Raw genomic sequence first — 72,089 nt, 5'->3', positions numbered from 1 at the left:
ATCTCGAAGGTCTATCTCGACGGCGCCCTTTGCACAGTCGTCTAGCGCCTCTGAAAAGGCGATGTACACGACCCAGCGGTGTACACGATGTACACGACACGACACGATGTGCATCCCCGTGGCGTCCAAGACTCGAAGCTGTAGCAGCCACTGCTTGCACACAAAACCATTACAGTGTGCTCTGTATATATTGAGCCACAACTGAAGTTAACACTCCACGAATTAGAGGGCATTTACAGCAATTACCACAGAGCCTTACCCGGTAGTCCGAGATTTTAGTCCACACTCTTTCTGTGTGCATACCGCTCCCCAACCTCGTGGAAAATGAGCGTTTTAAATTTGTGTTTTAGTTCACCGTCTGTTTTTAGCGATTTTAACTGGAGTGTTTTAGGATATTCATATGGAAGCAATAATCTCCCTTTCATGATACGTCTTTTGTCGTCGCCAACAGTCATACCGACCAAACTGCGGCATTGAAAGCTAATTTTAGAAAAATGGCCAATGTTTACAAATAAAGCCGCTTTACTTTAGAGGATATAATTTCTGAAAATCGAAGCATAGGTGAGATAAATGAAATGTTTAGAACAGGCATTCTTTCTGCCGCATATGTATTAATCCTAAAATCCACAGGAGTGGTGCGCCAGAACCACAAAGTGTGGTACGCATGACAATGTAATGATGCAAAAAAAAACAATAGAGTAAAGCCTGGGCAGTATTTCGCAGATAACCAACAAACAAGAACCTTACTTTGCTCAAAAAGGCGAGAGCACAAGAGCTGTGTATTCGGTGCGAGGCCGAGAAAACTTCATGGCAAGCTTATGTCTCTTCTAACAACAGCTCAACCACATTGAAAAAAATTGGCACTGGCTTAGCTCGGTTATGCCAGGATATACGTAGCGAAAGGTATGTTTTCCTGGCTGAACTCGTTGTGGTCAGTGTATGCTTAGCAATGAGAGACTTTGGGTATGCACGTCTTTTATTCATTTTGCTTGACAGAGACGAAGACTGCTCGATGATCTGTGAAGTAGCATGCAGCGGCCTCAATTTTGTCGATACACTATTTCGATTTGGTAGAGCCTCTTTAGTACGGAAGCTCTGTAGTAGTTCCTTGTTGTGTAGTCTGGACGTGAGGGTCCGAAGCTAAATTAAGGTCAAACTTTTCTTTCATACGCTGAATAAGATAGTCCTGTTTTCTGTTTAAATCACTCAAAGTCACACGCAACTGTGAAAGCGTGCCGTAGACTGATATACACATGGCAACCACATCAATCGTCTGCTTGACAGATGTTCCCAGTGCCACGTAGACTCGTTGGATTATAATGCCGCTTTCCAGAAGTCGAACACAGCAGGCTTCCTCATTATTCCCCACGATCGAAGGGAGATATCTGACAGCGGTGATACCTTGTTTCACGTACACATAGACTCCAGCGTTCTTATTTTGTTCAAGCCAACTGCCAGGCGACAACCTCATAATCCGAAGAGTTAATCTTCTCTTGTCTATACCGCCGTTTATCAGCGGCTGGACTCTCCTCTATATTTATGTCAAACGTTGTGATACAGACGCCTACTACATCTCCGCCTTTTATACGCTATCCTGCGCATGCGACGCGGGGTTCGGGGTATAGAGCGGCATGCAGCGAGGCGGCGACGAAGAACGCGGCGCAGCTGCGGGGTCTCCCTGGTGACCATGGTATCGGCGCATGCGCACAATTGCTCATTCGCGTGACGTCACGCTCGGCTTTGACGGTGGAGCGGACGCGCGGCGACGGCGAAGCGCACGCCGCACTTTGCATGGTAACGGCGCATGCGCGCAACTTTCCTCTCTCATGTACCGGGAAATGCTCGATTGGTAGCCCAGTGTAGCTCTTGCTACAAAAAAACGTGGGAGCAAGTTCAAAAACTAAACCCTTCACGGTTCCGTTTTTCACACCTGGTACACAAACAAATATACGGCAACAGGCACACATACTTGGGGAGCACTTTGCTGCGGTTTGAAGTTCTTCACACTATAGCATCATCATCATCATCAGCCTTACTACACCCACTGCAGGGCAAAGGCCTCTCCCATGTCTCTCCAATTAACCCTGTCCTTTGCCAGCTGCATCCACCCTTTGCCTGCAAACTTCTTAATCTCATCCGCCCACCTAACCTTCTGCCGCCCCCTGCTACGCTTACTTTCTCTTGAAATCCACTCCGTTCCCCTTAAGGACCAGCGGTTATCTTGCCTTCGCATTACATGCCCTGTCCAAGCCCATTTCTTTCTCTTGATTTCGACTAGGATGTCATTAACCCGTGTTTGTTCCCTCACCCACTCTGCCCGCTTCCGGTCTCTTAACGTTACACCTATCATTTTTCTTTCCATGGCTCGCTGCGTGGTCCTTAACTTAAGCTGAACTCTTTTCTTTAGCCTCCACGTTTCTGCCCAATAGGTGAGTACCGGTAAGATTAAGCTGTTGTACACTTTCCTCTTGAGGGAAATTGGTAAACTGCCACTCATTATCTGCGAGAATTTGCCATATGCGCTCCACCCCATTCTTATCCTTCTAGTTATCTCCCTCTCATGATCCGGATCAGCTGTCACTACCTGCCCTAAGTGGACGTATTCCGTCACAACTTCTAGGCTCTTGCTGCCAATTGTGAACTGTTGTTCCCTTGCTAAGCTGTTGAGCATTACCTTGGTTTTCTGCATGTTAATTTGTATACCCATCGATCTGCTCTGCCCGTCTAACTCATTGATCATGATTTGCAGTTCACCTCCTGAATGACTCAGCGAGGCAATGTCATCAGCGAATCGCAGATTATTTAGGTTTTCTCCATTTATTCTTATTCACAACTGTTCCCAATTCAGGCCTCGAAATACCTCCAGTAAACATGAGGTGAACAGCAATGGCGAGATCGTGTCTCCTTGCCTGACGCCCTTCCTTATTGGAATTCTATTGCTGACTTTATGGAGGACTATATTAGCTGTGCAGTTGCTATATATATCTTCCAGTATTTTGACATAAGACTCTTCTACTCCCTGATTACGCAATGCCTGTATGACTGCTGAGGTTTCCACTGAGTCGAATGCTTTCTCGTAATCAATGAAAGCTATATATAGAGGTTGGTTATATTCTGCGCATTTCTCTATCACCTGATTGATAGTGTGAATATGATCTATTGTGGAATATCCTTTACGAAAGCCTGCCTGATCATTTGCTTGAATAAAGTCTAACGTTTCCCTGACTCTATAAGCGATTACCTTAGTAAATACTTTGCAGGCAACGGATAGTAAGCTGATCGGCCTGTAATTTTTCAAGTCCTTGGCGTCTCCCTTCTTATGAATTAAGACAATGTTTGCATTCTTCCAAGCTTCTAGTACAGTCGAGGTCTTAAGGCATTGCGTATACAGGGTGGCTAGTTTTTCTAGGACGATGCCCCCTCCATCCTTCAACAGATCTGCTGTTACCTGATCCTCCCCAGCTGCTTTTTCCCTTTTCATTGCTTCTAAGGCTTTCTTTACTTCATCTTTCGTTACTGGCGGCTTTACGCATTGCTGTGCACTGCTCTCTTTCTCATCAACGCTCTGATTACATTGACTACTGTACAGGTCTGTGTAGAACTCTTCGGCTACGTTAACTATCTTATCCATATTGCTAATGGCATTGCCCTGCTTGTCTCTTAATGCATACATCTGGTTTTTACCTATGCCTAGTTTCCTCTTCACTGCTTTTAGGCTACCTCCGTTCTTTAGAGCATGCTCGATTTTCTCCATATTAAACTTCCTTATGTCGGCTACCTTGCGCTTATTTATTAACTTTGATAGCTCGTTGAGTTCTATTCTGTCGGTAGGGTTAGACGCCTTCATGCTTTGGCGCTTCTTAATCAGATCTTTCATCACCTGAGATAGCTTCCCGGTATCCTGTCGCACTGTCCTACCGCCTACTTCTACTGCGCACTCCGTAATTATTGATGTCAGATTATCGGGCATTGTATGAACATCAAGATCGTCTTCCTCATTTAAAGCCGAATATCTGTTTTGCAGCGCTATCCTAAACTCCTGTGCTTTCCCTCTAACGGCTAACTCGTTAATGGTCTTCTTCTCACTAGCTTCTTCCGCTCCCTCTTCAAGTCTAAGCTAATTCTAGACCTTACCATTCTGTGGTCGCTACAGCGCACCTTTCCGAGGACGGCCACATCCTGAATGATGCCAGGTTTAGCGCATAGTATGAAGTCGATTTTTTTTTAGTTTTCCCATTGGGGCTCTTCCAGGTCCACTTCCTGTTTTCTCGTTTGCGGAAGAAGGTATTCATGATCCGTAAATTATTTCTATCCGCGAGTTCGACTAATAACTCTCCCCTGCTATTTCTAGAGCTTATCCCATAGTCACCTACAGCGTGGTCGTCAGCCTGCTTCTTGCCCACCTTCGCATTGAAGTCGCCCATCAGTACAGTGTACTGCGATTTTACTTTATTCATTGCCGATTCTACGTCCTCATAGAAACTTTCAACGGTCTGGTCATCATGGCTGGATGCGGGTGCGTAGGCCTGCACCACTTTCAGCTTGTACCTACTATTCAGCCTAATTACGATAGCTGCTACCTTCTCGTTATCACTATAGAGCTCCTCTATGTTGCCAGCTATATCCTTACTTATGAGGAATCCCACACCTAGCTATCGTCTATCCTCTAATCCGCGATAGCACAGTATGTGCCCGTCCTTTAGTACTGTATACGCCTCACCTGTCCTCCTAACTTCGCTAAGCCCTATCACATCCCATTTAATTCCCTCTAGTTCCTCGAACAGCACTGCTAGGCTAGCCTCACTAGATAAAGTTCTAGCGTTAAACGTTGCCAGGTTCAGATTCCAATGGCGGCCTGTCCGGAGCCAGAGATTCTTAGCACCCTCCGCTGCGTCACAGGTCTGACCGCCGCCGTGGTCAGTTGCTCCGCAGCTGCTGGGGACTGAGGGCAGAGAGTTAATTGGTTTGATCATATAAGGTTGTGGCCAAGTACTACACCAGGGTGGCCAAATCCTGCTCTGGTGAGAGAGTGCGTTGTCGGTTGGTGTCACCGAGATCAGGCCGCACTCTAGGCCTTGTTATGCAATTCCATCGACACGCGGATTTGTTTTTTGAAGACCGGTGGAGAATTGCGCGGCACCAGGATTCAAACCTCGGTCCTCTTGCACACGAGGCGGATGCTCTACCTCTACGCCATCGCTGCATCTTCACACTATAGCAAGTCATTTTCAAAATACAAATACACTGCTGAAAAACAAACGCACCCAACCAATGGAGCTTGAAATGAAGAAGGCAATAGTCTACTTACCCTCCGATAAATTAAAAAAATTCGTTGGAGGCACTTAGATATCTTTCAACTGCGGGAAGGCAAATCCGCTTGCGACACATTGCACTTATTTGAATTTGAGCGGTGACGACACGCTGCGCTTGCGCAGCTGTTGCTTAACGGCGGATCACACCACCCGCCCCAGTGGGCTGTTTGCTCACAGTCCAGTTGGCAGGTTGTGATCACGTGACCTAGGATGTAACGGACGGACAACGTCACGTTACTTAGGATATAATGGACGGACATGGTCACGTGATGTAGGATGTAACGGACAGACACCGCGAGGTCACGTGACCGGACGGACGGTCACCGCGTGTATGAGCCATTGAAGGCTTTCGCCTTAAAATATTGCCACCGAAAAACGTAGCAGGAAGCACAGCCGTTTACTGGAGCGAGGCTTGCCGAACCGCCGCGCTCATTCGAGACAACGAAGACGCTCGGCCACGCGCTGGGAGGTAAAGTTCGGCCACCAGGTGGTGCCGGCAGAATGTCAGGTACCACGAGATAGACAGGTTGTGCGTTGCGTGCGGAGAGGAGGAGGAAACGGCTGAACACTTGATACTTTTCTGTAAAGGGTTTCACAGTACAGTGGAATGCGGCGGGACTGATTTATCCAAAGCATTAGGGTTTAAGGGCAGTGAAGTGAAAGTAGATTTTAAGCGGGTAGAAGTAACCAAGCGAAGGTTATCTATTTGGTGGCTAAAATCAAGAGAAGAGTAAAATTTCACAAGCCAAGGCAACGTGGCTTGAACCACAGCCCGATTTAAAGGGTTCAGTCTTACCTATCCATCCCTCCATCCATCCATCCATCCATCCATCCATCCATCCATCCATCCATCCATCCATCCATCCATCCCTCCGTCCGTCCGTCCGTCCGTCCGTCCGTCCGTCCATCCATCCATCCATCCATCCATCCATCCATCCATCCATCCATCCATCCATCCATCCATCCATCCAGTGTGGCATTGCCCCCCTCCCTTTCAAGAGGCATCGGCTCGATGCCGCACGCAAGGGGAAAAACATACGTAAGGCGGAAAGTTAACGGAGCGAGTGTCTTCGTGGAAAGGGGCTCACGGGAGTAATATGGCTTCATTCGCGCCACGTGGACGACTTCGAACGTTGGTTGTCGAGAGGACCGGACAGTTCCTTGAGGGAGCACCTCGTAGGTCACCGGGCTGAGGCGGCGTAACACCTGTTATGGACCAAATTAACGGCCAAAAAGCATCTAAGAGCGCCCTCGCAAGCGGATCGGGCTCCACACCCAGGCTTGGTCACCGGGTGTGTAAATAACCTCCCTGTGGCAGAGGTTGTAACGCCAGGCGTCGCGTTGTTGTTGGCACCGAATTCGCTGTCGAGCTACTTGGCGAGCGCCTTCGGCGTCACGAACAGTTTGGTTTGCGCCCACGACAGAAGAGGGAGTAGGATCCGGAAGAAGCATGGCGTCCACCATGGTCAAGGCTTTGCGACCGCGCACCAAATGGAACGGAGTGAAGCGCGTCGTTTCGTGGATCGCAGTGTTGTACGGTTCCAGTACGCGTGGTCATCGTCGACGTACTTAGAAATCGTATCGGCAATTGTCTTGTTAAGCCGTTCAGTCAGTCAGTTAGTTTGTGGATGGTATGCTGTTGTCTTTCGATGGCCGGTGCCACTGAGTCTAAGTACCTTGCTCGTAAGTGCTGACGTAAGCGCGTTTCCCCTGTCAGTTAATACGACCGTTGGGGATCCATCACCAAGCACAATGTTGAGAATGACAAAGAGTGCAACTTCGGCGGCGGTACCACGGGGAAGAGCCTTGGTCTCAAAGTAACGGCTACACGGTCAAAACTGGCTAACCAATCTTCTACATCCTCGAACCGGTTTTCGTGGAAGGATGGTGGCGACCGAGGTGCGAGAAGGACGAACGGCGGGGCACTGCCGGAGTACTGACCTGTCTGGCTGCCAGTGGTGGAAGTCATAGCTCGCACAGGCCTTGTCAGTGGCTCAAACTCGGGTTGCAGGCCTTGCAGGCGACGGCTGGCTTTGTGGATAGGTGTGGCGTCCGGCATCGGGAAGATGCGTCAAGGATATCGCCGGGGTCAGCGCGCATGGGATGAAACCCAGCACCTCCAACAAATGTCACCGACAAACGTAGCGGGAAGCACAGCCGTTTACTGGGGCGAGGTTTACCGACCTGGTGCGCTCATTCGAGACAAAGAAGGCGTTCGGCCACGCGCTCGGAGACAAGGTTCGGCCACCAAGTGGCGCAGGCAGAATGTCAGCAGTGTGGCAATATTCATAGAAACAAACATACCAACGAATGGAAAAGAGCCGTTATAGCACGATTTCTGAAACCTTGAAAGCAGCCAATCTCCTCTAGACGTTTAAGGCAATGGGTCTTACAAGCTGCCGAACCAAATTTTTTGAAAATGTCTGAAATATAAGATTAACTTTTGTCCTTGAAGCTCGGGAACTTCTTGACATCCATCAGTGTGGTTTCAAAAAGATATCCTCAACGAATGGCCATCTAGTTCGCCTTGAAAGTATAGTCAGAGAAGCTTTTATACATAAACAACACTGCCTTGCTATGTTTTTTTGATCTGGAGAAAACATACGACACAACATGGAGATTTTGGATTCTTTGCGACCTTGCAGAACATGGCGTCCACGGCAGATTGTTAAACTGCCTAAATGATTTCCTGTTGAACCGCTCATTTCAAGTGCGTCTGGCATCAACCTTTTCCAGGAACTTCGTTCAAGAGAACGGGGTTGCTCAGGCGGTGTATTTTAAGCAGAACACTCTTTCTTGTAAAATGAGCTCTATTAACAAAATAACCCCGAAATCGATTATGTATTCGTCCTGAGTCAACGGTGTTCAAATAGCTTGCCCATCCTTCAATGTAGCAACATGCGAGAGACAAATACGGCCGACAATATAAAAACTAGACACATATGCAGAAAAAAAGTGGATTCCATTTTTCCACACAGAAAACAGTGTACGTTCTGTTCTCACTAAAACAAAGTCTACAATCCGACCCCAGCTTCCATGTAAACAAAATCGAACTACCTGTACAAAATGAAGTAAAATATCTAGGCATTTCTTCTGACAAAAACTAACATTCCTATCTCACATTAATGCTCTTAAAAACGGCCGCGGTGGCGCAGCGGTTATGACGCTCAGCTGCTCACCCCCAAGACGCGGGTTGGATCATGGCCGCGGCATTCGAATTTCGATGGAGGCGAAATGATAGAGGCCCGTGTACTGTGCGATGTCAGTGCACGTTAAAGAACCCCAGGCGGTCGAAATTTCTGGAGCCCTTCACTACGGCGTCCCCATAATCTATTACTGCTCTCAAAAATAGTCTCCCGATCCTTCAACAAACTTAAATACTTTCCCGAAAACGCTGGGGTTAGGAGAGAGCACGTGTTTTAGAAATTTATCGCTCTATTGTACGCTCTACCCTGGATCCTGAATGTATAGTGTATTGGTCAGCGAGACCATCATACTGTAATCGACTGGGTCCAGTACGTAATTTAGGTTTCCGTATTTCGACTGTTGCGTACAGAACGTCAACGGACAACAGTATTTATGTAGAAACCAACGAGCCACCACTTGCAGAGAGAAGAGCCATACTCACAAGCTCGTACATCCTAAAAATTCATTTACTGCAGTAACATCTATGCTACCCGATAGCTACAAAGTGGCCATCTAGAACACTGTTTAACAGCAAACTGCAAGCTACCAGATCACTTCTCTTGCCATTTGAAGAGATGTGCGAGGATATTGGCATACTAAACACGTTACCTGGCACTGTGCAAAGACGAAAACTACTACCTCCATGGTACTATTCTCCTCCAATCTGCGATTTCACTTTCGCAGTTTTGGAAGAAACTATTCCACAACAACATATCATACAGGAATTCCTTACACTCGAAGAAAAATACAGTACTTTCACACCTTTTTATAAAGATGGCTCAAATACGGATGCTTACTTTGGAGGCGCAGTGGTACAAGGGAATTTGAATGAAAGAGTAAGGCTTCCACAGTGTGCATCCATCTTCACTGCCGAATGTTATGCATTGGCCGTAGAAAAAATATTAAGCGCGAACCTCAAAAACGGTATTATTTACACAGATTCCTTTAAGGGGCCCCGAAACACATTTTCATTGCTTTGTTTTGCCTGTTGGTGGCATAGAATGACTTATAGTGATAATATTAGCATCGGTCGTACCGCGTATTCTGCGGTTTTTAATATTTTAATTAGCTCGTGAAAAACAATTCGTGGTGCTGACGGTGTCACCATACAGTGGCGGTTTTTAGCAGCAGATATGACATCACATAGTGGGAGCTTCATGATTGGACAAAGAGCAAATATTCTGCAAATTGACGAAGAAGAAGGAGCGCCGACCAAAGAAAACAAAAAAACTTAAACAGACGTTTCGGCTCCCGTACGGGAGCCTTGTTCACATTGAAATGAAGTAAGCAGCTCAGTGGCATTACATATGCTTGAAAAGAGGGCGCAGGGAGCGTGCGTAGATTGAGTTAAGATTTCCATCGTTGCGGTTGAGGGTGTGACTAGTAGTTTGGATGATTATTGATTCTAAGTGCAGGCGAGGGTATAGCTTCTTTTCGGTTGAAAGCACGTGTGCCCGACCCCAGTCGATGTCATGGCCTGTAGATACTGCGTGCTCGGCGATAGCATTTGAATCCACTTTTTTCCTATCGCCGAGCACGCAGTATCTACAGGCCATGACATCGACTGGGGTCGGGCACACGTGCTTTCAACCGAAAAGAAGCTATACCCTCGCCTGCACTTGGAATCATTAATCATCCAAACTACTAGTCACACCCTCAACCGCAACGATGGAAATCTTAACCCAATCTACGCACGCTCCCTGCGCCCTCTTTTCAAGCATATGTAATGCCACTGAGCTGCTTGCTTCATTTCAATGTGAACAAGGCTCCCGTACGGGAGCCGAAACGTCTGTTTATGTTTTTTTTTGTTTTCTTTGGTCGGCGCTCCCCCTCCATCTTCGTCAACAAGTTTTTCCCCGACCAGACGAGTTTTCGTCGAACTCTCGACTTCATCAATCTTCGCCGGGCATACGGCCAACCCATCGTCACAAGCATCCGCCAGTACGTGTCCCTGATCACCCGCATCACTTTGTTCAAAGGCCACATTCAGTTCAACCTGACATGCAAGCCCTTTTCTGTTATTCCACGGTCCCTCCGTTTGATCCGTCCAGTCTGCACACGCTTTGGTCTGAGCGTTGTCGCCAAAGCCGAACGATCACTCCTTCAGGCCAGGATACTGGAATGCAAAGATAAGCTAAGAGTTCTAGAAAACGAGGCATTCTTCACTCGACGTCGCTTGGAATCACTCTACCCTGAAAAATTTGCCAGCATTCAACTGCACGCCAACCACAAGGCAGCTGTACAGTCCCGGTGTGCTGAACTTGCACCCAAAAAAAAAACAAATTGCATCGCCTTCTTCCGCAACGCCCAAAAACTGAAAAAGATACGCCCACAGCCGTCGTCAAAAACTTCTCCTCGTACAAACCTAGCAGCGCTGAAATTTCTGTTTTAAACCTTGGCCTCAATTTCAACACTGGACCTACTCTTGACCCCAAAAAACTTGTGTGTGCTGTGGAAAACGCGGTGAACCAGGTGGAAGTGTCGCGCCGCGATGAAGCAAGGACTCGCGCAGTCAGCGTCCTCTCCAAGTATCGCCCAGGACAACACCTGTCCCCGCTTACCACAGAACAGCAAAAAGCCGTGAAGAGCCTGCGAGACAACAAAGATCTCGTTATACTCCCCGCTGATAAAGGAAACAGCACAGTTCTCTTGAACCGAACTGACTACATAAGCAGAATGGAAAGCCTCCTGGAAGATGAAAGCACCTACTCCCGTCTTAACAAGGACCCAACCTCGAAGGTTCAGCGCGACTTGCAGAAACTTCTTTCAGACGTCTTTCGTTTCGTTCCCCCGACCTACAAGCCACTCTACTTCACTCTGCTGTGCACCAACGGCTCAGCCCCTGCTCTCTACGGTCTACCGAAGGTGCACAAACCTAGTATGCCCATGCGCCCCATCGTAGACTACAGTCGGTCCCCTCTTCACAGTCTATCCAGCTACCTCCATCGTATCCTCTCCCCTCTTGTCGGCCTTGGCTCAACGCACGTTCGCAACTCGACTGATTTCATCAAGAAGGTAAGCGACATAGCACCGGACGATGACGAGCTCATGGTCTCGTTTGACGTCAAGTCGCTTTTCACATGCGTTCCTGTCGACCTGGCCGTACAAGACTGCTCTGCTGCTCTCGAAGCTGACAAGTCTCTACCTAAACGAACCGCCATTGAAGTTTTGGATCTCCGTAGACTCCTGCAGTTCTGCCTGGATAATACTTATTTCGTCTTTCAAGGACGCTTTTACCGTCAACTTCAGGACACACCAATGGGTGCCTCTATATCAGTGACCGTCGCTAACCTCTGTATGGAATTCGTCGAGCGCCGTGCCCTTGAAACGTTTGCATCACCTCCTAGAATTTTCCTGAGATATGTTGACGACTGCTTTTGCCTGATTCGTAATTCTGACTTAGCCGCCTTCTCGCACCATTTGAATTCTATAGAACGAGCAATAGACTTCACTACCGAAGAAGAAGCGAATGGTGCGTTGCCCTTTCTGGATGTATTGATAAGGCGGGACAGCAATAAGCTCAGTTTCAGCGTTTATAGAAAACCGACCCACACCGGAAGGTACCTTAACTTTAATTCTGTTCCCCCTGCTACACAGAAGAAATCACTTGCTATGTCCTTTTTCAAACGATCGCAACGCATCTGCAGCTCCCTTGAAGACCAGACCATTGATTTTCAAACTATACGACAAGAACTTTCAAGCAACAACTACCCGACCTCATTTTTGCATTCCGTGGAAAAACAGTTATGTCGCCCAGCAAGCGATACTCCTCTGTCACCCTTGAAACGTGCTGCCGTGCCCTATGCTCCCGGACTAAGCGAGGCTTTAGCACGCATCATGCGCACCTTTGGTGTTCATATCGCCCACGTTCCGACAAGAAAACTGCGCCATGCGTTGGTAAATGTCAAAGACCCCCTTCCCAAAGAAAAATATCCAGGCGTAGTGTACAAGGTTCCTTGTTCCGACTGTGACTACGCATACATTGGCGAAACCAGAAATTTCGAGAGGCGGCTAAAAGAACATAGTAACGATGTACGCAACAAAAAAGTGGATTCAAATGCTATCGCCGAGCACGCAGTATCTACAGGCCATGACATCGACTGGGGTCGGGCACACGTGCTTTCAACCGAAAAGAAGCTATACCCTCGCCTGCACTTGGAATCATTAATCATCCAAACTACTAGTCACAGCCTCAACCGCAACGATGGAAATCTTAACCCAATCTACGCACGCTCCCTGCGCCCTCTTTTCAAGCATATGTAATGCCACTGAGCTGCTTGCTTCATTTCAATGTGAACAAGGCTCCCGTACGGGAGCCGAAACGTCTGTTTATGTTTTTTTGTTTTCTTTGGTCGGCGCTCCTTCTTCTTCGTCAACATGTTTGTTCCCGACCAGACGAGTTTTCGTCGAACTCTCGACTTCATTCTGCAAATTGCTTTAATAACTAGAGATAAGTTTTGTAAAGTTTTTGTTTTGTATTACATTAACAAAACCGGCTTACTTGCCCTAGATAAAAGCACTGAAAAGCAAGGAAAAAAATACACCACCAGGCTCTGGCCACATTTTACGTCGGACTTTGCGCCTCTCTGTAAACATCGTACTACCCAGCACTCAACACTTTTGGTTACTCTCTATGTATCTGAGAGCGGCTTTGCGGAATCGATCCGATCGAGCCATTGCACTCTATAAGTGTTTGTTTCGGTCCCAAAGAAGGATGCGTTCATTTCACATTTAGCAGGCAGCGCGCATCGTCAGCTTGTGGAGGATCACCGGGTGGAGGCGAAGATGGCGCCACGTTCCCGTCAACAGCGCGCGTTCCTTGCTCGTCGTGACCAACCAGCGCTCTAGGAGCGATAGGCGATGGTTGGAGGTAAGCAGTAGCTGTAAGCGATGTGCTAAATGTGTCTGATATCTTGTGCAGGCTGTCACACCGTCGCAATATCTTGCGCTCGAGTTCGGATTCATAAGTAAGGGGACGTCACAGATCAGTGTTCCCTTCTGCGCCGTCGACGTGATGATGAAGCATCGCTGGGTCAGCTGGGCGTTCACATGGTTGTTGTAACCATGCAAACGGCGCTGCAGCCTTGGCATGAACGAGTTACAGAGAGCAGGCAACCATGGAGTGCAAACTTCCGCCACGTGCTCAGATAGGCTGTTTTGATTCGTTGCACTAAGTGTCGTCATTGGGAGAGTGAAATGAGAACGGGAAGCTCCGCGAAAATCGAGTTGAGGGCAGCATTTTGTTTTGCTTGTATTTTGAAATGTCTTCGTTGAATAACGCGTTCCTATGCACCGATTCTCGCAATTATTTTTGAGTCAGCATCTGTGTGACATAAAGAATCAATCTCGGGTGTAACCGGCATCCGTTCAAGCGGTGTTTCGCAGCCTTTCTAAATGTACTTACAGCTCTCCACTCTAGAAATGCAATCACCTCTCTACTTGGTGACAATGTAGTAACTGCCACAGCTCAAGGACAAATCATAAAACTGTGCTGGGGCCAGAGTCATGTCGGAATAAAAGGCAACGAGAGAGCAGATTTGTGCGCTGCTCAAGCTCGTGGCAAGGAAATAGAAGAAGTAAATATACTTTTTGAGGGCTGCATGAGCTTGGTACAACGAAAATTAAGGACAAAATTAGCAGTCAGCTTGGAACAATGAAGCAAACAACAAACTGCAGTTATTAAAGCCAGTTCTATTGCAATGGAAGTCATGCTTGCACCAGGAGCGATTCATTGAAGTTATTTTGTCATCTTCGTATAGGCCACACACATCACACACAACTTTCTATTGACAAAACAAGGCACACCTATTTGTGAAAATGTACAGATGAGCTTACAGGTACCCTAGCTATGATGTTGAATATACAACGAATTGGTTTTTCTTGCACAAACGATTTCGCTGCATCATAACGAATTGTCGCGTGGCATGGAGCAAGTTTCATTATGACAGGTCATTTTCACGACCCTGAAGTGATAGGTATTAAATGGAACGGTGTTTGCAGAACAATAGCTGCCGTTAGGACCATACGAAGGCGATTTGCCACAATGCGAGCAGCATGACAGTGCCGGTGCGTAACGGCTATCAGCTTCGCGCACTCTGACGAAGCGCTGGGTGGTATAATTACCCGGCCGACGTGTATTTGACACTGCAGCTCTCATTCGTATGTAGCCCAGAGGATGTCATAAATTCTGGCAAACTCATTATGTAGAAGTCATATCGACATATGTCTTGTTATTATCTGTTTTTCATTTCACTTTCAGAATAGGGTGGCTCTATCGGTTAAGGTTTAGGGTGATAGCAGGGAGCCAGTGCGCAGGCGCAGGACAATTACCGGCGGGGCGTTATTGTCCTGCGCCTGCGCACTGGCTCGCCGCTATTCCCAGTGCTACTACAATTATCGCCATGCAAACGATTGAAGCACCCTTCAAGAATTTCGCGCTCTTTTCTGACTCTAACCGGTAGCGTCACCCTATTCTGAATACGCGTAGTCTCGAATTCCTATTTTTCTGCAAAGCCCATTCTGTACATCGGATCAGGTATTTCTTTCCGAGAATTCCCAGCAATCTTTAAGCATGGTTAATCTTACCCTGCTTTCAGGAAGAAAGAAACAATATCATATCGAATGTTTTTTAGCTGAAGTCAGGCTGCCGCTTCGTGCGCTTATGTTTTAAGAAACATGGCTGCACAGCGGGTGGACGAGGCGTTTTACATATACTAGCTTTAAAGAGCTATTGCTTGAATCGCCAGGTTAAACGAGGTTGTGGCGCATCGATGTTGGTCAAAAATGATTTACAATGTGAACTTCTTGATAAATTTTGTGTTGTAACGCCCATTATGAGACACGCTCAAATTCCGCTCATATGTATTTATGCGTGCAATCGCGCCCTCCCTCTGGCAATATTAATGTTTTCTTTCCTTTTCTGGAGTCTCTTCTTGAATTTGTGAATCATTAAAAATTCAATATTGCTCTTGGCGGTGACCTAATATTAAGCTCTTGTCAAACAGCTTGCATTGCGACGCGGAAATTTGACACCCTGTTCAATGTTCACTGCTCTAAGAATGCTGAAAATGCCCCAACGAGAGTAATAAAAGGAACAGAAACACTGCTAAATCGTTTCATTGCAAATTATAACAAAGATCACTTAAAGATGGAATAAAAAGAAATCTGAACTCGTCTTTTTACTACGGGAACTCGACCTACACGTACCAAGCATTCTTAGAAACTTTCAATTATTGTCCTGTGTGGCCGATTTCCCTCATTTAACTCGGATTAAAATTCCCGGCTCCCGCTTTTTTTTTTAGCTCAACGATGAAGCTAGGAGGAGTCCACCAACGCGTGGAGTGCCTTTCAGCCAGCCTCGCGGCGGCTTCGCTTCCGCTTTTGTTGTGTTTTTTAGGTTTCTCTGAATAAATAGTTTCAGTCGTAGGCAATATAGCCGCAAATTAGGCCCGCGGAGATTAATATACGCGCGGACACTTTGATTTACGTATCACTCCCCTGATGGCAGTGTATCGCAGAGTATCTCGTTCCCCCTTGCCGTGCACCTCTTACAAGAAACTTTTATGCCGTCTTTTGTTTCTTTTTCATATTTTATTATGCGCCATAGAATATTATGCGCCAGTGGCGTTCGTCCTGTTCATCGCTGCCCCGACGGCTCTGCTCTGCTGGGAACGATCGGCTCAGTTTCGGGTGGCTGATTGTGGCATTTTCTCTCTGCGTCTTTGCGCGGTAAGGCAGTAAGCCCGGGCTATGTACACCCAGTCTCCCGGCCAGGGGAGTTCCCTCTGGTCGGCTTCTCTGTCCACTGATCTCCTACCGTTGGAAGCTTTTTTGCGCAGCGGTGTCGGCAGTATCCCTGTCGCGCTGGTGCCTAAGGATGGTGGTGCTATCAGGATGAACAACCCTGGTGCTGTTCGCGCTGCTTTCCAGTCGGAGACTTCTCATTATGAGTCAATCTCAGAGGTTCGCCAGTTTGGACGCGGCGGGATTCTGTGCAGATCGCCAGACCTCGCCTGTGTAAGAGATTTACTAAACTCCTCATCCTTTGCCTCCCTTCGGGTAAGTTCCTTTATCCCTTCCCATCTGGCGTGCACGAAAGGTATTGTACGAGGCGTAGACTCTTCCCTGTCTCCGGCAGAGACTCTTGAGCTTCTGTCGGCTGCAGGTGTTGTTGCTGTGCAGCGCTGTAGTGGGATGTAAACAACTTGCGGATGCCCACTGAATCAGTGATTGCTACCTTTGCCGGCACTTCCTGCCCCTCTGAAATCAAGGCATGGCCTCTAATTTTTCCGGTAGACCCATTATCATCTCGGCCTCTGCAGTGTAACAACTGCTGGCGCTATGGACATAGCGCCGGCGGTTGCAAATCCAACTTGAGGTGTTGCAACTGTGGGGATGGTCATTCAACGAACAACTGCACTGAGAAGAATGAGAAGTGTTGCCTTTGCGGTGGTGCTCACTCTGCAAACTACTCAAATTATCCGTCTCGAGCTCAGGAAATTCAAATTCTGGAAATAATTGACAGGAAATGCTGTTCGCGTCATGACGCTATTTCAGAGGTCAAAGAACGTGCCCACGGTTATGCCGGTGTGACCGCTCGGCAAGGTGTCATGTTAGACTCAACGCTGTCCCAGGCAATTGCGGCTGCTGTGGAGGCTTCGATGTCTAAAATGGTAGAAAAGATTGTCGCAAGTGTGTCCGAGTGCCTTACAAATGTTCTAGCGACTCAGATTACACATGCCTTGCAGGCTAGTTTGGCACCTCTTTCGAAAGCAATTCCCTCTCCTCTTATCCGGTCTCCAATTCCAGTAGCATCACAACCCCAGGAACAAACTTCTGTCCCTTCCGCTGTACCTACCTCGGGTACTTCGAGGGATGTTGATATAATGTATGATTCCGAGATGGTGGAGCCTGATGCGCGGCTTCTTAAGCGCAGTGGGTCCCCCATGTTTCATTCGTTGTCTTCTCTGGGCACCCAGCCCAAATCAAAGAAGAAGCAGCTTGGCACTAAACAAAGGATACCATTTTGGAGCAGGCAGTTGCTGCTGCTAGACTTTCGGAACCATAGCGTCGTTGCGAGTTCTGCAGTGGAACTGTCGCTCTATTTTTTCCGCTTCCACAGATTTACACTGCCTTTGTACTCAGCTTAATCCGGATGTCATAATTCTGCACGAAACGTGGCTTTCAACCGACAAACATTTTCATGTCAAAAATTACCGTTCATTTCGCCTAGACCACCAGTCAAGAGGCGGGGGTTTACTAACTTTAGTCTCTTAAAAATTTTGCCACAGGGCTGTGGTTTCTTTTCAACAAATGTCTCCTGACTGTGAGATTTTGGCAATAGACTTTATACTTCCTGGGTGCTCTCCATTTTCAATAGCAAATTGTTATTTCCCCAATGGAGTCCAGGATGTTAGACCTCTGGACTTTTTACTCGTAAACTGTAAAAATCCAGTTCTCGTGGCTGGGGACTTCAATTCTCACCATGTGTCTTGGGGTTTTAGGACTAATACATGCGGCAAGCGCCTTTGGGACTGGGTTTCTGATCACAACCTGATGTGCTTAAATTCAGGATCGGCCACTTATCTTCGCTCACACACTCAATCTGTTTTAGATCTCACGTTCATTAGTCCTGGAATTGGCGTAACGAATTGGTCGAAAGTTGATAGCGGCACCTCAAGTGATCATATACCTATTCATTTTGATATCATATGTCGTGTTACTCCGGCGTCTTCTCAGTTGCGGTCACATGTAAATTATGACAGATTTCAGACGGCGTTGCGCTCTGCCCTTGCTCCAGTGTCTAACATCGCCGAGGTCCACCAGTCAGCAAGCATATGTCTGGCTATTGAGGAAAGCCGTAAAAAGTCGGAGTTCCTGGTGAGGCCAACAAAAGGGAATTCTTCTAACTGGTGGAATACGGACTGTACAAGAGATTACAGGCGGAGGAAGGCAGCATGAAAAAAGCTTCTTCATAACCAATGTCCGAATAACTGGAGTGATTATAAATTTATTGCAGCCACCTTTACATGCAGTTTCTCGCGCAAAGGAAATAATGACTCAGAACAGTTCGATTATCTTTCAAAGGCGGGCAAACGACGTGCACTATTCGGTTTTCTACGGTCTAGGAAACAGCTCATGTCCTCTCATAATTTTCAGTCATTAGTTATGTCACCTTTAGAAGCTATCCAGGCGGTTGAATTAATAGCCACAGGCCTGCAAAAGCGGTTCTCGTCTTTACTACCTTTGCGACCATTGTTGTTTGCACCAGTCGTGCCAAATGATAATGCCTCACAAGTAAATCTATCAGAGCTTTCACAAGTTGTCCAGAGATTGCCAGCTGCTGCTCCTGGTCCTGATGGTGTTACCACAAAGATGCTCAAGATTCGATTTGAAGAGTCTCCCAACTCCTTATTGCACCTTATAAACTACTCTCTCAAACACGCTTGGATACCTTCCGAGTGGAAGCTGTCCAAGGTGATCCCTTTACTTAAAAATCAGGGTGGAGGCTATGAATTGGATAATATTATGCCAATTTCTTTAACATCAAACGTGGTAAAGTTGATAGAAAGGTTGTTACTAATTCGGGTGTCAGCCATTGTGGACCGCAAAAGTATACTCAGCCCGTGCCAACTCGGTTTCCGGCCACGGTGTTCGATATGGAATGTACATGCTGATCTTGAGAGCAGAATTCTCCTTGCTCGTCGTCAACGCCTGTTCGCGGCTTTGGTTATGTTAGACGTCACCAAAGCTTACGACAGTGTAGAACACTCCATCCTGATACATAGGCTACAGTCTCTTCAATTTCCAGATTATATAGTTGCATGGATATCTGCATTTCTTCATAACAGGGAATTCTTTTGCGTCCATAATGGTGTTCATTCAGAGAGGTATAGACAAACGCAAGGTGTATCACAAGGAGCTGTTCTTTCTCCTGTGCTCTTTAATATTCTTTTGAGCTCAATTCCTCTCCACCGCCATGTACGCACTTACATCTATGCGGACGACATTGCATTTTTTGCTGCTGCGCCGGATATACATTCTCTGTATGGTCTGTTGCAGTCATATTTGAATACACTTGAGCAGTGGTTGAGCGCATTACACCTGAAGTTAAATGTTGGCAAGTGCGCCACTCTTGTTTTCCCTCTATTCACTCCTGTAGTGGTCTCTCTCATTTGCCAGCTAAAAATAATACCGCAGGTTCAATCCCTAAAAAACCTAGGGGTCATTTATGACAACAAACTCACCTGGCGACCTCACATTAACCATGTCGCGGCGAAAGGGGCTCGTGCCGTGGGCATGTTACGGAGATTATGTCATCACCGGTACGGCATGCGCAGAGATGCGCTAGTAATGATCTACATAATGTATGTCAGGCCAATTATAGAATTTGGATCAGTGTTGTTTTCAGGCTCGGCTACATATAAACTTCGCCCTCTCGTCCTTTTAGAGAGGGAAGCACTTCGCATGTGCCTCGGCCTTCCAAAATTTTTGGCTATCAATGTGTGGTACCTTGAAGCCCGCATTCCGTCTCTCTTATCAAGACTTCAATTTTTAACTGTGCAAACTTACCTCAGGATCTATGAATCCCATTTCCACCGTTCCCAAAGCATTTTCTGTTCTCAGCCGACCTCCTTTTTTGGTGTCCCCTTGTCTCGTTTCAATTCCCCTCAGGTAGTGTTTGTGCAAAGATTTCTTCAGCCTTTAGATGTAAACATTTATGATATCCTTCCTGCGCTTCGCAATGGGCCCGCTATCCACATTGTTTTCGAAGACATATTCCCAAAAAATGCAAAACTTTTGCCACCGAGTATTCTAAATGGTTTTCTAGAAGATCATCTGAGGACCCTACCTACAGATATAGCAATAGCCACTGATGCATCGCAATGCAATGAAAAAGCAGGTGTGGGAATATTTTACTCGCATTTAGACTGGTCCTTTTCTCTGCGCCTTCCAGATTTCACCCCTATTTTTCAAGCAGAGTTTCTAGCAGTTGTACTTGATCTACGCAAGCTAGACCCCTCTATTACAGCAGTTGCAGTAATTACTGATTCTTTATCTTTGTGCTCGTCCCTCGCTGCACATGTTGACGGTCCCATTTTATCAACTTTCTTATCCCTACTCCCTCCGCATTTGAGCCTTGTTCATTTAGTATGAGTTCCCGGTCACAGCAGTGTGACAGTAAATGAGATTGCTGATAATCTCGCAAAGGCTTCCCTCAGTGGCCCCGTGTTGCCAATCATCCCGGATACAGCCTATATTACAGCATGTAGATTTCGGCGACGTGCGTTTTTAAGCACGCAAGACACATCACTTTTAACATCGGCGGATCATGAGCACCTTAAATATTTTTGGAACAGGAAAATTTGTTGCTCTCGGCAGCTTGAAGTATCACTGACGTGGCTGCGCTGCCGCATCCCCCCTCTAAATTTCTATTTACACAAGTCGGGTTTGGCGCTCTCTCCCCTTTGTGCATTTGCCGTGAGCCTGAATCTATTGAACGTTTTTGGCTGTATTGTCGCCGATTCACCTCTCTGAGAAAAAGGTTGCTGGAGGAGCCCTTGCAGCATCTTGGCCTTAGTTTGAGCAGCCCGTTCTTGCTATCATTTGGCGCCACCACATTTGGGTTCAGCCACAGATCTGTTTGTACCGCTGTTCTAAATTTCCTGATAGAATCTCACCGACTGCCTTGCTAAGTGTTCCAACCTTTTCTTTTCTATCAATTATTACATTTTGACTAAATCGTTAATATTTAATCCCTCTCTTTATTATTATTCTTAAAATTTTAAAATCAAAACACTCATCCTTTTTCTGTTCATGACAAAAAATTCACCGGTGTTGCGCTCCCACGTGCTTTTCTTTTTTGTTAACTGCGTTCAGGTGAATAGCCACCCGATTCTTGGCCGATCCCCCAGTGTGGGTATGTGCCATCTTTTGATAAGCTAACAACAACAACAACATCTTCCTTCCTTTTCCCTTATCTCTATTTTTTCCCGATACTTTCGTTTCATCACTGCCAGACCGACCCCGTCTTCTCTTTCTGCGTGGTTACAGCAACCCTTCTACCCCAACCTTAGAGCCGCCGCGGTGGCTGAGTGATTATGGCACTCAGCTGCTGGCCCGAAAGACGCGGATTCGATCCCGGCCGCGGCGGTCGAATTTCGATTGAGGCGAAATTCTAGAGGCCCGTGTGCTGTGCGATGTCAGTGCACGTTAAAGAACCCCACGTGGCCAAAATTTCCGGAGCCCTTCACTACGGCGTCTCTCATATCCTCAGTCGCTTTGGGACGTTAAACCCCCATAAACTATTAACCAACCTTCTACCCCTTCCCTCCTTTTCCTTCCCCTTTGAAGTATATCCTTCTGCGCTTCTTCAGCTCTGTTGCTTTTCTTGTTATCGCTGCCAGCTTTCGACCACGTCATTATTAGCCCGTGCTTTCGACCTACAGGCTATCGGCATACACACAGGCGGTGCGCGTCTTAGGTTGTACTGGACTGCCCACTGAAGAACAGGGCGCGTCCCATCGACGCCGCTGAAACGCATGCGAGAGGCTTTTGTTCGGTGACGGTGCGTTTTTCAAGCTTGCCGAAGAGACTGGAGAACGTCAAGTCAACTTTATTCCAGACATGTAAAGAAAATCACAAGGCTGAGGAGTAGGGGAAAAAAAGCCGCAATATTGCGGCTTGCGAATCTAAAGCTAGAGCCGGAATAGATAGCATGGAAGTGTACACGACTCCAATCTCGCTTCTCCCTCAATAGTGACCCCGCAGAAGAACTTTGTTAGTGGTGGAGAGAAGCTCGGATCCTTAATTGCGAACAGGTTGCAAAGCCCGAACCCCCCCCCCCCCCCCCCCTGGCGCAAATATCTCTTCCAAGGAACAGGAAAAACTACTCTTCCTTGGCAGCAAGGGACAGATGCTCCCACTGCTATTGCAGTGGACAACTTCAAATCAAGATTTGGACGAAAGCTCGTCTGGTCGGGGTAAATCACAAAACGTGACATTGAAGACGCCGACCACAACAGAGAAAAGAACACACAAAAGACGTTTCGGCTTCCCTACCGGAGCCTTGTTTACAGTAAAAACGAGAAACGGGTGCGCGAGCTTATGTATGCTTGAAATGGGGGCGCAGGGACAACTTGAGAGTGGACAACTTGAGAGAAGAAAGCTCACTCGCCTTTCCGCCAAACCTTTTTCAATGAAAAAAAGGCGCTCTGAGCTCCCAGAACCGGTAAAGCAGTTCCAACTCCACAGTTCTTGTCATGTGACTGCGCCTCAACCCCCCCCCCCCCCCCTCTCCCCTAGCGCACACAGACACGCTAGGTCACCGTCGACACGTGATTGTGGCTAACTTTCTAAAACTCCGCCGTGTTTTTTCGAGCCATTTTTCGGAAGGTAGAGTTAGAACGGTTTCGTTGTAGTCCAGCCACCCTCCTTGTCGTTCCAAAATGCCACATGTACTTGTGAAATGGCACGAAGAGCAAAATTGGGATGTCTATGCGGTACGTGCCGTAGACGCCGATGTTGGGATCAAGCTTTTAACAAAGGAATGCGCAAAGGAAAGGAAATGAGGAACTGCGCGGCACAATTATCATGATGGAATGGAAACCTGGCTAGCAACCAGCACCGGCAACCCCTCTGGATTTCGGTAAGTGTCATAATTTATTTTTGGGCAACATTTATGAACGCCAGGACTGTCATAATTAGGTGCGTCGCATGAAATGCAGGCACGGTGCGCGTGATGGAGCGCCAAAGGACGAGGCTCGTCCAAGAATCGGTTGTAGGCGCAGTCCCGGACAGCACTCCCGAGCTCGAGAGTGGAATAAAGCCGCCACCGAAGAGGCAAAAGTATGTGTGGTTTTCGCTATCCCCAACAATCTCTCCACCTATTTTTCTTCAGTAATCTGTAAAGCTATAATATATCGAGATAAATTAAACTATTGGCATCTCTTTCGTGCAATAATCATTACGTGCAGTGCAATTAATTCTAACCAAATAAAAAAACAAAAATTCCGACAGATTTGCCTGTCTGGTTGGATTTGAAGACTTATAATAAACTGAACATCTCCAACCAAAAAACTAATTTCAGACCCAACGTTTCGAAGCCGGCTTGGCTCCTTCATCAGGGGTGACTAAGGGCAGTTGCTAGCTTTTTTAAGTATGGAGGGGAGGAGGGAATCAAAGGAACCAAAGCTGTGATGCGGAAGGCTTGGGGCAGAGGGAGGATGCATGGGGGTCAAGGCTGTGAGTCACGTCGCAGTCGCACTGTGGGCATGTGGTCAATGGCGACTTTTTTTCGTTGAGTTCCAGAGCGAAGTCCCTAGGCATACACTGGAGGAAGGTTTCCTTTTGTGCGGTTGACGTTGTTCGGGGTGGTTTGGGTGTGCCAGGATTCGAGAAGGAGCCTTTTGTGGTAGTTTGTTTCGGCTCCGAGGATGCTGATTTCTTCGAAGTTGATTCTGTGATCTGACTCCTCGGAATGTTCTGCTACAGGATTGCGCTCTCTTGCGTAGTCGTTTCTATGTTGCCGAATTCTCTCTTTGAGATTTTTGGTATCGGCGATGTAGCTTGCGTCGCAGCCGGCGCAAGAAATTTTGTAGACAATACCTTGGGCCACGGTGTTAGAAGTACTTTTTCAGAAGCACGCTGATGACAAAGAAGTGTATGACATCACCATTGACTACGCACTAGAAAACTTCAATTTCTCTTTTCCGTGTCCAGAACATAAAAGAGATATAATGGCGCAAGTGTTGCACTGCTACGTCGGATTGCGAATGCGCCAGTACTGCAAACAGCTCAAGAAAAATGAGCCCAACAAAAGCCAAAACCTTCGCAAACTCTCAAAGCTGGCATAAGTGGCATGCTGCCTTTTTATGGAACAACGTAACGGGTTGTCATGAGATGATACTGTGTATAGGACTATGGCTAAAGATGTACAGAACTACGTTTAGAGTTCAGAGTTTCATGTGTGTTGTCTTTTTCTGTCGTTACTGTCGATATTTCGTTTAAATTTATGTCACTGCCATCTTTGTTACTTGTCAAGAACTGCTAGCATCGCTGATGATTACTTTGCTGTTCACTTGGCATTCGTCAAAATAAATCATGTGTATCGCGAACTCTGCCACTTGCCTCATTTCTTCTGTGTTGCGGAATCGCATCTGCAGCTTGTTTGCAGTTTACACAAGTACCAGCTTGAAGCATTAAAAATATAGATATGTGTTATCCCCTCTCATGAAACTGAGTTGGAGGCATTGGGCAACTGAAAAATAAAAATTAAAATGGTAAAAACTGAACATATCAAATCACAATGCGCCGCCCCAACAGCACCACACTCCGCAGTTCGGCACATCGCGATCAACGCCAATTTCGCGTTTAAAACCGCCTATATTCGCTTGCAATGCAAACAAAAGCGTTCAGCGACGATAACAGTGCCGTGCAACGTTAATACTGTCCGCTTAAGGAGCGTAAATCAACGCCGCAGCGCCAGAGTTCACTGGATCGCCCGTAAGACGGAACGTGAAACAGGCTCGGCAACGGGCACGGGCGGATGGATGGATGGATGGATGGATGGATGGATACGGCTGAACCCTTTACATCGGGCGGTGGCTCAAGCCACCTAGCCATGTCTTGTGAAATTTTACTCCTGTCTTGCTTTTAGCCACCAATCAGATAACCTTCGCTTGGTTACTTCTAACCTCTTAAAATCCACTTTCCCTTCACTATCCCTAAACCCCAATGCCTTGGGTAAGTCAGCCCCGCTGCCTTCCACTGTAGGGTGAAGCCCTTTACAGAAAAGTATCAAGTGTTCAGCCGTTTCCTCCTCCTCTCCGCACGCAATGCACAAAGTGTCTATCTCCTGGTACCTGACTCTATACGTCTTAGTCCGCAAAACTCCAGTCCTGGCCTCAAACAACAAAGAACTTCCCCTACAATTATCATAGATATTTTCTTTGACAATTTCCTGTTTAAAGGTCCGGTATGTTTCTAGTGCCGATTTCGTCAGCATCCCTGTTTTCCACAAAGCTCTCTCTGTTCCTTTAACCTTTTTCTTAACCGATAATTGCTGATTTGCCCCCTTACTGCTGTCCAGATATTTGCTTGTCAATTTTCTAGTTCGCTTTCTCCATTTCGTGTCAACATTCTTTATATACAGGTATCTGAAAACTTTCCTAGCCCACCGCTTTTCCTCCATCCTTCTCAATCGTTCCTCAAATGCTATCTTACTGCTAGCCTCTCTGCTCTCGAAAGACGCCCATCCCATATCACCCTGTACCCCCTGATTTGGTGTATTGCCATGTGCTCCCAAAGCTAACCTCCCTACTCCCCGTTGCCTAATTTCCAGCCTTGCTTGAACATCTGGCCTCATACACAGGACCGCATTCCCGAAGGTCAGGCTAGGGACCATCACCCCTTTCCAGATCCCTCTTACCACCTCATACCTATTGTATTTCCACAGTGCCCTATTTTTCATGACAGCTGCATTCCTACTAGCTTTATTCATTACATATTTTTCATGCTCTGTCAGATACTCAACACTGTTATTTATCCACACCCCAAGATACTTGTACTCATTCACAACCTTTAGCACGAACTCCTGTATTCTATGCTCGCCGCCCTCTTCATTAAATGTCATGACTGCAGATTTTTCCTTACTATACTTGAAGCCTAATCTATCTCCCTCTGTACTGCATATGTCTAACAACTTCTGCAGGTCTTCCTTGTTGTCAGCCATTATCACTATATCGTCCACATATATTAGTCCCGGTAATGTCTGTTTAATCAATTCCCCTTGCTTGAAAAAAGATAGGTTGAAACCTAGTCCGCTCCCCTCTAGCTTGGCCTCCAAACCTTGCAGGTACAACATGAACAACAAAGGGGACAGAGGACATCCTTGTCTAAGCCCCCGCTGTATCTCTACAGGCCCTGATACATTTTTTCCCATTTTATGAGCACTCTGTTACCTCTATATATATCTTTTAAAAGATTATTTACTCCATTTTCCACATCCAATGTGCCCAATATGTCCCACAAATGCTCCTGAGTAACGTTGTCATAGGCTCCCCTAATATCCAGAAATGCTAGCAATAAGGGCCTATGTTCCTTTTCCGCAATTTCTATACACTGTGTCAATGAAAATAGATTGTCCTCCAACCTCCTTTGTTTCCGGAACCCATTCTGTAGTTCCCCTAGCACCCCCTCGTTCTCCACCCAAGCCTGCAGTCTATCCTTTATAATTTGCATCACCACCCTGTAAATTACAGACGTCACTGTTATGGGGCGATAGTTACTTACGTCTGCTTTGTCCCCCTTTCCCTTATATATCATGTTCATTCTACTTAATCGCCATTCATCGGGGACTTTCTCATCCACTATCGTTTTGTTCACTACCTGTATTAATGTTTGCTTGGATTTTGATCCTAACTTCTTTATCAACATAATCGGGATACCATCTGGTCCTGTTGATGTGCCACTAGGAACCTTCTTCTCTGCCCTTTCCCACTCTCCTTGCTCAAGTGAAGCTATTGCTGTAACCGGTCTATCCTCCTTCGATAAATTATGTACCACGTGCTTTGCTGAAAATTTTTCCGTCATCCTTGTTCCTATGTGTTTTATTGCTTCATCCCCTTCTAGTCGAATACCCTCATCTGTAACAATAAACCTTTGTTCTAGCCTAGTTTTATTACTCATTGCATTTAGATGTTTCCAGAATTTTTGGGCTGCTTTTCTATCCTTTTTATTTACTTTTGACATCTATTGGGCACCCTTTCTTCTAATTTTCTCATTAATCAAATAGGATGCGTCCCTTCTACACTTTATGAAGGTATCCCATTTTCTGTCTACTTCGGGTTTTGGTTCCCCCCTCTTCTTGGAATATCTGTGTTCCCTGGATGCTTCCTTGCGCTTTTCTATTGCCCTCTTGACCTCCTCATCCCACCAACTCTTGGGTTTGCATCTTTTCCCTTTTAGCTTTACTCCCACCTTAGCTAGCTCTAGCTCCAGTAATCGAGTTAATTTGGTATAAGTCCATTCTGTTTCGCTATCCTCGAAAATTACTTTTTCGATTTGTTTGGCTGCTACTTCCAATTGCTTTTCTGAGTAAAAATTTCCCCCTGATTGTTTATCTTGATTCAGTCCTACATTGCTTTTTCTTCTGAAGCTCAACTTGATACGCTTGTGGTCACTACCTAGACTTCTGGAACCATCTTCATCTATGCTCATTACCCCTAATCTGTTATACATCCTCTGTGACATTAGTGCATAATCTATCGTCGAGTGCAGACTCCCCGCCTCCCATGTTATGAGCCCTTCACACTTCTCGGTGCTGTTGCATACAACTAAATTATGCCTGTCACACATGTCCTGCAGCATGCTTCCTGTCGAATCCGTGTACCCATCCAGGTCTTCTATGTGTGCATTCATGTCGCCTAATATAATTATCTCGCCCTGTCCTCCTAGCTCATCAATGTCGCTTGCAATACATTCTAACATTTTCCTGTTTTCCTCTTTGGCATTAACCCCTGTCCACAGGTATACAAAGCCAAGGAGTGTTTGCTTGCCTGCCACTGTTCCTTTTAGCCATAAATGTTCCCTGCATCCCAGTCTAACCCTTTGAAAATTCATACTTTTATGAATGAATGCGCCAATTCCACCTCCCTTTCTGCTGCCCTCTGTTCTATTGCAATATTCCCATGCGTAGTCTGGGTTACAGGGTGGTTGCTCCATGTCTCTAAGATGTGTTTCCGCTAAACCATATACCATTAATTCCTCCTGTCTTAACTGTTCTTCTATTTCCTCCCATTTCAGTCTATTCCTGCCACCTTGCATGTTAATGAAACCTATATCTGAATTAACTTGGCCCTGGCGCTTGCGTCTCTTTCTTCCCCTATGGTTCCATTGTCCGTTTGATCTTAATTCTTCCTTCTCTACACAGGTTCCTTCAGAGCTCTGGGTCCCCCCAAAAAAGCTGTTGCCTGGCGACCTATCCTACTACCCACCCGACTCACGTTAACGCCATCTAGAGGCGGACGAGGGAAGTAGGGACAAATGTGTCTCGCCTCCGGGGGCGTCGTCGTATCACCTAAATTACTTCTAACACCGTGCCTTGGGCTCTTTCTCTCCGCGGCCAGTCGTTGGGAACAGGTCTTTGGGAACCTGTACATGCTACAACTGCTCTACACTTGGCTTTGCTTTTATTTTTTAGGTTACACATGCTCGACGTTTCCAGGAGTGGCGGTGCAACAAATCAGATCGAGTCTTTCGACGATGGTGTCACAATAAATAAAGTGACAATGACGCTAGCTACTGCCCTCAGTCACCCCTGATGAAGGAGCCGAGCCGGCTTCGAAACGTTGGGCTTAAAAATTAAAGTTTTTTGGTTGGAGATGTGCAGTTTATTATAACCAAAATCAGAAAACAATTTATCTTGTTGAACACAGGGCTATGTTTCGAGCAGTGCATGGTCTCTTCCACTGGCCGAAGGAAGAGTGTGGATACACAGGTGCCAGAGATATTCATTCCGCTATAGCAGGGGTGATCATCTTTGCTATCCCAACAGATCGATGTGCTACACTAATGCACTTATGAATCTGGGTCGATGCAGGTACTCAATATCCTATGCTGTCCTGCACTCACCCTCCTCCCAGCGCTTCATTATCCAGTTAGGTTTGTATGTTTCCCTTGTGTTCCTCTTAAATGGATGAAATGGTAATGGCGTGCTTTTAAATTGCCCATTTTCCTTTTCCGTTCTTCCACCTTTTGCTTCTTCCACCTGATCCTTTGAAATTGAATTCAGAGCATGTGGATGCTACAACTGCTCTAGACTAGGTTTTGCTTTATTTTTCAGGTTACACATGCTCGAAGTTTCTAGGAGTGGTGGCCCAGCAAATCAGATCGAGCCTTTCGACGAAGTTGTCACGATAAATAAAATAACAAGGCCATGGACAGTTGTTTTTAACGATAGATGTTACCGTTTTAAAATAAATAAATATTCCAAATCTGTACTCGATCAATGTATTTATTGCCTACAACATTAATCTATATTTTGATATTTATATGGATGCATTCATGGAGTACTTTACTGTTGAATAAAGATACATATCCGCACAAGTACCACCGTTATGTGCTATTTGCACGATAAAATCAGGTGGCGACAATGTTTTTAAAATTATTTCTCTCATCGTTAACCTCATCAAAAAATCAGGTACCACATCCACATCACAAAATCAGGCACTACATTCACATCAAGAAATCAGACACCGCATTCACATCAGGAAATAAGACATCAAATGCACATCATGAAATCAGACATCATATTGGTATCAGGAAATCAGACATCACATCCACATCATGCAATCAACCATCACATCCACATCACAACATCAGAAATCACATCCACAACACAATATCAGACATCACATTCACACCACAAATTCGGACATCACATCCAAACCACAAAATCAGATATCACATCCACATCACGAAATCGGACATCACATCTACTTCACAAAATCTAACATCATACCCACTTCACAGAATCGGACATCACATACACATCACAAAATCGGCTTCAAATTACCTGGAGACTTTCAACAAAACATCACTACCAGAAATCCCTCAAAGGGATTCATCATATCATCATCAGATATTTAGTCAGCACGTGCACATCAGAAAATCGCTGGCAAATTTTCTGGAAACATTCCACAAAACACCATCACAAGTCTTCACCAGAAACTCCTCACAGGATGCATCATATCCTCATCAGACAATTAGTCAGCACGTGGACATCAGACAATAGGCGGCAAATTTTTTCGAGGGTCTCCACAAGGCCTCCACACAAACATCAACATGAACACCACAGAAAGTATGCTTTGTGGGATGCGTTTAAGCAATAAAAATTCTGCAGACACACCATAATTTTTTCTAAGGGAGAGACCGGAAGTGGGCAGAGTTGGTGAGGGAACAAACGTGGGTTCTTAAAGTCCTGGTCGAAATCAAGAGGAAGAGATGGTCTTAGGCAGATCATGTAATGCGAAGGCAAGATTACAGCTGGTCAAGGCGAGCGTAGCTGGGGGGCGCCAGAAAGTTAGGTGGGAGGTTGAGATAAAGAAGTTTGCGGGCATACAGCGGGCGCAGCTGGCAAAGGACAGCGTAGATTGGAGATACATGGAAGAGTCCTGTGATCTGCAGTGGCCTTAGTCGGGCTGATGATGATGATAATGGTGAAATCTCAGAACACGGGTGGTCGGGCCCCTAGTCCAGCGCTCCGCTGGCGGCAGCTGATTTGCGCACTAGCTGGGAGATCCAGGCTTGCTGGTCCAGGTGCCGTATTCCGAGTTTGTGTCATAATAAACAACGTCATAATCTGACGCAGTGGCCACACCTTATTGGTCAAAAAACCGGAAACGTATGTCGGTTTTGGTTACTACTGTGAGAGGCAGCAGGATGTCAGTGCGCTACGGTTGCCGCAGCGAAACGTCCAGCGGTGCTTTTGTTCTCTGCCGAGAAAAAGAACGCGACCAATGCGACAGAAGCAACATTCAGCCACAAGTTTGGTTCCGCATCGGAGTCCACTGTAAACGAGTAATAAAAAGCTGCTTTATTTATCCAATTGACTTCGGCAAATACAAACAATATAGTTCAGGTACTATTTCTGCACCGTAAAGGACGGAGGTGTATTAAAGAAGAAAATATTGTACGGAACCACGCATGGCTTTTCAGTGACAGAAGGCAGCCTCTACAGCCATCTATCGCCGATGGTAAATAAAAGGCAACTAGTTTGTTCGCAAAACACGGCGTTTTACATTTTATCTGAGGAAAAGGGAACGGAGCGGAAATTTGTAGCATGCACTCACTCGCTTCACAATGTGCGCTTCGCGCCGGGCTGAACCAAGACGTCGAGACGACTTGCCGTCTGCAACATCGCTAAACGTAAATTGGTGCTGTGATCAGTCGGTTTTGCAGACGGTAATTTACGTTTTTTCATTCATTTTATGCAGGCACTGCAAGTAAATAAAAGAGATGAGCTAAGAAAATCTTCTTGCTGTGTTTCTCTCGGTATATGCGTTGGCAGACTTCGTAGACGAAGTTTACATAGGTTCTCCATGGTACGAAGCTCACGCATGCCCATTGGCGCCCTAAAAATAACTTGCAAGCCAACTCGCGAGCTCAGTGATGCAGAGCCACACCACCGCGGCTATCGAGAACCGTAAGGGGAACCAAAAACCATGTCTGGCATGTCAACCGCTTAGGTGTAGCAGCGCGTCGCTGGCGACTGACCATCCGTGCACGTGACTGGTTTTACGCTGGCAGACATTACACTCGATCATGATGCAGGACGCTTCAAAAGCTAATTGAGAGCTCTAGGATAGAAAATGCACGTTTGCGCACAGTAAATGCAAGTATTTTGCGGGTCATTCTACTTTCTATCACATCAATTAACATACGCAGACGAGATAACTCGCTGATAGTGGCGCCATCCAGTTTGAAAGAAGAGAACGATTTCTGCAACAAACCGGTGCTCTTTAGGCCTAGGATCTACTGAATCGTCCCACGAAATAAAAAACAGGCCGAATTTATCGTCTATCCAATTTGTTATATACAAGACAAGACGAATCGAAAGTCTCGTACCCAGTTTATAGCCAGTTCACGGGCCGAAAAACGCATTAACATCGACGAATTCAGTTCGAAGCAAGAGGCACCACTTCAGCCCCGCCGCGGTGGCTCAGTGGTTAGGGCGCTCGACTACTGATCCGGAGTTCCCGAGTTCGACCCCGACCGCGGCGGCTGCGTTTTTATGGAGGAAAAACGCTAAGGCGCCCGTGTGCTGTGCGATGTCAGTGCACGTTAAAGATCCCCAGGTGGTCGAAATTATTCCGGAGCCCTCCACTACGGACCTATTTGTTCCTCTCTTCTTTCACTCCCTCCTTTATCCCTTCCCTTACGGCGCGGTTCAGGTGTCCAACGATATATGAGACAGATACTGCGCCATTTCCTTTCCACCAAAAACCAATTATTATTATTATTATTAGAGGGCGGCGCCATGTTGGCTGTCCAGCATCTACTGCGTACGCTATGTGTTTGACGTCACCCTCCGGTTTTCCTACTCTTTTCGCTGCATCTGGACCACTGCACCGGTTCCGGAGCTTTGACCAACCAGGTATGCCCGCTGCGGCAGATTATGACGCTTTTTATTGTGACCCAAAATCGGAATACGGACCCAGATTTTTCCTCGTCTGGGCCTCCTCCCACTGCTCGTGTGTCTGGTATGGCACATTTTGTCCGGTTTGTCCTGGCATTCCCAAGATTTATAGTAGAGAGTTGGGCTAGCTCCCAACTAAGGACAGTAACTTGGCTACTGTGTGTTTGTGATATGTGCAAGGTTTGAAGACTTGGATATGTGTTCCTTTCTATCCTCCTGGAGTCAGTGGCATCTGATGAGCACAGTTGCTTGTGTGGCGATGTGAAATGTCTTCTTTCTAGCCTAAGGTGTTCTAGCCCGTCACCATACGGTCATAGGAGGGGGTGGGGTATGGATGGGGATCAGCTTGGTTTGTGAGAGCTCGGGCTCGAACATTCGCTACCTCGTTTCCGGCTAGGCCTCTGTGGCAAGGTGTTCATGTCATTCTGTGTGTGCGTGCGTGTGCGTGTGTGTGTGGGGGGGGGCACTTAATAGTGTGCTTGCCGTGCGATGACTTCCCCTGTTGGTTTTGAGTGTTGATGGTGATGGCTAAGGCTAAGGCCAGTGATTCCGCTTCCGCACGACCCTTGGCATTGAATGAAGCCCTGATAACAGGCCTCTTCTGGTTGTCAACCGCAGGAATTGCGAACCTGTCTGGCTCGGCATATTCCCGATGTCCACGAATGCCGCTTCAGGTTCTTCTGATAACTTTGTTTGCCAGTGCTTTGACTCTGACTCTCCTCCTACTCTTCTGCCGTTCGTGGTGCATGTGTCTGGGTATCTGGCTTATGTAGATCTTCTCTCTTGCAGGTGTCAAAATTTGGGCCTTGCTCTCACTAGTTCGTAGTGCCTGCCATAGGCCCAGTCTTCTCAGTGTATCCCTGCCCATTGGTGTTGTGATTGGCGTTTTTTTTGGACCCTCTAGAACTGCCTCCCTGAGCTCCACGAAGCTGTTGTGTACTCCGAATGCCCAAAGACGTACCGTTGATGTCTTCGGTGAGGTATTTAGGGCAGTTTTATAGGCTTCTGTTATGGTGGTGTTAATGGCCCTTGTATTAGCGATTCTGATCTCTTGCTTGGGGACCCTGTAGGTCATTCTACTTACGACTAGTGCTTGGACCAGGCAGACGGTGGCTTTTCTCCTTATTCCTTTCCAATGCCAGGGTACCCTTCTAATCATTCTTGATATTTGCTTAACCGTGGCCTTGAGAGTTTTGATTTTTGTAATCCGCTCTCAGATTGCTTTGTAACCGCATCGCCAGAACTGATTTTTTCTTCTTCCTGAATTTTTTCGTTTCCTAGGTGGATTTCAATTTCTTCCAAGGCCTTTTAATCATAGCCTAATAAGTTCGAATTTCTCCAGGAAGCATTGAATACCGCTCTCTTCAGCATATTATTCGACCATACCTGCGACAAGGATCCCTATGTAGCCATTATGATGATGCCTTCGGCGTAGAAGGTGAAGCCGACATATTCGCGAGTTGAGCTTTTTAGCAAAGTTGAGCACTCCTATGTCGAACCGCACTGGAGATACTACAGCCCTGCGGCGTGCCTTTGTTGGGCATGGGCGCCTTGGGTGACCGGATCTTTTGTATTCCTTTGGTGGCTCTGCGATCCGAGACGAAGGCCTTCAGTAGTTGGTATTCTTTAACTCTTGTAATATGGTGCGGTGGTCGATTTTGTCGAGTGCTCCTTTCAAGTCTAGTGCGGAGAGGAGGTTTTCGCCGTATTTAAGGATGGCATTTATGACTTCCTTAATACGGAGGATGGCATCTTGCGAGCAGAGTCTTGCAGAAGCCCAGAACGCCGGAAGGAAATTGATTGCTTTTGCCTATGTAATTTTGAAGCCTCAGGTGGATTACTCGTTCATAGAGCTTTCCCATTCAATAAGTGCTGGAGATTGGACAAAGACTCTCAATAGCTTGAGGCTTTCCTGCCTTAGGTATAGTGATGATGTTCGCTTGATTCAAGGCCGACAGGAGCTGGTCCTTCTCCCACAGTTCTTCGTTGATCTACTTGGTTAGGTCCGTCATGTGGTCGGTGCTGAGATTCCTAATTATGCCGTTTGTGACCCTGTCACCTCCCGGGGCAGTGTTCCTTGTCGACATACGGGCTGCTGTGTAGACCGCTGCCGGTGTTATGGGGGAGTCAAGTGAGGGGTTTGGCTGGCCCTCGTATCTGGTTTGCAAGCAGTAGAGCTCTGCTATGTATTTTTTGCTGATGGATGTTATTAAACCTGCGTCCACGAGCTGGAATTTGTGGGCTACTGAATGGAGTGTCCTGCATGAGTCCGATCTAACTGGATGGGTCTATTAGATATCGTAACATAGACCATATTTTGCCGTACTTAGGGTACCTTTCAGCGAGTAACAAAACTGTGCCCAATTTTACCTGCTGAGCTTTATAGCATACTCCTGGGCTTCTGTCGTCCCCTTTGCTATTTTTAATTCTTGTTTCCTATTTAATCCTAGCCTTTTCCATCAGTTTACTAGACCTTTCGGGCTTTCCATAAATGGAGATGTGTGTCTTCCTCGGGTGTTTCTGTTGTCGTTTGGTTGAGTTGGGTAGTTTTTATTTGAGCATCTTTTATGTTTCTAACCCAATCTTCAATTGTTTTGATGCCGCATTCTGGCGGTTTAATATTCCCGAATTTATCCCCATTCATTATTATTGTAGAGCCAATAGTCTGCCTCATGTGGGCTATCGCTAAGGAGGAGCTAAGGATTTTGTGATCGCTGGCCATAGTTTCTTTGAAATTGGACCATGTGCAGTGTCTTATGTTTTTCGTGAAAGCTCGGTCTGAGAGGCGTCTGCTAACACTGTTTCTTGTTCTAATGGGAGACATGAACTCCGTCATTAGACAGTCGTCCAGGTGCTCAGCTGCTTCCAACAGGTTGGTTCCTTTCGGGGTGTCCTTGAGGTAGCCCCATGCTGTGTGTACAGCCTTTTATTCTCCCCCCCCCCCCCTAATAATTAGGGTGTTCTTTTCTACTATGCGTGTGCATTATGCTGAAATTTCCTCGCAACCTTATTGCGTGTTTCTTGGGGGACTCTAAAGGTTTAGGATGAACGCGCTCTACTTCGTTCTTTTTTGTGAGATTATTTCGGTGACGACTAGATAGATCTTCACAGAAGTGGAGGTCGTCCGATATGGCTGTTAGTGCGTGTACCACTAGCGTAGCTACTCTAGGTGCCGTATCGTGGGTGTATGTGAGGGGTCCCTTGGCGTACGGGGCTTTTCCAGTTTCCTGGGGGGCAAATTAAGTCGGGAGGTGTCGGTTGATTTTGAATAAACACCGGCAGGAAGCTGCTTTTCTTCTTTAGGGGGCGACAGTTCCACTGCCCTGCTTCTTGGTGGTCTGGATGTCATTTAGGGTAAATGGTCATTAGCGTTACTTGTCAATAATTCGCAGTCGCTCAGATCTGTCCCGCCAGCAGACCCTGGTTACGCTCTTTTGTAGAAGTCGGTTTAGGTAAGTCTGCCACAGCACGGAATTTCAATTCAATTCAATTCAATTTATTCAGCATCTTGAGGATGTTGGGTGCGTCGACAAAAAGCCGGAGAGAAGGCTTGACAGGGGTCGACGCACCCTACAATGACTTGACAGCAGCATCAGGATGGTATACAGGGTGTCATATATGTTAATAACAGGATCATTACATGAATATGAAAATAAAATAAAACGGCAAGTAAGCATACAGGAAAGAAAATACAAATAATAAGTACAACTCTCAGTTGGTAATAAGTATAACTCTCACGGTACCTAAGTGCACACAAATTTAGATGCCTTATTTAATGAGGACGGAAGAGTGTGTGGAAGCATTTGGCGACCATAATTCGTACGCGTTTTTGGCACGAATCATGTGAAACCAGTACGGGTGGCATACATCAGTTCTTTACATTTTAAATTCGACAGGTGCACCATAAATAGATTATTTTTTATAATACTTGTTGTATACCGCCTCAGTAGTATAGATTCAAAGACTTGGGGAAGGGGGGTGATGCGAAGCGATGCAAAGATTGGTTCCGTATGTTCAAAACGTGAAGCCTTAACAATATTTCGAACAATTTTCTTTTGAAGTAAATGCAACCGTTTGATATTCGTAAATGATGTTGTTCACCAGACCAAAATACAATAGTTAGCAACAGAGGAAAACAGTGCGTTGTACAGCATCAGCTTAATATGCTTTGGAAAGAGGTATCGCAGGCGGGACACCATACCAGCAGCCGTGGACAACTTGTCCCTGACTTTTTCAACGTTTTCAACCCATGATAAACTTTCATTAAAAAGCACTCCTAGGCTTTTGACCGTAGGAACTATTTGAATGACTGAGGAACCCATTTTTAAATGAACTTGTGAGACAGCAGGATCCTTATTACGAGGTCTAAAAAGTACAGCTTTGCTTTTTCCAGTGCTTATGATCAGTGAATTGGACTCAGACCATTCGTGAAGTTTCTGCAAACAATCTGTAGCTTGCTGTTCAAGATCTCGCACATGTGCTGATCGGAAAAATAGAGTGGTGTCATCTGCGTATATGACAAAAGTTGGAAGTTTACTTATACAGACTATGTCGTTTACATAAAGAAGCAAAAGCAGCGGTCCCAATATACTGCCTTGCGGCACACCAGAAGACAGATGTATAAAATTTGATGACTCGTTGTCTACTGTTACTTGTTGGACACGGCAACTAAGGTATGAGGTAATTATTTGATGAAATTTTCCGCGAAAACCATAGTGTTCGAGTTTCGCCAACATTATGCTGTGATTGATGCAATCGAACGCTTTCGAAAAATCAATAAAGATGCCGAGAGTGAAAAGTTTTTGTTCAAAGGACTCTAGAATTAGTTAGAATTAGCAGGATCTAGCAGGATGCCGTCTTTGTAGACGAGGTGGCCGAATATCGTCAGCCTCCTAGACGCAAGGTGATGTTTTTTGAGATTAAGTTGAAGGTCAGCACTTGTGAGGCATCTGAATATCTGGTGCAAGCAATTGAGGTGCATCGCAAAATCGGGCGAGAGCGCGACATCATCAAAAATGCATATTCCACTTGAGACTGTGCAAGGTGATGTCCATCATTCGCTCAAACGCAGCGGGAGCATTGAAGAAGGCGAATCGCATCACGGTGAATTCATACAGGTCGTCAAGGATGACGAAAGCATTTTTGCGACGATCGGACTCAGCCAGCGGGACTTGCCAATATCCAGAACGCAGATCCAAGGGATAGAACTCGGCGCCTTGCAAGCACTCAAGGGCATCATTAATACAGGGCAGCGGGCAGACGTCCTTGCCCATAATTTTGTTCAATCAGCGATAGTCCACGCCAAATTGAATCCATACTCCGCTTTTTTAACGAGCAGAAAGAGGAGGATTAACGACAAGAATATGGTTGAATAATGCCACGTTGCAGCGTGTCATCAACGTGCTCAGTGATGCGACACACGGTAGGTGCACTGGCGGAGAGGTAACCAGTGATGTGATACAGGACAGTGGTCGCACAGCCCAAAAGAAGTTGACTGGTGATCAAATGATGAGCGAAACTGCTTGAGCAGTACAAGGGCCTGTGTGCGGTGAACCATGTCGAGATCACCGTCAACGAGCGGTGAAAATCGGGTGGTCCAGATTAGCTCTTCGCGGTGTGAGGGCAGCGACGCAGGCACCATGTGAAGTCACATCATTGTCCAAGACGTTTCAAAATGGCCACGAACCAAGGCGAACGCAGGCGATGAAGTGTTCATGACGAGGATTTCGGTAGCACCGAAGTTACTGATAGCGGTCTGCGCCGGTTGGCCTCAAAGATTCCTCGAAACACTTTTTTCATTCCTTTATCTCTGTCTGTAAGCGGAGCGTCCTGGTTAATTACGCATGCCGAAGTTTGCCGCCACAGTAAAAATATCGACCGTGATACAGGCCATACAGCAGGGGCCCGGAATTATCGACCAAGTTCCACTGCGTCAACAATTACAGGCATTTGTCGAGTTCTGCAGGATCGCGTGGTGCCCTGGCGTAAAAGAACGTAGCGCGAGATCAAAGGAAAGGGCGGAGAGCATCATAGCTGCTCCCAGACAACTTCTTCACACAAGGCCTGAGAGTTTACTCTTGTCACTGGACTCACGTCGCAGAGAGTGGTCGGCGTCCGCGGCAATACGGCGGTAAACCAATGCCGTATGCCGTTCACAGGCGCTTTAAATCTGAGCTCGATCTAATATGGCCCCAGCTAAGATTCGATGGCTTGAGTGGGTGGTTGTTGCATTTTGAATCAAATATGGACCTGAACTGCGCGTTTTACGCAGTTATAAATGTAACGCAAGGCTTTGTCCATGCAGATAATTTCCTTGTGCCAGCATCAAAGAGAACATTTCTACAGAAGCTTTATCATCTCATGCGAAACCAGAATTGGGGCCTAATTTTTTGTGTATCCGCCTCGCATGCGGGTGCTGACGGGTTCCATCTCAAGTGCCGCCTGGCGCCCGCCAGTGATACAATACATAGATATTTATTTCAAACATATCGTGGGGGGGGGGGGGGTTTAGAGGAGAAAGAGCTGTTCATAAGGTGCTTGACAGTACCTGGGGATCGTACAAGGCAGCAGCGCACGCAGTATCACAGTGAATTAGCACTACTCACATAAAAAAGTCAATTTTTAACGCGGTACTGTTAAATGCCTCGTTACCCAGAAAATCCTTCGTCGGCGTTGTGAGCGATAAATAGAGAAGCGTAATGTGGCCCAGGCAGCCACCCCTGCAGAATCAACCTAGGTAGACTACCTAGGTCACGTGACCTTGTGGCGGCATCACAACCTACCCACCGGATTGTTTGAGAACTGACCACTTTGGCAGGTGGTAGTTAAATTAATTATTGACCGCGAGAGCCTGCTGGGCAAGAGCACCTTGGGTGGCACAAGACCCACCGGTGGCAGCACCTGGCATCCCAAGGCAGTGGCGCACCCCTTAACCGCGGCACCATTGCACAGAAGTGGTGTGAGGACTCCCAGGGACATATGAATAATTAACTGCTTAACCCTATCGCTCCGAATCCTGGAGGCGGAGTTTGAGTGTCCCTTCAATTTTTTTAGCAAAGATGTCAGGACTGGCATCAAAACAAACAAAAATCATTACTTTGCGTCATTTTTACTTGAATCAATTGAAACTGAAAATATTGCCGCTAATCTTTGGACAGGTTCTTTGTTAATTCTTCAAAGCCGCCGGAACACGTCTTTATCAGTTTGTGATGAAAGACGCAGCCAGATTTATCTCGATTGATCGCATTCAGGCGGAGCTGATTCTACGTTGTTCCCGACTGTTGTAGTAACTTTGCACGCCCTATCTCGAAAGTTCACTATCAGCTTTAAATTGAGCACGACCGAGAGCGGCGGGCATTTTGTTCGACGATTGCCGAGCACGCTTGTTCCTTTCGCCGCCGCCGAGTCATTCAGTTCATTGAGGGCGCAGGTCAGCCCAATAAACAGTTTCTTTTGAAAGCCGTCTTTCGCTATCTTCATCACTGCCGGAACTGCCATAACTACTACACGACAGTATAACGGCTGTCTTTAGTTAGGCACAAATATATCGCACATTTGTTTTCGGGTTGCGGTTGCCAACTAATTTTGTAAGAAACACACTCTGTATTTTATTGACTGCAACATGTAGACAGTGAGAATGAAAGGTGTTCATCATTTATTAGCGCAGTGGGCACTGTAGGCTCCCTTGTGCGCTGTTAATTGCGATATGGTTTAAAGCAAATAATAAACATATTATTGCACCACAGAAATGAATGAATAAGACAGAATTCATAAACACTTTTTCGGCGTATTATCCGGTAGCGAGAAGAGAGTTATTTTGAAGGATAGAAGTAAGGTACATACGCAATGAAAATCAAGAATTTTTTTTTTTTGCACAAGCAAAATGCTCTGAATGTTTCGTATCCTGGCGGTGCCCCACCCCCAGCAACAATAGCTAACATGTGACATTAGGAAAGCTCGGTAGAACCTAACATATCGCTTTTTCAGGAAGAGAATGACCTCATCGCGACAGCGGTGTAGTGGGTGACGAAATGATTTTGAAATGGTTTCAGTGTGGTCAGTCCGCGTCATATCAGTATGAACTGTTACACCAAAAATTTTGTGTTTGCAAACTATTTAGAGGGATGTGTCCCCTAGTGATATGTTTTGTGGTACACGTGCTTATTTTTTTCTGGCCATAACCAATATTGCTTTCCATTTATGCGTATCTATATTTAAGTCATTGCGTAGAGGTCAATCCAAAAGTTCAGAAAATGCCCTCCCTCCTTTCGCAACCGCTTCGTCGTTTCATGGCCAGAGACAAACAGGCTTGTGTTATCTGCGTAAAGAATGAATGAAACATCGATGTTTTGGTGGACAATGTCATTAATGCTTATGTTCAATAGAAAGGGCCTCAATACTCTACCTTGTGGTACACCGGAAGCAAATATTCTGGAAGAGGGAGAATCATTCTATATTGAAACTTTTGTGTGCGATCACGTAGGTATGACTCAAAGAAAAATGGTGCACCACAAACATCAAATGCGTTAAGTTCACTAAATAATAAATTATGATTTAGGCAGTGAAATTTCTTATTATAATCAATAAATATGTCGAGGGTAAGTTTATTGCTCTCAAAACTTTTCGCTGTCATCCCTTTTACTTTCCTTGACAAAAGCCATGCTGACATTTTATGAGTCTATATGTTTACAAATGAATATAGTAACAAGTACAAACATCAGTTTCTCTATACCTTTAGAAATATGAGCTTGTAATTATTCATGTAGTTTTTGTCACCGCCTTTCAAAACAAGGAATGTACTTGACATCGTCTTCCTATTTGGAATAACCGGATCCTTAATTTAGTGCGAATAACATATTCATGACACGGCGCATTAATGTCTATAACCAATTTCAAGGGTCTTCTCTGAAGACTATCAATATCAGTAGAGTTGCTGCTTTTGAATTTCTAAATGTCCGGCAAATTTCCATTTGATTCATTGGTTCCCTAAATATTGTTTCTTGGCGTTGGTAACCGAGTGCAATGCCAACCTCAGTATTTGCTGCCGGTACCGGTTTCACGAAGTCTGCATTGAAGGGGTCAACCAAAGAAGTTTCGGAGAAAACCTGGTTATTTACACTGAGGTGCACAGTGTCATCTTTTACCTTCCACCCTTAGAGTGCTTAGCTAAATACGGAAGGTAAGCGAGAACCCTCTTATGCTACCTCGCCTAGCTTCCGCCCTCACCGATCGTTCTTATTCCTACCTGGTAATCGAGGCAATATAGGACGCACTTCATCCGCCGCTGTGCTCGAAGGTGACGCTGGTGAGTATTTTCGAGGATAGGTTGCACTCAACACAAATACTTCGAAGATTTAAGATTGAGCAGTTGGCGCCGTGGCCAAGTTGGTAGCCCAACAAATGCAAAAACTCGGAGGTCGTGGTTCAGATCTCACTGGCGGCGTATGGTTGCTTTCATACTTTCTAATCAATTATATTTCAGAGGTAAAAGTAACTACACTGATATTTCTCATTGATCAACATCACCAGTTTTTGAACACAAAACATTCCACTATGCTGCTTGGTTTCGATGAGTGTTGGTTTGCTTCATGTATTGGATACGACATGGTAATTTAAACAGTACTTTCTTCAAGTAACCTTAATGCTATGGCGTGCTGGGGACGGTCGTTCCGGCATTCGGGCATTCTGATATACTCTTTAGAGTGGCCAGGTTTTCTGCTAGGAAAAGGGGTACTGATGTACTGAAAATTATTGCGTTAAAAAGCTGTAGGTCTTAATTAGGCGGCAGGATACGATAATCACGTCATATAGCTTCCCCATGAATTATATCGGCATCTATTAACGGCAGTTGCCGTTGAGTTGAGATGGGAACGTAATGGCAAAATGCCGAATGCCAAATATAATTTTTATTTTATTCATAACGCTAGTGTACAATCTCATTTAAACAGATCTCGTGTCGTGCCATCACTCGAAATGGAAATAAATTCACAGTGTTTAATTAAAGACCCGTATTAATTACCTGAACGTGCGGCAAGTTATTGTAGCATAATTTGGAAGGTTATGATTGATTGTATCTGATATTTAAAAAATGTTTCACCACACCTGCACCGATTCAGGAAGCGGATGTCCAGTTTTACGGAAATAATGTAAAGAGTACATGAATTTCAATGGCCCTACTTGATGACTCTTGTCAAATAGGCGTGCGATAGTTACAATTCTGTAAAGCATGCGATAATGTTGAGCACTTAAAATACTCTAGAAGTTGGAATTGATTTCATTCCCTTGTTACCTCATTAGTTGGGCAAGTTGATACCTCAAGAACAAAGACGAACGCGAAGAAATAAAAGGCAAATTTAGTGATTGAGCCGCACGGCAGTGTTATAGGCCCTTGGTTCTTTTTATTACATAGTAACAATTTAGCAATAATGATATAACCCAAGTAACTTCTGACTCTGTTTCCGTTCGACTGTTTCCAGGTGACTCCATTCTTTGTAAAACTGCAACCCTTACTGAATCCGCTGAGCCGTTACCGGCTTCTATTTTTTTTCACAGAATAGTGGTATAAAGATTGGGGTATGGAACACGACGCACAGAGGACAGTGCTTCTAAGAGCAATGCATAAAAATCATGTTAACTTCAGGATCAGTTGCTCAACTGTGTTATTTCCGGAGTGTCCAATTATGTATATATTGTTACGACGAAGTGGCAGTGGAACACGATGTTGCCTCTCGCAAGAATGGGCGAACAAAGAAGAGGAGATTAATGTGACTGCCTGTTCGTGTTGGTGCTCCGTGCTAGGAACGCTTCATTCTAAACCCTAACTTCCGTCATTTTGGCGATCGCGGAGGTGACTACCGCGGAAATTTGACTTTCTTGGGTATTGAAACGGGCGTCCATGCGGGCCTCTAGACGGGCCTCAAGTGCAGCATCCGCGTTCAGTGCGGCGTTCGGTGCCGCGGGCTCACTCTCCATTGCCTCGGTAGCGGGGCGAGAGGGGGAAGTAATAGGCTGTTTTGATTGCGATTCTAGGAGCGCCGTTTCCTCGAGCAGCATCTCAATTTTTCCCTCAAGATCTGCTATTTTGGTTTGCTCTGCACCGCGTGCCGCAGGGGGGCAGGAGGGAGGGGAGGAGGAGGCAGGCCTGTCCGAACCGCTCACCTGCGTTCCATGTTTCACGGCGTTGACCCAGGCCCTGGTCTTGTCGTGTGGTGGCGTTGTCGACTGCTTTCCAGTGTCGCCGTGTGGTGGCGGCTGCGTCGACGGGCGCTTGCTGGCTACTCCGGTGGGTGTCGCCGGCTTCTCGGTTTTATTGTCCCGTCTTGGTAACTCACCGGGGCGGCCAAAATGGCGGCTCTTCTTCTTGGCAGCTTTTTTCTTTGGGGTGGTCATCTTGTGCTTGCGGAATTTCGCCGCACACTCCCGCGAGTTAGTGACGTGTGCACTGGCACAAACCGAGCACCGCGGCACACATTCGTGAGGGGCCCGCGCTCCCTCCTGAAGCGGGGCCTGTTGCCCACACAGACCGCATGTGTTCGGCTGCGTGCTGGCACAAGCACCCACTCGGTGGCCAACGGCCCCACACAGGACGCAAGCAGGGATCGTACGGTAGTAGTTTTGCACAGGGATGAGCATGTTCTCGTAGTGCACAAAGCGTGGTTTTTCCCTCCCGGCTAAGGTGATCCGAGCTTTTTTAGAGGAGCCGAATTTCCTAACCTCGGCGATACTGCCTGCCCTCCACTGCACCTACTTCCGAAGCAATTCAGTAGTGTCCCAGTTGCTGACGGTGATGACGCCGTGGCACACATCGCCTCCGTCTTGTCGAAGGTATCCGTGGAGTGGAATCTTCCCATGTTCGGTGTTAATGGAGATGTCCCCGAGGAGCCGATCAGTCGCCGCCGGGTTCGGGGTGTAAATCACAATGAGGTTTTGTTCACGGGATGGTAGAACCATAACATACCTTGCTACCTCGGGCCCGAGGTAGGCCATAATGGCGGCGACGTAGCCGTTCTCTGAAAATGCTTGGTGCAGCGACATATGTTTGCGTGGGTTTAGCACAACCAAGAAGTCGTCTGGTCCCGGTCTTGGGAGTGGGCGAGGCTTCCAGTTAGGACGGGCCTTGCCTTTGCTTCCTGCAGCGCACGAGGCAGGAGGCTGCGTCTTGCCAGCCAGTGTGCCGGAGGCCAGGGCAGCGATGGACGCCGCAAGCTTGGCTTGAACGACCGAGCGGCGCGCGACCGCTTCGATGAGAGATTGGTGCCGAAATTTCGGAACAGAAGCGGAGTTGTCCCCTTCCGATGTTGAAACTGTCGTTCAGATTATGCCGTCGGGATCGTAACCCCTCGCAAATGATGCAGGGTCAGCCATTTTACCTCGAGAGGCCGGTTCCACGCAGCCGCGCGTCGGCTGGAACGCCGACGCCGTTGGGCCAAATAGCGTCGCCCAGGTGATCGGGTGTAATTCGGCCGTAAAATTAGCAAACTTGAGCTCACCTGTCCACGTAATGCAGATTGCTTGCTGCGTCGAAAGGCATCGGTCTTGTAGGGGTGAAGAAGATTTAGCCGTGGCTCCAGCCGAAAAACGACGGAGCCGACACGCCACACAACTTAGTCCGGCGCGCGCTCTCTGGACGCCTCAAAAGTGTTGCGGACACCGAGTTTGAAGAGTCCGTCGTTTGAGGTGCTGGAGCAAAGACGTAGAGCCGTTTTTGTGCAACTTCGCAGGAGCGTATTTATCCGGTTTCTCTCCTTTAGTTTGACGGGTCGGTACGGAAGGGCATATAACGTGCGGCTTATGACGTAAGACTGGGGGACGCGTGTCGTGTGTAGCTCGCGGAGGCCAGCCCGGCGGTTCGCTATGCGCCGAATCAATTGGGTGGTCTGTTGACCGTGTGTTTGGAGTGTCTTTATGACTTCTTCGTGCGCGCCATGGGAGTGAAGACCAAGCCCAAACACGCGGATTTTGTCTACCAGTGGGATGGGTTGGGTGCCAAGGGTGAGGGAGATGGGTGGATTGAATGAATCATGTTGTCAATGCACGTTAAAGATCCCCATGTGGTTGAAATGATTCCGGAGCCCTCCACTACGGCACCTCTTTCTTCCTTTCTTCTCTCAGTCCCTCCTGTATTCCTTCCCTGCGTTTTTATGGAGGCAAAACGCCAAGGCGCCCGTGTGCTGTGCCATGTCAGTGCACATTAAAGATCCCCAGGTGGCCGAAATTATTCCGCAGCCCTCTTTCTTCCTTTCTTCTTTCACTCCCTCCTTTATCCCTTCCCTTACGGCGTGCTTCAGGCGTCCAACGATGTATGAGAGATACTGCGCCATTTGCTTTCCCCCAAACAAATTATTATTATTATTGGATGCTAACATAGAGCTACTATAAATATTTTTCTCGAACACCTTCCTCAACCCCGCTATATATGCCCGCATTTAGCCAGGGGTCTGCTCCCGTTCCTGTAAACTATGTGGCCAACATGCCACTCTATCCCACATACTCTGGGCTTGCCTTCAGGACACCCTTCCGCGAGGTTTGCAGCTCTCAAATCCAGATCAGTAAGAGGCCGCATTGCTCAGTTCCGACTCGGACACACAGATCCGAGTTGTGGAGCCCTAGAAGTCGCCCAACGCCACGGGCTCATGGCCACTTAATGGGGCTATAACCCCACGCCAATTGCTACCTTTGTCGACGAAAATAATGTTTACCCTCCTCATCTCAACGACACGCATCCGAGAAAATTTAGATCCAGATTATTTGTTCAGGCTGTTAGCTTGATGGGAAAACAAGCTGTGATCTAAAGTGGGCGCAGTATCTTGCGCACCGGACAGACGCCAGCAGCTCAGTATCGAAGCAAGAGGCTGTCGTCCGCGAAATGAACGATCATTGCATCCTGGCATGTTTGTTGCAGTTTCAAGGTTGTCAAAGGGCATTGGAGATCCTTACACATCATTCAGATTCCTAATACATTGATGCTATCAAGAAGCGGAAAGCCAGCTGACCAATATACTCTCTTTTTCAGGAACTTCAAGCCTACTTTGATCGCCTTTACAAGGACGAGGAGGAGAGGGAGAGGCAGAGAGAAGTAGAAAGGCAGAAGGAGAAGGAGAGGCAGAATGAAAGACCTATTGAGCAAGAGAGAGAAGCAAAGCCAGAGAGAAAGAGAACACGAAGCGGAAAAGGAAAAGCAGAGGCAGATGGAAAGAGAGATGGCAAGAGAAGCTGAAAAAGAGCGGATGCAGATGGAAAGAGAGAGGCTGAAAGAAGAGATGAAACAACGACAACTCGAAAGAGAGGCGGAAAGGATGAATAGGCAAGAGGAAAGAGAACAGCGAGAGAAGGAAAGGGCAGATGATAGAGAGGAGAGGAGGAAAGAAAGAGAAATTGAGAGAGAAAGAGAACAAGAAAGAGGAAGAATGATGCTGGCGCAGATGCGAGAGCTGAAGGAGAAGATCGCGAAGTTGGAAGAAAAACGAATGAGCAAGTATGAGGAAAACCGAGAAGAGCCAAAAAGGTTGCTTGAAACGCTGCGAGATTCGCTTGCGCAGCTTGAGCGCGAGAAATGTTTTTCTGTTTTTGGTAAAGCGGTTGAGGGCACTGGGAAAGTTTCCAACAACTGCCATGACAGCGATGACACTGATGATGGCAATGATAGCGATGACAGCGGTGACTCTGAGGACAGCGATCACAGCGGTGACTCCGAAAACAGCGATGACAGTGATCACAATGATCACAGCGATGACAGCGGCGACTCCGCGGACAGCGATCACAGCGACTGGGAACAAAAAGATAGAAACTAAGAGAAGAAAACGCAAAATTAAAAAGATATGCTCAACACTAATTCACGGAAAAGAAAAAGCAGAGGTCTAGGAATGAAGAAAGCTAGTCCGAAGCCTTAGTCAGCTTTAACGCCATGGGCTGCATATTGTGTTTGTCTATTGTGACGTCCCTTGTGTGTGCTACGAGGTTCCGCGTTCGACGGCGCGGCGTAGACGGAGACCCAGATGACAGCGGCATCATCAATTACCCAGCCATGCTCTTTGAGAGTGACCACCAGAACGAAGGGGTTTAAGCCCAACCGGACCCAACCGGACCCGCCGCCGCCGCCGCGGGGAAACGGGCTTTATCCTCCCCAATTGCCGTGGCGGTTCCAGGGGAGGCCTCCCGAGCACATCCCAGGACAAGGGACCACTTTCCCGGCCGATGACCCGCGGGAACTGTCAGCGGGCCAGAGCGCGCCTTACCTTGAGGAGCGAGTGTCAGTTGATGGATGGAGAACGGAGGCCGGTGACCCGCGGGAACTGCTGTCAGCGGGCCAGAGCGCGCCTTACCACAGCCGACGCTATGCGCTACCTCGAAGACAACCTTCTTTCCCTCGGACTCAACACGTGAGGGGGGCGAGGCCATAAGTGCGGTGGTATGTTTGTGCGCCCAAGTGAAAGCCTTAGCCCCCCTCCTTCCCCTCCGGCGTGGGCGTCCTCACCCTAGGGAGTGTGGGGAGAAGAGGATATAAAAATCGACGAGCAGTACGGAAGAAGGACGCTTAGGACGACATCGTTCGCCAAGAGGGCCTTCAGCGCCGAAGCCCGACGGCGTGCAGCTTCTGCCAGCAACCGCTCGAGCTCAACTCCGGAGTCCCTCCATCGCCCCCATGAAGTCGTCGGCACGTAAGCTCGGACGCCCCAGCCTCTGAATCTTAATCATGTATAATTATTGAATATATCTGTTTGTTTAAACTGAGCCATACGGTGTCTCTTTGCCTCTCCGTCCCGTGTGGACCTGCGCATTATGGGGGTCATCACACTATGCTAATAAGAAAATTTCTGTGCACTAAGAAGCTTACTGAAATAAATTGCAGAAAAAGTGCCATTTTTATCAACTATATGTTGTTCGGATAGTTTAATGGAGACGGCGACAATACACAGGTTATTTCACCTCAGGCTTAACATTTTTAAGATAGGCTTTTTGAGGTAAAAGAACGCTTTTTTAGGTATAGCATTGCCAGTAGAGTAGCGCATCACAACACAGCCAAATGCTAACTAGCAGTGGTTAACTAATATTGAGTAGATAACCTTCACGTATTACTGGTAGGATCCTTAATTATTAAAAGGCATGCAGCGCACCCTAAGTAATATCAATATCAGTGCTTCCTATTTCGATAATGGTTTAACGACCGTGCTGTGGCCGAACAAATTTTGCCTACTTCGACAATTTACGTGCACTGGAGAAGTTACTTTGCCGGCAAGCTTTTCGAAAACGCGTGTATTTTTCGCGACGTCACGAAAATTTTTTGGTCACAGTGACGACGGTTACCGCATTTTAAAGTTTCTAAAAACTGATACAAATATTACTTACGATGCGCTCATCGCCTCTTAGTAAATAGCGAGCCTAACAGTAATAGATAAAAGTTAACTATTCAATATTAGTTAACCAGCCCCCTAGTTAGCGCGTCTCAGCTGTATTTGATGTACTACACCGTTGACAATGCTAAGTCGAAAAAAGCGCCCTTCTAATTCAAAAAGCCTATTTGTTTAAATTGTGTGAATGGGAAGCGCCCTGTATGTAAGCAGCACATTAACTAAAATAGCACATGGAACAGTAAGTATTTAGAGGTGATAAAGCATGTACGAATAAATCATGCAGTCCAAACTTCGGGAAGGCCTTGCTCAGAGATATTGTTGACATGGCTGTAGTAAAGGTAATCTTGGTGCCTAGTGTTAGTTCCTGCTTTGCTCACTGTAGAATAACTAGGCATGCCTAAAAATTTGTTTTCGGAAGCCAGTTTAAGCTTCTAACAACGTCTTCGTACCCAACAAATCTACACAAGAGCATTTTTGAACGGGAAAAAGTTTATGAACGCAATTTGCGGACATGTAATATTTCACTCTAAAGAACAATATATTCGCTGATATATTATCCACAGAGTTTTGCTTAGTTTTGTTAGTCTTTTCATATGTAACTATGACCGCCGGATACTCTTTTACCCCTCCTCCCCTTATGTAATGTCCCTAGAGGACCATTAATGGTTAATAAATGATAATGATGATGATTGGCTCTCCTGTCTGCTGGCTTGCAATTTTCGTTTTTTGGTATTAACGTTTTTGCTCTTATCAAAAGTGTTTCTACTGCTTTTGCTCTTGCTACACGTAGGAAGAATTTATGATTAACGTCAATGTTTACGTAACAGTACCCCATAATTGAATTGAAAACAATTCAAATTGGTTTTGGGGGAAAGGAAATGGCGCCGTAGCTGTCTCACATCTCGGCAGACACATGAACTGCGCCGTAAGCGAAGGGATGAAGGAGGGAGTGAAAGTGAAAGGAAGCAAGTGGTGCCGTACTGAAGGTCACCGGAATAATTTCGACCATGTGGGGATCTGTAACGTGCACTGACATCGCACTGCACACGGACGTCTTTGCGTATCGCCTCCATCGAAACGCTGCTGCTGCGGTGGGGTTCGAACCCGGCCCCACAAGTTTCCTGCAATCATAATTTTCCAGTATACAATTTTTTCATCTAAAAATGTTGGACATGTTCCGCATGTTGTTTAGGTTCAGCAATATTATATATCCTTAATATATGGCACATAGCTGATACCCTAGCGTGCTTATGTACCTTTTTGATTCGTGCAAAAAATATGTTTCAAGCCTAAAACAAGATAGAAAATTTGTACCTTGCCCCGACATAACACGTCCTGCTGATGTTTACTGCGCTACCCCTTTCGCAATTATGTTCTTCTACGCAACCGGATTTCAATCAAGTGTGGAATATCTTAGACATACCGATGCGGAAAAACTCAAAGGGCGGTTCTCGCTGTGCAGTGCCAGATTCAGTACAGTTGTTTTTATTTAATGCATATAGGGATAGCTGTAGAACAGCCATTTTAATTCTGCACACGTAATGTTCCTTCGATCGGAACTCCTTTCTAGTGCACAGCTTCAGAAGCTGCGCCCCCGCTCGGCACTGTAGAGCGGTGTCTTCTGACACCTCTCACATGGTGTGGGCCTGCCTCTCCAACTCGGCTATTCCCACCATCCCTAGCCCTACCCGGAGGACTGCGAGGCGACCCTGCTCGGCTGCCACGACTTACAGGCACCTTGTGATGAACTCCAGTCGCAGTCCCGGAGCGGTCTGCACACTCTGTGGCAGAGCGCCTGAATGCGGCGGAGAGAGCGCGACTTGAAATTGCAGTTCGAGTACACTTGCTCTGGCCAGAGCATGTAGGTGGCGCTCGCGACTGCTGGAGGAACCTAGTCATTGTAAATAGAGAAACTAAGTGTCAGGGACAAATCACGTGGGAATCCCGTAACAGGCAAGCGACCATTGACTACTGCTTAATCTCGCAGGGGATGTATAGCAAGCTCGCAATAATGGAAATAGACGAAGAGGGGAAGTACAGCCTCGGTAGTGACCGTAAGCGTATTAGCCTAAAGTTAGGAGCCCTGCTCAAAAGAGAAATGAATGGGAGTCAAAAAGAGTACGCAAAATTAAATGACGAACAAATAGCGCAAATACCGGCCTGCATAGAGGAAGCAATAGAGACACATCCCATGGAAAAGCGGGATTATAATAAGTTAGAACTCCTCATTAGTACAAAAATAAAACAAGTAAAAGGAGTAAACCGCTGGAGGGGAAAGAGGAAGCCACAAGTGGGTGGAATAAGGAAATTACGGAGGCCATCGAACAACGACGGTTGGCATCACGGTAACACAGAGAAGCAAAGAGGGTGCAGTTATCTGAAGAGAAAATAGGCCTGAAATGGGTATCTTATCGACAAAAGAAACAGCAAGTGCAGGTCCTCGTCCAGGCTAAAATAAAGCAGTCCTCTGATCGCTGGCTGGCTGAAGTTCGCGATGTTACTAAAGGGGGGCCAAGAAAATTCTGGAACCATATAAGCTGGCTGGGCAAAGCGAATCACAGAAAGCAGGAACAGATTCTCAATGCCGAGGGAAAATGTTTAGAGGGAGATGACGCTGTGAACTACATTTCATCAGTTATAGCTGAGTCGTTTAAGAAAGACGATAGAGTAATCACCCCAAATGAGGAAGGAACACAGGACAGCACAATAGAAAACGGCGTGGAAATGACGAATCTTAACTGGAAAAAGGCGGAAGCAAATATTCCAAGATGTACTTCCGCAGGGATCGCCGAAATTCCAATCAAACTCATTAATGAACTTGGCCCAAAGGGCAAGTAACCGCTGATAAAAGTATTGGAGGCCCTCATAACAAATCAGCAAATTCCGCACAGCTGGAAACAGAGTAAAATAATTTGATTTTTAAAGGAAAGGCAATAAGACGAACATGAAATCCTTCTGACCGATTACGATAACATCAGTTACATACAGGCTGGCGATGCAGGCAGTGAAAATAAAAATGCAGTCATCGGCAGAAAATAATAGAATACTCGCAGAACTTCAGAACGGGTTCAGAAGTGGTAGCCGCTCAGATGATTGCCTGTTCGTTCTTACCCAGTGCATAGAAATAGCTAAGGCGGAAAACAGACCTCTGTATTTAGCCTTTCTGGACATAAGCGGTGCATACGACTACGGGAATAGAAACTCCCGTGGAACATAATAAAAGGTGAAGGTGTCGGTCATGAGGTGATTAATTTTCTACAGGAAATATATCGAGAAAATGAAGTTCAAGTAACATGGGAAGGAATTAAGAGTAGAACTGTCCAGGTACACAAAGGATTAGGGCAAGGTTGTCCTCGGTCACCGCTGCTGTTCATGCTTTATATGATAAATATGGAAAGAAGGCTACAAGGAAGCAATCCAGGTTATGATCTGTCGTACACATTAGGCGGAAAGGTTGTTGAGCAACGACTACCGGGTTTAATGTATGCGGACGATATTGTGCTGTTAGCAGATAGCCAGGAAGATTTGCAAACTTTGGTGAATTGCTGTGCAGACGAAGGAAACACTCTAGCTTTCAGTTTTAGCGCAACTAAGTCAGGTGTGATGGTTTTCAACGGTACAACTGATCAGGAGCTTACATTAAAAGGCCATGAAATACCCCGAGTGGCCGAATACAAATATCTCGGGGTATAGGTGAACAAAGGGCATATGTACACGGAAAAGCACGAACAGTCTCTCATAGCAAAATGGCGAAGAGATGCCGGGGAAATTAAACAAAGGGCATTTTTGGGGTACAACAGGTATGAAGTCCTCAGAGGTATTTGGAAAGAAATAATGGTGCCGGGGCTTAGTTTCGGGAATGCGGTTCTATGCTTAAGGGCTGAAGTTCAGTCGCAATTGGAAGTAAATCAGAGAACTGTTGGAAGATTAGCAGTAGGTGCCCACGGGAAAACCACAAACGAGGCAGTACAGGGGGATATGGGCTGGGCAATATTCGAAACACGGGAAGCTCAGAGTAAAGTAATATACGAAGAACGCCTGAGGAAATTGGACGACAATATCTGGGCAGCTAAGGTATTTAAATACCTGTACAGAAAGAGCGTTGACACACAGTGGCGGAATAGAACTAGAAAGCTGGCCAGTAAGTTTTCCAGAGACGCGGAAGGAGAAAGAAAGAGCATTAAACGTCAGGTTAAAAACGTCGAAGGTAAAAATTGGACAGATTCAATGGAAAATAAGCGTAGTGTAGAAATATATCGATGCCGGAAAAGGCAGATCAGGAAGGAAACGTTTCATGATAACACAAGAGGCAGGGCCCTACTCTTTGAAGCTAGATCAGGGTGTCTTAGAACGCGCAGCTACCGAAAAAAAAATTAACGAAGATGACACATGTGCTGTGTGTGGTAAATGTGTAGAAACAATAGAACAGCTCATCCTAAAATGCGATGGTATCCATCGCGATCTCGATGCAGGCACAGTCACTCTTCCTGAGGCCTTAGGGTTTAGAGATAACAATATTCATGTAAATAAATCGACGATGGAAATTAGCAAAAAACGATTGGAGGATTGGTGGCTCAAAAGCAGAGAGGTGGCCGTTTTAAAATGTAGGAAGACGTATTTTAAAGAAAATGGCGAATTTTATTAACAACTTACAGCAGAGTTAAACAAAAATAAAGGAAAAAACTGGGCATGGCAGCAACTACCAGTGCCCCATTTCAAAGGGGACGCTCCTACATTCCATCCATCCATCCATCCATCAAAAGTACCCGTCATTCCTTGCGCTTGCCTGCGCTTCTCGCGCGCGCGTCGTCTTTTTCGAGCGTAGCTGCAAGAGGTGAAGATTACTCCCGCTGCCTTTTGAGATGGAGGTGACGCCTGAAGTTTATGACAAGCTGCTGCTTTCCGACACGCTGTGGTCAAGCAAAGCGAGCTCAAATGTACGATTCCCTTGTTAGTTCGTACCGGCGCGAGATGCTGATCTGCTACAGAGCGCGGCGGACGCGACAAGCCGCCGGAAATGAAGGGCGCCGCCAGCGCCGCTGAAAAAGAACGTCATGCAAACTTCCGATCGACTCCGCCGATTTCGGCGGAGCAGTCCCGACTGCTCCACGGAGCAATCTCGGCTCGGCAGACACTCCCTGTCTACCATTGGAAGACGCGATCACTGGCTCAGATCTGCGTTGGAATACAGTTGCTCCGAAAAGATCAGAAAAAGTTGCTCCCGAAGTGCTCCAACTCTGCGTTTGTAAGTCACCATCAGTCGAGCGCACCTGGGCGGTGGCCACCGCCACTGGGGTCCAAACTAGGGACCTCCACTTAGTGCTTGTAAAAACCGGTTCCTTACGGGCTGATGCAAACGTACCTCCTGTCACTTCCTAATAAATGTTTTCACCATAACTGGTGCGTCTCGCTACAGCCGCTGGCGACGAAGCGCGTCACATTACCCTCTCTCACCTTACTCTCCTTCTTCAGCGGTAACCATCCTTCGAGTCCCCGTGGCAGCCACCCTCGGGAGAGCTATCCGGTGATCCTGCCGTACCCTTATTCGACGGTAAACACCCACTCAATGGTTCTCGTGGTACCCATATTCCGGCTATAGCACTCCTCTACTGCCGTCACTCTCTGCTTCCAAGGTAACCCACCCCATTCTCCTCCTCCTTCCAAGGTAACCAGGCTTCGGTTGCTCACACGCCCGCTCTCACCAGAACGACTTCTTTCGAACGTAACGCTCCTTCTCGTTTCTCATGCTTAGTGCCGTGCGCTTACGCCGATTACAAATGCTGCCTCTGCTATTAGACACTAAACCGACGGAGCGAACATGTAAGGGCTGCCACTGCAAAAGACAAGGAGTCATGTATTGAAAGCCTCAAATGTTTACGCGCCACAGGAGTGAAGTAAAGCGGGACAATTATTCCCGACATTTTTTACGCGACAGCGTATACAGCTCGTTCGGTCGAAAGGACGTTGACGTCGTAGCAGTAGTAGTTGTAGCTGTCGGCACCGCACCTCGGAAATATTCGGGGGCAGCGTAAATATCAGAGGGCACGCACACTCAACCCGCCGCGGTGGGTCACTGGTTAGAGCGCTCGGCTACTGATCCGGAGTTACCGGGTTCGAACACAACCGCGGCGGCTGCGTTTCGATGGCGGCGAAGCGCAAAGGCGCCCATGTGCTGCGCGATGTCTGCGCACGTTAAAGATCCCCATGTGGTCGAAATTCTTCCTCAGCCCTCCACTAAGGCACCTCTTTCTTACTTTCTTGTATCAGTTTATTCCTTCACTTACGGTGCGGTTCAGGTGTCCGCCGAGATGTGAGACAGATACTGCGCCATTTCCTTTAACCACCAACCAATTTCAATTCACACTCAATGAATGAAAAAACTGGGGTCTAGGCCAGGAATCGAACCGGAGCCTTTGGCGTTCGAGACGGGGACGCTTCCAATCGGCTAAGACGGCCTTGGCACGCCCAGGAAGAAAAAAAGTTTGAACATGAATAAGGGCGCGTCTAGTGAATTCAACGGTTCTCCTTCTCTAGTAAATCCATGGGATTTCAGAAACGTATCTTTGAGATCTGTACTGAGGCGTTCATGAGCAAATATGAGCATGTAAATTACAGATGTCGGAATTAAGCGAGTACCATTCCTTTTTGGTAAATTTTCTACGCGCTTGGCGTGCAGTCGTAGCGCCATCGTGTGGTATCAACTAAAACCCTCCTTCGCCATGGACGGCGCAGGCCTGGCAGATGGCGTGCTCGTAGGTGCCAACGGAAAAACCATAAATGAGGCACTACAGCCGGATATGGGCTGGGCACCGTTCGAAGCACGGGAAGCTTAGAGTAAAATACTACACGAGGAACGCCTGAGGAAATTGGACGATAACAGGTGTGCAGCTAAGGTATTTAAATAGCGTATACAGAAAGAGCGTTGACTCACACTGGCGTAAAAGAACTAGAAAGCTAACCAGTAAGTATGCCAGCAGGCACGAGGACGGAGAAAGAGCATTATATGACAGTTTAAAAACGTGGAAGTTAAAAATTGAATACATTCAATGAAAAAAAATTATAGTGTTGAGCTATATCGATACTGGAAAAGGCAGATCAGGAGCAAAGCGTATTATGAAACTCGAGAAGCAGTGCCCAACACTTTGAAGCTAGATCAAGGTGTATTAGAACGCGCGGCTACAAAAAGAAATTTAACGAAGATGACACATGGCTGTCTATGGTAAATCTGCAGAAACAATAGAACGCCTCATACTGAAGTGTGATGGTATTCATCCCAGTGTCAATGCAGGCACAGTCACTCTTCCTGAGGCCGTAGGGTTTAGGTATAACAGTCATGTAAATAAATCTTCAATGGAAATTAGCAAAAAGCCATTGGAAGTTTGGTGGCTCAAAAGCAGTCAGGTGACATAAGGTGAAAAGCGTATGCAGACGTATCTAAAGAAAATGGCGAATTTTAATAACTTACAACATAGTTAAACAAAAATAAAGGAGAAAGAAGCTGACCATGGTGGCAAATGCCATCACCCAGTTTCAAAGGGGACGCTCCTGCCTTCTATCCCTCCATCCATTATAATCTTGGCGTGCCAAGCCCATAAGCCTCCCCACAACTCTTGTCCGATCCCTCCAAAGAAGCATGGGATAAGCAAAGGTTCAGCGATGACCTCCACATTCAGTCCAAGGCCATCGATTGGGCCGGTGTCGCCAAAGGTCTCCACGGCGTGCGGCACGCTTGCTAACTTGTCTTAATTCCCTGCGCTAATGCGCAATAAAGTTTTGTCAGTCTCAGCGTAGGGCGACCTTTCTGCATCGTAGTAGTGTCATCTGTTTCTGAACAGGTGTGGTGGAACAGCAGCCGTCTACGAGTGCTGGTGTGGAGTAGCGTATGTGTTGTTTTCAGAGCAACAATTGGTTTTTGAGAAAGGGAAATGGCGCAGTATCGGCCTCACATCTCGGTGGACACCTGAACCGCGCCGTAAGGGAAGGATAAAGAAGGGAGTGAGAAACGAAAGGCAGAAAGATGTGCTGTAGTGGAGATATCCGGAATAATTTCGACCACCTGGGGATCTTTAACGTTCACTGACATTGCACAGCACATGGGCGCCTTTTGCATTTTACCTCCACCAAAACGCATCTGCCGCTGCAGGTTTCGAATCCCCGGTACTCCGGCTCAGTAGAAGAGCGCCTTAACCACAGAGCCGCCGTGGCGGGTGATGTTTTAAGAGGCCGCTTAGAGACTCCGAGCTAGTATATTATTGAGCTCCGCGTCATGCCCTTAAGCTCTGGCTTAAAGGTATGACGCGATAGCTTTAATGGCATAAAGCCCATATATGCGGAATTGGCCATTCCCGACTTTATTTTGAGAGATCCTTGGAAGTCCTATACGACTCCTGACGTAGTGGTGCAGCTGGAAAGCGAAACGCCACTGCCCTGCGAAGGCACGTGCTGCCACCGCTGGGGCGTGTGTGGCCCAGGTTCCTCTTGCCGAGCTACCTTTCGCGACCCATAATTATACCATCTGCCGCGGTTTCAGCTCGGAAAAAATCAGGTGGGCAAGTTGTGAGGACGCCACTAGATCACATGTCACAAAAATCAGCTCATATTTGGAAAGCTGGTGCCCGCTGTACACGGTTCGAAAACAGCGGAGAAAAAATTACAGGATAGCACTTAAGTGTGCTTGTGAGCGCAAATGCGAAAGTCTTTCCCTGTCCCCACTTTATTCCTTCATTTTTCATTTTAATTGATTTTCTGTAATCACGTACAAGCGCAAAGAACATGGACAGAGAAAGACAGACACATCTTTCTCGGTCCATGTTGTTTGCGTTTCTACGTGATTGCAATATGCACCAAATCGCGCAAAGGTCGACATAATTCAGCACTTAAGATTATCCTGTCGGGTCTACTCTCCACCGGCTAAGGCACTAGACGAAAGGAGGAACTATACCTCAGAAAGCTGCAGTCCAACTCTTAAAAGAACCCACGAAGACTACACGCAATAGATCCGGACAATTTTCACTCACAATGCAAATTCTGCGGGGACAACGCGGACTCACCTGTCCCATGTTGTATGGGACTGCCAACGAAATTAGGCGGTCGCTACTAATGCCCAGTCAACGCAGGAAAGATGGGAGGCAGCTTTGACCAGCTCGGACGAAACGAGTAAAAAGAACTCATCGAAAGAGCCCGGACAGCAGCCTACGCCAATGGGGTTCCGGACTGAGAGTTCCAACCGCCACTAAAGGCTCCTAAACAATTTTATTAGAATATCTTCATCACCACTGTGTGATTTTGGGTGATTTTGTGCTGTTTTGGGTTTCGTTTATTTTTCTTTTTATTTTTGTTTCTATTTCTTTTGAATTTGTTACCTCTTTATTTTTATTGATATTCACTTTTTGTTTTGTTCTTTAATTTCTCGTTTTTATTTCATTATATATATATGTTGCATAAGAACTGTTGCATAATCTACTTTTACATTTGTTGTTTTATTTGCCATACAACCTATGACTGACAGTTCGTGCGGACAACTTCCGACAACAAACTTCCGTCTACAAACTTCCCCCTGCAACTTCCGTCCACGCCACTCATGACAGAGCGACAGACAGACAGAAAACTTTATTTCTGCAATTGAGTTTTAAACCGTGCTGGTTCCGTGGGCCACTGCACGGTCCCGCGTTGCATCATGTTGGTGATTACGGGACATGACGTCGGCAGCCAGAGTCACCACAGCAAGCCGCGATGTCGGGTCTGCAGACGTGAGCAGGACCTCCCAGTCCTCCCGGCTCGAGACGACGTGCTGTCCTCGCGGATGAGGGTCCGCAGGGCAGCGGAAAAGGATGTGAAGATGAAAGAAAATACCATGCCCGACAAATTGGCTTCCGTACAAGCCTTGTCACAGAAATAGGGTTCGCTATATGTCACTTCATCGCGCACTGATGCGTTCACTTCCAGACACCCTTAGTGCGTGTGGGGATAGCGGTCTCGGTCTCAAAGGAGATGCCGTCGACTCAGCGTGGCAACCTCAGCTGGAGACCAGCTACCAATTGACAAGGGTGGGTAATCATTTGGTTTCCAGCTTTCGCCGGCTGCAAGCCAGAGAACAGCACGGAGCCAAAGGTTCGCAAACAAAGCGAAGGTTATAAAGCAAGGAGACGATACAGAGAATCTCCAATCACTCGTACGAGCACATATAAAGTGATTTACAAATACAGTGCAACTCGTGCAGAGTAACACCCGAGAGAGATTACAATACAACAAAATCTTTGAACAGACAACACAATTAGTTCACCGGGAACTGCGGCAGTCCGACCACCAGAGGAGCACAAGGAGCCGCCCCGCAAGTTTTCGCACGCTGCCTCGCTGGTCCGTGGCTGGGCTAGTGGTGTCGTCCCGGGACTCGAGCGGGTGCGCTTCCCTGAAGTTTAACGGCGGCTCGGCCTGACAAACTGCGGTTAAAGCCCTCATGTATAGGCGCGGTCCACGTCTGTTCGTTCTTCGCGCCAAGAAAGGCGCACACATGCACGCAGTATCTAGTATTTCCTCGTTCTCTTGCCTGGAGCGCGACCCCTTTGGTCATGCGCTGAAACCGGCTTCCAGAAGTTTCCGGGGCCTTCTCGGGATGCGCCGTCGTCAACGCGAGAGAAACGGAAAGAGGGCATCACGTAGCGGGGTCAAGGCTACTCCCTCTCTGTCGACAGTGAGCAGAAATTACTCGGACATTCTCGCACAATCAACGGCGCGCGCGGCCATGTTTCCTGTGGCGCCGCCCCGGCGAACAGAGCTTGGAAAAGGAAGCAGCACACGCAGAGTTATGCGCTTTCCGGAGTTACTTCCCCGCTATTTTAGCTCTATTTACGGTGCGCGCGAGCGCGAGTGCTTCCGCGCTGCGTCGTTTTTTTTTAATATATGCGCCGAATTTTGTGCCACTGCCACTTTCTTTAAGAATATTGTGCAACAATGTTCACAGAACACAAAATTACTCCGCACAAACTCAAAGGCAAATGCCAAAATACACACATCAATGCTATGATGCCTGCATACAAGCCACTTGACAATTGTCAAAATCCACTTAAATAGACGCCGCAACTTGGCAACAGATTAGCACAACATTCCTAACAGGCAGCACACAAGTACAAAGCATGCTTGCGCCTATATTTTCACATTCGGCCTGTACAGTGGTCTTAGAATGCGTCTGTATTCCTCAATCTTTCAGTCGCGCTTTTGATTATTTCGCACGCGACTCTGACCTTGCTTCCTGTAGCGAGCTTTGCTCTTTTCCGCCTTCTACTGTGGCTTCTCTTCTCTACGCGTTTTTTGCTCTGCTTCATATTCATACTGCTGTCTGGCTTTGCATCCATACTTCGAGCCCTTATTCTTTTACTGCGGCAAGCGCGCTTTTTGCGAACAAGTTTAACGCAAGTTCGCTCGTGACGGCTGCGCTTCACGTATCTTCCTTCTTGGTGTGCGCTGTTCGTTTTGCGCTTTCGCCTCCAGACTGAGCCCCTCCTCTACGCCTGGCTGTTTCTTCGCAGCTTCTTTTACACTTTGCTGCGATGTTCCAGCAGCTTTGTAGCATCGGACTTAGCTGTCTTCAACTTGGTTCTCTTTCGTCCCAAGTTCTTCCTGAACTTCCTCCAGGCTTCACCTGCTTCGGTGGTGTACGGCTCGTTTCTCTTTCTTTTTGCTTTCTTCCAAACTCTTCTACGGGTCACGCCCGGTTCATTTTAAGTTGCAGCATCCCAGATGTGCTCCCGCGATGAAGCCAGTAGTTCAATCTCTTTCCATTTCTCGCTGGCTGAACGTTCTTCTCGGTAAGATGTTCTCTTATTTCTCTTTCTGACTTTGCCTCGTGTAGCGTGCTGAGGGCGCGGCTCACTAGAGGTTGGAGACTCTCCTCGCTTGCACTCAATTCTTCAATTCCTTCTTTCGGTTGGTCACTTTCTGGAAGTCTTCATAAGGCTTTTCCTCAGCCTGCTCCTTTCGTTTCACAACACATTCACCTCCCTCGCCGGGAAGAGCCTCCTCGCTGCTCAAGGGTTCATTAAGAGCAGGTTCCGGTTTTCCACTTGTAGTGCTGTCCGCAGCTACAGTGACGTCGGAGTTTACGCTCTTTGTGATATTCGACCCCTCTGTCTCATGGTCACTAGGGCAACGTTCAGGCGAACACTCCTCTGACTTCTCGGTGGAGCTCAATCTCCTTTCATCGTCTCCAGATTTCCGTAAAGTCCACTCTGAATGAAGCGTAAGATTGGCCTTCTGCTGAGTGCATAAAAACTCTGTAGTAGCTACACTTTCACTTTCCAGAGGTGCGACACTCCGGTCTTGTCTTCGCTACCTTCAATCTCAATTGTAGGAACTGGCGGTCCCGCAACAACACACTCACTAGTGGAGCTAGTTACAACCTCTTCCGTGATTGCCAACAAATAAGACTCGTTAGTCTTCCACCCGGCCTCTTCGCAGGTAAGCTCCACTGGCTTCATGACATTGTTCAAACGCCGAGCTTCAGGGGAAGACGAAGACGAAGTTGTTCCACACCAGAACGCTCTCTCTTTGCCTCTGAACTTTTATCGTTTTTTTCACAATCAGGGAGGCGCCGCTCCCTCTTCGTGAGGGCGATGGAAGTGGAGGACGTCAGGCCTCTTCTGGAACTCGGTGGTTCGGCGGCCGCCGCCCAGAGGAAGCGCTTCTACCAATGGAGCGAGGCAAGCAGCCAGGCCACCGTGCTGCACTCAGCCACAAGCGATGACTCCTCGGCGGACGACAGGTTCGTCCCAGTGAAGAGCAAGAAAGCCAAGAGAAGAATTAGTAAGAGTCAGGACTCATCCTCATCAAGCATATCTACCGTCATCACGACGCGTAGTGCATTAGCGCATACATTCATGCTTACACCTGAATCGCCCACCGACAACCTCAGCCTGCTGAACAGACAGGCTGCGTCGGTGTTCCTCGAGGCTCGCGTGCCGGGGGTGGTGAAGTACGTCAGGATCAACAGCCGAAGGAACCTTCTTGCCATCGAGGTAACGGAGCGGAGCGCCTTGGAAAGTCTAGCCACCATCAAGAAGAGCGGAGACATCTCCGTCCGCCTCTTGTTCTTGAAGACATTAGCACAACTGCGGGCATCATTTACGACATTGATGGGAACATCCCTGACTCCGACCTCCCGATACTCAATAAACCAGCGACGAACAGCATCGAAATAACCAAGGTTCAGCGCCTCGGCAAGTCAAGGTGCGTCATGCTCACTTTTAAGGGCGATTGTATTCCATCGTGCGTGAAGGTTGGCCACTTTCGACATGCAGTTCGGAAGTGCATGAAAATTGGGCATGTAAGTGGTGTTTGTAATAACAACATAGCGCGCCCGCGCTCCTCTCAAGCACATAGCGGTGGCAGTTGCCGCGCTACTGTCTTGAAGTGCGCCGACTGTCGTGGCCCTCATGACGCCTGTTCGCAAGTCTGTCGCCACCTGAAGAAAGAATGGGCGGTGTTCAAGCAAATGTTGCGAGACCATTCAACGCACACAGAGGCCGCAGCTACGGTGCGTAGGCGTCGTTCGTATCGTCGACGATCTGCTAGACAAAAGGCCGACAGCGGGAGCGAAGCCCCCATCGCTCCTGCTACTTGTCCTCCCCCTCCACCGAGTAATGTAAGCCCGGTGACTGGTGAAGTCGGAACGAGTGCTTCAGAGGTGACATGGCCACCATTGCCGAAGCCACGCTCGACCTTGGTGTCTGAGCAGGCACCACGCCCCCATTGTCCCACACGTACAGCTGAGCGAGCCCAAGACAGAGATCCAGCCCTAGGTGAGGAAGTGCAGGTGCTCGCCATCTTGAGGTTCCTTATGAACGCCATGCGTGCGATTATGCCTAGCCTTCACTCGCCAGCAGTGCGGAATGCATTGCATGTACTAGACGCGCTAAATCCAGTTCTTTCAGCTTTCCAGTAGCAGACACAATGGCCCTCCCAGCGTTACCATTTGAAAGCCAAGTCAGAGGAGCGTAAATTTTCCAGTGGAATGCCCGTGGACTCAATTCCCGCATTTCGGACATTTGCGATACGTCTTTAAACACAAATTTCCAATCCTTTTGATTTGTGAGCCTAATTCGCAAAATCCCATCTGAATTTCTGGCTATGAAGCGTTTGCATCCTCCACGCACAGGGGAAATAGCAAGGTCATCCTCTACATTCGAAGAGAGCTTACTTACGTGCACCATACGGTTCCCCCTCACGACCATAGCCAGTACGTCTGTGTAACGGTGAAAAGGCGCATCCTGACGTTTACGCTTGTGGGCGCGTACTTATCTCCAACAACAAGGTTTGACTCCGACAGACTGAGGGACTTGTTGGCTGCAACACCTGGGCCTAGGATTGTTACTGGTGACTTTTAAGGCGCATCACGCCATGTGGGGAGGCATTCGGATGAATTCTAACGGAAGAAGGCTTGTCCTTTTCGCACTTGACCACGACCTACAATGCCTTAACAACGGTTCTCCAACGTACATTCGCGGGCTGTCTTACAGCAGTTGTCTGGACTTGGCGTTTGTCTCTCGGTACCTTGCGAGACGCGTCCGGTGGTTTGCCGACGTGGAATCGCATGGAAGTGACCACATCTCCACATCTATTATTTTTCCTGGTCTCGCTGGATGCACATCTGCCAAACGTTTGCAACGAATAGACTGGTCTATTTTTAAAACATTTATGGAAGAAGCCTGCAGAGAAAACAGTATAACATGCATTGAAGAGCGCATCATGGTGGCTCTGAAACACGCGAGATGCTGCTTCACTAAATTGCCAAAGTTCACAGACTTCGATGTGGAGCTGCAGCGCCTCCGATCAGTTCGACGACGAGCAGAGAGAAGATACAGGCGCACAAAGTCGCTGCACGACTTGAGGGATGCAAGGCGCACATGAGAGAAAATTCAGCGCAGAATTCAAATCTTGCAGGCTTACCGTTGGAAAGAACACTGTGAGTCACTGGATCCTCGGAAGCCTCTCTCACGCATCTGGAGTGGGTGCGTGGTTTGCGAACATCTCCGCTGCAGCTCCAACCATTCAAGTCTCTCGCACTTCATTATGGACGTAGCGAAGCGGAGATTTGTGAAGATTTTGCGCAAGAATAGCAGGTCCCAGGAACCAATCCACAACTCTGACTTGCTGTCAAGTGCCTAGATCTAGGGATTCACGAATGGACCTTCTTTTCTCCATGGAATAACTAGACGCCGCCATGGCTGGTTGCAGACGGTCTTCATCGCCGGGGCCCGATGGAGTAATATACTCTGCACTTGCAAACCTTGGTCAGGAGGTTCGACGTGTGTTTTTAGAACACTTCAGCCCATCATGGTGTGCGGGTACAGTCCCGGACATGGGGAAACCAAGTCGTCTGGTTCCAGTCCTACCACCCAATTGCATTGGCTAGTTGCCTGGGCAAACTCATAGAAAGGTTGGTGCTTACTCGAATTGAGTGGTATCTGGAGCGCTATCAGATATACCCAGATGTAATCTCCGGGTTTTGGCGGGGACGTTCTTTTATTCATAACGTGATTGACCTGGTTTGATCAGTTCAACATCAGAAGCATCTGAAGCGCTAGACCGGGGCGTTGTTTCTAGATGTTAAAGGGGCGTATGATAACGTCACTCATCAAGTTATTTTGGACTCTCTGGAAGCTGCAGAACTTGGTGGTCGCATGTTCTGCTGGATACTCAGTTATCTACCTAACCGATCGCTATTTATGCAGACTGAGGATGGACCAACATCTTCACATTACACTTCCCGTGGGGTCCCACAGGGTCGAGTACTCAGCCCAACGCTTTTCAGTCTTGCGCTTGTCGGCCTTGTCGACGTACTACCACTGTCGGCGAGAGTCTCAGTCTATGCAGACGATATTTGTATCTGGGCATCAGGAGTTACGCGACCACAAGTTATAGCAAGGCTTCAAAACGCGGCAAGCATTCTTGCGGCTTACCTCCGCCTGCAAGGCCTGGACATTTCTACTGAAAAATGTTCCGTTGTTGCATTTACACGCAAGGACATGTCCCATTACCCCGTACGCATAAATGGGTCAACAATACCCTATGAAAGAAGCCATCGCTTCTTCGGAGTAATCATCGATCGTAATCGAACATGGAGCCCACATGTCTCGTACATGAAAAGGCGACTGACATCGACCATTCACGTTCTCTACTTTCTCGGAGCCTCCACGGTGGCTGAGTGGTTATGGCGCTCGGCTGCTGGCCCGAAAGACTCGGGTTCGATCCCGGCCGCGGCGGTCGAATTTCGATGAAGGCGAAATTCTAGAGGCCCGTGTACTGTGCGATGTCAGTGCACGTTAAAGAGCCCCAGGTGGTCGAAATTCCAGGAGCCCTTCTCTACGGCGTCTCTCATAGCGTTAGTCGCTTTGGGACGTTAAACCCCCATAAACTAAACTTTCTCGGAGGGAAGTTGTGGGGAGCATCAGTGCAGTCGATGCTCCAGCTGTACACCACATTATTCATGGGATTCCTTCGGTACAGTATCTCTGTACTAGGAAACTTGAGGAAAACGAACATACGGTGTTTGCAAAGAATTCAGGCTCAAGCTCTGCGCACGTGCTTAGGACTGCCAAAATGCGCGTCTACAGCCCCAACAGTACTCATCGCTCAGGAGAATCCATTGACTGCCTATGTAACAATCGAAGCCTTGAGAGCGCACATTCGTCACTCCTCTCGGAATCCCGCGCACCATATTGCCAGTCTTCCTGCTAACCGGCCGAGTACATCGTTTGCGAAAATTATTGATGCCCATCTCGACTTCCTACCAACCAAATTTACACCAGCCTCTCAACCGCCTTCTCTATTATGAAGTCTGCACCAACCTTGTGTGCTTCTTTCCATACTGGGTATCAAAAAGAAGGCTGATTTATTGATGGCAGCACTAAAAGAGACAACTCTAGAATATTTACATGAGAAACACGGACACCGACTGCAACACCGATGGCTCAGTGACCCCTTCAAGCTCCTCGGGCTCCGTAGTCATCCCCGTTTGGGCCATAGTAAAGAAAGTGGAAACATCACACCGGACTTCATCGACTGATGCAGAACTTACTGCTATTCATGTCGCCGTTGAGCATATCAGTGAAGAAACACCCCAGCAATGGTCTGTATTCTCTAATTCAAAGGCAGCCCTCCAAGCGTTACAATCGGCTCTTCGTCATGTGTCCCATGAACAACTTGTCGCCAAAATCCGAAAGCTCCACCACACAGGCATCAACAAAGGGCACCATATTGTTTACCAATAGCTGCCAGGACACACCGGCATCGCAGGCAACCACCACGCAGACGAGGCCACGCGAACTGCTCACCATGAGGGTGATTGCGTGTCCATCCCCATCTCGAGAGCCGACGCAGCGGATAGACTTAGACCACTGTCTCGGGACATCATGCTTGCCGCGTGGAATTCTCGCATTCGCGTTTAAAACCTTAGACCCAGATCTGAAGCTTCGGCTTCCATCCGGCCTACCACGACGTGAACCAACTTTGTTGTGTCGCCTGTGGCTTGGTGTAGCTTTCACCAAGCACTATTCCTTCTTAATAGGTATGGCTGACAGCCCTGCATGTGCCATCTGCGGGTGTGATGAGACAATAGCCCATATTCTTTGTGAATGCCCTGTCTAAAGCGCCGAAAGACAGTCTCTCTGCAGTGCACTGGATCATCTCGACCTCCGCCTACTGACGGAAACGAAGATTCTCGGCCACTGGCCGCTGCAGTCGTCGGCGATGAAGGCGTCCAAGGCACTGCTCCGCTTTCTGAAGGCTTGTGGCGTGCACGATAGGCTGTGACTTTACTGAACGCTGTGACTTTACATAGTGACTTTAATTTCCTGCAACTGTCTTTTCACCTTCATCTTTTCCTCCCCTCACCCCTTTCTCCCCGTGCAAGGTAGCAAACCGGTTATTCGTCTGGTTAGCCTCCTTGCATTTCCTCCTCCTACTCCTCCTACTCCTCCTCCGAGCTTCAGAGAGCTTCCTCGCAAGGACTGCATACTCTTTCAAAAGCCATTTCGTCCTCTTTCTCTCTCCTCTTCCCTTCTCTATATCTTTGTTCTCATTGCATTTCTCTCTATTCCTCAGCGGCTTCTCTAGAACGCTCTTATCTCTCTTTCTCAGCCCGCTTTCTCCTGGGCCACCCATTTTCGCAGTTCGGCTCCCGTCATCCCCATATGGATGCCAGTCTCTACTACCTCCTTGAAGCTCATATTTGAATACCGACCTCTATGTAAAAGGCATCAAATACTTACACTCGCTGAACCTCTCCAACCGCTTCAGCACGGCACCTCACAATATCGCTAAGCTGCTAATCACTCGTTTACGACCTGTTCGTAAACTCCATCACACTCTTTCTCCGTTATCTGCACTTAAAAAGCACCAAACAACCTATCGCGGACGCCAGAATATGTCACCTCTTCGTGCACTGATCCGTGCACTCCATGACACCATTAGAGCGTGTGGGTTAGCGGTCTCTGCCTCAAAGGAGATGCCCTCGACACAGCTTGGCAAGCTCAACCGGATACCAGCTACCAAGTGACAAGGGGGTGGTCGTTTGGTGCTCAGCTCTCGCCGGCCGCAAGCCAGAGAATGGGTAGGAGCCAAAGGTTCACAAGCAAACCAAAGTTTATACAGCAACGAGATGTACAGAGGATTTCACAATCACTTGTATGTGTTACATGCCAAGGCCCTGGGCAACGTGGAACTTATGGTAATTCTTATATAGGTCGCAAAAGCAGTACATAATCTTCTTAAAGACAGCACGTCTGACTCGTGAAGTTTTTGAAGGCGGAATTATAGATCGTATAGGTGGTTTTTGCTTATCGAAACCAACGTTGCCTCTGACCCACAAGAAAATTTTGTATCTCCGTCAGTTCCTGAATGTTCCGCTTGTCGTGCATCCTAGATATTGGCCATAATATACCTATATAATCCAGGGCGGCGGTCGAAATAAATTGTTGTAAGTCGGCGCTCGTGTGTCTCGTCGTTTTTTCTCTTGTGTCCTCGTCCATTCTGCGCTGTTCAATCCTGTCACTAAACACACAGCAGGTTCCATCATCGCTGCCTCCTTCCACTTCCATACCTGTGACAAGTCCGTCTAATATGCATTATCTTTTATGCGAAGCATACTAGCCGCACAACCGAGCTCTTCCTTGCTGCTCCGCGCGCGGCCGCGTAGCTACCACTTGACCTACATCGGCGCACCACGTGATATGACGTCACAACAGCTGTGAAAGCTGGGGCTCAACTCGTGCGCTCGCTTGCGGACGCGCAGCCTCCGCCGGCGGCCTAACTCCCGCTCCTACCGCTAGGAGATACTGACGTCACGCAATTGTATAAAAGGCGACGCACTCGTTGAGTCAGTTGAGCAGCGAGATGTCGGCCAGGGAGAGGGCGGCTCGCCAGACCGCAAAGCGCAAGTTACAAAGAGCCACGGAAACGGGAGAAGAACGAGAAGTACGGCTTGCCAAGCGACGTATGCTTCGCATCCTAGGCTTAACCATAAGCTAAGCCAGGCCATTTTTTTATATATGCTTTAGAGCATGCTTTGTATGCATACAGTGTTTTAGCGAAATCCGCGACAAATACTTGAAAACAGTGTTCTTGACATGTAGTGGTGGGTTTTTCGGCGTAATGGTACTAGAAGGGGTACACATGAGAAAAAGGTGAATTTTACGGGCCAGCATGCTGATTAGCAAGACTATAATTGATAACCGTTTAGCTACTGCAGTTATGCGTACGGCCGCAGTTTTAGACTTCAACATGGCCGTTAGTGGTAACCATGTCAGGTTTTTTTTTAATTCTAAATCGTTATTAATCTCGATACTGTGTAGCAGCGAATTTTAGTCATCATTGCGCAGAAAGTTTAAACACTGTTGCTGTGGTGTGTTCAGAACCATGCTTACCACTACCTGTCACTCAGCTCAATTGGAGTATAGTACCTAGAGTTGCTAGTAGGTCCGCCATATTGCTCCAGCAAGCATCCATATTGTGAGGGAAAGCCGCAACTCTTGCATGCAGGAAGCGGACTCGGTGCTGTGGTTAGAATCAATCTACTTGCTTTATTCCATGCATATTACTTTTGCATGCAATGACACAGCTTGCTAGTAATGCGTCGGCTGCACCAAGGCCCAATTAGTTACAAACAAAACACTCGCCATGAGGTGGATGGGTGGCGCCATCTGTTGTAAACACCACAAATGAAGAACGTTTCTTTTTAACAATCGGCGTACACTTGTGATAAAGTCGTGTGTTATTGATAACAAAAGATCGTTGTCAGTCAGTGTGTGTATCGCACAAGATGAAATGCCGCAAAGCACGAGAATAGTAGGTGTACGAATGTACTGTCAGCAACGGTCTAGTATGCAATGCAAATGATGCAAAGGAATTGTCTTCTCCGCAATGCATGGCTGCTTTTCAACCATGTGATCGTGTTTAGCCAATAGAGACGTGAGCGGCACAGGGAAAACAAACGCGCAAATCTGGATACTTATGCAGTAACTTTGAACAGAATGCGTGTGAGGCGTCCTCTGTCATACACGAGCTGTGCTGCTGGCCATCACGCTCCTCCAGCGGGCCAATCACAGTGGTGCAAAGAACGCAATGTCAATCGAGCAGAGCAGAGTGACGTCAGCTGGTGCACGCGACTGGGTGCACTCCACAGAAACGCGCTTTCAATTTCGCACGCTGCGATGACCAGAGTTTGTTCTGCCAGAGCAGCAAGCATATTCGCGCTTTCTTTTTTTTAATGAACATGGCTTTTACCAACGCTCAGGCAGGAACATATAGGAAGTGGCGGCCATGTATTATGTCAGGATAGCCTACTACTGTCATGGTGAGGTGTCATGGGTGCGCAGTATGTATGAATGTATAAAGAAGGTTGTGTAAAGGATAAGGACGAAAGTCAGTGGAAAACCTCCGTCAATCAACGCAGCAATCAATCTTCTAAGGTTACTCATATCAACTGGGATAGAAAAAATGCAGTAATTATACAATGCTTGTAGGGCTGACCAACCCTACGCGTGAGCAGGAGGCACATAGAAAAAATTGCTTGACAAAACTACAAATTTACGTGCACTTGCGAACAACATTGAATGAACCAAAGGTAATTTACGCATAGGCAGCACAAATCATTGCAAAAATGAAAAAGCTGCTGAAATGAAAAAGTTTGCCGAGGGTAACTCCACGGAGGATGACCATGCATTATTCAAGGCCTAAGCACGCAAGGCAGAAATGTGGGGCTAAGTGTATTTCGAAAAATTGATGCAAAGAAAATACATTCGTTAAGGAGGAAAAGTCTGCGATAGATAACAATGCACAGTAAGTGGTCAGAGAGCACGTCTAGTTATACAAGTAGCCACAGCAGATGCGGACCGTGGGAGTGGCATACCTACAGCAGAGTAACAATAAGGTGGAATACGTTTGGCTGGTTGTTTCACCGCATGAACGCCAGCTTACCAGAATCCCTCACGACGAAACTATACAACTTTTGTATCTTTCCGATACTCCCCTTTGGGGCAAAAACTTCGAGGATAACGAAATGGCCTGAACATATTTTGTAAACTGCACGACAAGCTGTCTAAAAGAAAATGTTACGGTTGGAAACAAAATGGGATTGCTTATATCATAGTTCAAACAATAGACAGAAAATAATGAGAGCAAAAACTGATGCTAAGTTAGTGTAACTTAGAAGGTAGAAGGTAGAACAACTTAGAGAACAACTTAGGTAGAACTGTTCGTGTGGCATGGGTTGGACAGTGCCCTCCGTGAGACCGAATGCTGACGACGCCCCTGCGGAGAAATTCCCGGCAAGGTAGGCGCATTGTCAAGTGAGAAAACCCAACCGGAACCCTCAGGGGCAAGCTAGGCTTGGCTCGGCGCTGCCGAGCGAGGCCGCGCTACGCGTCTGTATGGATTCTGCTTTGTCGACGACAGCTACGCGGATGCCCGCTGTATTGCCACCTGATGCAGCCTCCACGTCCACGCAATCGCCAGCGCCTTCGGGCCTCGAGCCAGCGCCATCTTCCGTTGCTACTACCTTGGCCTGTGACATGGACTGCTCCACCGCCTCCATGCCCGTGACACTCCCTCAAGAAACTGTGCCCGTCGCACCGGTTCAGTATTCCCACCAAGGGCCGTCACCAGCGTCTGAGCGCCTGCCACCTCCACAGATGCCTACCGAGAGTCAAGCCCCTCTTCCACCTGCTGCGAACTCATTCCGCGTTACCATCAAGCGTACATTGCGATTTGATATGACTGCCATCCCTGCCCGGAATGTTTAAGCCACAATTGACCACACTGTTGGCTCTTCGAACTACTGTGGGTTCGTCGTCCATCGCCTATCGAACACCATCACGGTAAACTTGCCATCCTTGATGGACGCCCAGAAAATGTGCGCAGTTACGCAGATCCCCCTGGATGGCAGCAAGCATGTCCCGGTGCAAATATATTTTGCATCTGGTCCTGACACCCTCCGCTGCATGGTTTATCATGTCGACAGCACAAGCCCTCCCGAGAAGGTGCGCGCAAACACTCGCTGCTCAACACACGTAGTACTGCAAGCAAGGCCTATGGGGCGCCGTGCCTCATACTTGCTCATCCTACAAGGCGCGTTGGCTCTCCCGAAGTACCTTATCTACTACGGTGCAATTGTCAAACCACAGCCCTTCCGACCTCGTCGCATTTTTCTTATTACTGCCACAGAGAAGGACATAAGCAAAATACCTGCCTTAATCCCGCTGCTATGGCCGACATGAATGAACCAACTGATGAAACAACAATTTCTTGTGCTGTATGCAAATTGCCGGACCATGAAATTCGCTCCCCCGCGTGTCCAAAGAAGCAAGCGAAGTTTCACAAGTCGCCTGCAAAAGTTAATGTTCCTACAAGTAATCTCTTTTCAGCTCTCCCATGTGACGACAAAGACTTCCCTGAACTTCCTTTATCTGATCCCACTGCTCCCCATACATCTCCTCACCAGCGTTCATATGCACAAGCGGCGGCTCACTTTCCCGGATCAAATGGTACGCCAAAACG

General features: G+C 47.3%; 1 pseudogene; it reads right to left on the bottom strand.

Annotated features, from left to right (window-relative positions):
- Window positions 1-42,786: 42,786 nt before the first annotated feature.
- Window positions 42,787-71,127, bottom strand: LOC144120165 (uncharacterized; annotated as a pseudogene).
- Window positions 71,128-72,089: the final 962 nt, after the last annotated feature.

This window comes from Amblyomma americanum, chromosome 2 (genome assembly GCF_052857255.1).
Source record: "Amblyomma americanum isolate KBUSLIRL-KWMA chromosome 2, ASM5285725v1, whole genome shotgun sequence".
NCBI lineage: Eukaryota > Metazoa > Arthropoda > Arachnida > Ixodida > Ixodidae > Amblyomma > Amblyomma americanum.
The sequence above is the reverse complement of the archived record's forward strand: the minus strand, read 5'-3'. Positions and strand labels throughout refer to the sequence as shown.